General features: G+C 38.4%; 1 protein-coding gene across 1 annotated transcript; it reads right to left on the reverse strand.

Moving 5' to 3' along the window:
• Positions 1-3,644: 3,644 nt before the first annotated feature.
• Positions 3,645-33,501, reverse strand: LRIG3 (leucine rich repeats and immunoglobulin like domains 3). Its single transcript, XM_063446960.1, has 19 exons — positions 32,984-33,501; positions 22,532-22,603; positions 22,314-22,388; positions 18,616-18,750; positions 18,356-18,499; positions 17,677-17,820; positions 16,304-16,447; positions 15,811-15,954; positions 14,330-14,410; positions 13,997-14,068; positions 13,040-13,111; positions 11,170-11,333; positions 9,712-10,032; positions 8,717-8,998; positions 7,613-8,062; positions 7,238-7,387; positions 6,724-6,867; positions 6,365-6,628; positions 3,645-4,302 (listed from the first exon to the last, which is right to left on the reverse strand). Exons 1-19 carry the CDS (start codon positions 33,250-33,252, stop codon positions 4,061-4,063), a joined length of 3,369 nt encoding a protein of 1,122 aa, XP_063303030.1. The 5' UTR covers positions 33,253-33,501; the 3' UTR covers positions 3,645-4,060.
• Positions 33,502-72,089: the final 38,588 nt, after the last annotated feature.

Consider the following 72,089-nt stretch of genomic DNA (forward strand, 5'->3'; position numbering starts at 1 on the left):
GACAGCTTCAAGTGTTATCATTATTTTAGTCCCAATGAAACCACAAATTTAAACAAAATTCTTCTAATAAACAAACCACACCTGTAAATGGTAGGGAAAGGCACTAAATATTTAGTTTTGGAAGACTTAACAGAACATTAGTACTTTAAATTTGCTCACTTTCGAGGTGCAAATTTATAGAGCTGTCAGACAATTTCTTTTAAGTCGAAAAATTAGAAGCAGCTGTTGTAACAACCTTCTATAGACCTATTTTCTGAAGGATAGGATGGGAGCAAAAGGTTTTCCTGTTTAATTTAACTTAAGCTTAGTCCTTTTGTTTGGAGCCAGAATCACCGTGCCCAGATCAGAGTGTAATTTTCCCCTTTAATTTAGGCGCCAGTGTATTAGACAGGAAGTCAATTGTACCTTAGACCACCAGTAACTAAATGCAGAGAATGGATTTTGCACGCAAACTTCAAGAGCCAGATTTTTTTTTAGCCCAGTCTATTTGTCATGTGCTATGCCAGATGGATTGACAAACACTTATTCCGAGCGGCACTAGAAGATACTGTGTTATTCTGGCATTGATGTAGTATTGTTATAAATATTTAAGAACCAATTCACTCCTAAAACCTCAACAGACGTAAAAAGAGCTCCGGTAAAAAAAAAAAATTCTCGCTTTTGACTTTGTAGCGGCCAAACAAGAAACTGTTCCTCATGATGTGCTCACACAAACAAGTTTTTATTCAATCTATTTTAGTGGGTGGTCCATAGTAGTATTTATGATGTGTATATAACATGAACAAAATCACACATTACTTTTAATCTTATTTTAGGATTTAGTGATATTAATAGGAAAACATTTTTTCCCCATTTAAAGATGCATTCTAAGCACCACAACCACTTTCCCATTTAAAGATGCATTCTAAGCACCACAACCACTCTGAGCCAAGATTTGTGTTGCGAAGTTGAATGGAATCAACTTATTGGAATCCTTACGACAAAATGTATTTTCGACATTAGCAATATAAGGAGAGTCCAGGTTTTTGTCCAACCACTCCAAACTGGTTGGGCAAAACCTGGTGGATGACACCCATAGACTCAAAACACCACATCCACTACAATGCAGAGTAGTGGGTATGGTTTTTAAAGTACCCATTTAGCCTATCCTATTCACATATAGTGAGTATATTTACATGATAATGTATGTGATCAACAAAGGATTGTTTGAGAACTTACCCAGCTTCCCTTGTTATTCCCTGGCTTGGCAAGAGAATGCTAGACCTCAGTATAATTAATATATTAAAGTCCTTTTTTGTTTATCTTAACGCCCTTTGTGGATGTTAATTCTCACCTCCTGGGTGGGATTGCCTACTTTTCAGGTTGAACCTGTTATTTTTCTGGTTAAGCTACTTTGGCTTACATTTTGCAATTTCCTTGTCAATTCTCCACAATTCACAGTTTTGTGAATGAACATCTAGTGAGTAGGTAATTGCACAGTATTTGCATCATTTTGGAAGACGAACTGGGGATGCAAAAACCCATGGTGCATTCAAAATGCAGAATTTAATTATTTCATCTGAAAAATAAAAATCTTTTGGTGTCCTGTAAACAGCACAGAGAAGACTAACTTTAAGCTAAGCACCAGAAATCAAAACCTTCTCGGTTACAACAAAAATACAAAATATTTTGGAAGAGTCCAGTGACCTTCTTCCTGTACTCGAACATCAAAGGAATTCCCATCAATATGCCAAGTCTGAGCCTGCAATTTTTCCTGCACCTTCCTCCAAAAATTTGATATCTTCATTGGGCATTACACAAACTTCCATACCAAGCCAACTATTTTGAATGAGAAGTCTGGGGATATCCTGCTGTTATGTTTTTGGTTTAAACTACCCAATCCACTCCTCACCAAAACCATACTAGAGAATCAATAGGAATTATGGGAGATTGGAAAGGATTAGGGACTAGGATATGCACAGCAATTTTATAAATGGTGGAACTGAATGTGAAAAGCATATTTGCCAAAGTCCTAGAAAAGGTTTGATCATTGACCGTTGAGTGAAGTGTGTGGGTTGATATGATATAATGACCTTGTGCTCCGTAAAAGTTTAGTGCACATCACTAGAGAATATAAATATGTAATGTGGAAAGGGGATGTTGGCTAGGAAGAAATAGGCATGAGAATTGTTACGCTTTAAATCTATAATTGCAAGGGTGCCCCAAAAGTATATGTTATCCTAAGGGCTAGCAAAGCATCATGGTAGTTGCAGTTTTTTAAATCACTGGGGTTGTAGTTTTCCAACATCCGTGGACCTACTTTTTGGGCACCTCTGATCTACAACATGTACAGATTGAAATTTAGAGAATGGAACGAAACAGTTTCTTGGAAGATGTTGAAACCTCTCCCCCAAATGTTCTCAACATATTATTGACATTCTTTGACACTCAATAGTTTAGATAATGGCTGTAGCTCTTTGTCTGCACATAGTTACCTCTGTGAAATCAGAGGAGATCACAGAGCTATACACAAAATTTCCACACAAAAAAACCCCACATGTGGGTTATCCAACTGAAAGGATCCTAGCATAGGTCAGAGGTGTACTCAAACAATGGGAAATAGCTGAGCCTCTAAGTAACACTGGATCAAAGGTTAGAATACCTGTCGAGGATTCAGGAGATTTTCTTTAAAAGCTGCTGAATCTTACAAAAGCACATGATGACTGTATCTTGGATGGAATTTTGAGACTGACAAGATATATTGAAAAAGACCTCTTAGTAGGTCGAAACGTTGCTGCCTTTTTGTTTCATTAAATCTGCCTGCGGCTTTAACTCTCTGAGTGCCTGGGAATATCTTTGTTGCCTTGACAAGATATATTGACAAGCCCATACATATGTTTTGAATGCACTTAAAGATTTCCGGAATCGTTTGACAGCAATGAGATTTCTTCTATAAGTAAAATACAAATAACACATTTCTCAAATAACATTTCTACGTGATTGGCAAGGGCTCTGCCATATGCTGATGCTTTCAAGTCCAAATACGGAAAAAAAGCACTGTTTGCCCCTAAAGGTTTGCAAACAATTTTAAAACGTATGGCAGAAGTGTAAATTATATATCAACCATCTGGAGAAGTCTCGCATTACCTTACCAGTTACCCCCATGGAATATTTCACTTCTTCACATGGGATGATATAGACTGTCAGAAAGAAATTTGCCTTCTGGACTTCAGTTTAGAAAACAAAAAAAAAATTTAAACAATTAATAATGAACTTATCAAAGTCCTGTGAATGATTATGTGGGCAATCCAAAGGATCCAGGAAATGTCATCATTTGTAAAGCCGTAAGTCTCACTCAGTTAGTAAGAGTTCTTATGAGATTAATCTATTACACTCAATACAAATTTATTGGATTAGCGTCCACATTGGGGTACATCGGCATTATGGGGGGTAAGTATATGGTGTTTGCATGTTACTAACTTATTATGAAGTTTTGACAGGATCTGTAGTTTGTTTTGAGTGAGCATTTACTGACCAAACAAGAAAAAAAAAAAAAAAACACACGAAAGGGAAAGACAAAAAAATGGTTGGTTTCTCTTATTCACTACTTTTTTACTCTAAATGAAAGTTATAGATAGAACACTAAGTCGGGATCACTTGGCAGCATTTATTCCATTTATTGTGCAAACAATGTCGATAGTCATGGCAATAATGAGGTTCGGCTATTTGGAATAGATTACACATTTTTCATAGAAAAATGTAACAATATAAAAAATACAAAAATATTTATATCAATATTTACATTTTTTTTTTAAATAACATGCAATTCTCATTTGCATATATAAAAGTACTAAAGCAATTTTAAACATTTAAAAAGTGTAATACAAATAATATTCCCCATTTTGAGAATTTTGTCCATTTTGGTTATTTTGATGCTCATTCATAGCTGTATTGCATATTGTCCAGTCTAAAGTGGAACACTTGGAAGGTATGAAATGCACTCTTCTGGTTAAGGTCCAAAGCTGAGGTAGAAGGTCAAGTAAATTCTTTGGCATAACAAAAAGTAGCTTCTGTGAGATTGCTAGGTGTCCATCTCGTAGCAGTTATATACAGTAGTCCTATAATTATCAGAAGGCTGTTTGTGCAATAATATTCCAGTTTCATCTGGAAGTACTTTTATTTGGTCCTCTTTATTCCCTGTCCCAGGTTGAATACTCAGTGAAGAACTAGGATCATTGTGAGATGGCAACTGATGGACTGTTCGTTGCACATGTCCGGGAAAAGAATCAAGACGAGCCCTCCACAATGGCTTTCCAAATGTTCCTAAAAACAGAAAACAAAAATAATGAAGACTACATTTTTTCAACCTGTCTGCAGATACTTAAACAAGCTCATTTATCACATTATTACACATTTTTAATTTTACATTGTTCAAGGAATACTCTGAGCACCACAACCACTATAGCCTTCAATAGTGGGTATGATGCCAACTGTGTCCTCCCAGGGGAAGTAGTTAATCTATTTGTGAATGCCTTAACATTCTATATACTACATGCCCCTTGTGGAGCTGGACGTTCTTTGCAATGAGCTAGCCAGGTGGCTTAGCTCATTGGCTATACCTGTAAGGCAGAGATTAGCTCAGGGAAAAAAATGGAAGCCCCTAGCAGCATCTTCCACTTCTACAGGACATTGCAAGCAATGGACCCCTGGTAAATTGTCCATGCATTTCCAAATTGATCACTTATCACTGTAGTGGTTATAGTGTTTGGAGTGTTCCTTTAAAATTCAATTAGTCACCGTGCATCAGCCTCTCCTAAAATTTCAGTGGTTTGCTGTCTAAGAATGCTAGAATCCAACAGCTGGGGCATTACAGTCATTATATGCATATACTTAATAGAGTCCATTAGTATCGAGAGATATTTAAAAGTGAAGTAAAAGAACACAATGCATTAACGATCCGCAAGCTGAAGTTTGCATCAATGGAGGAGATATAGAAAAGTAGCACAATTTGAAAACGGAGGAGATTTAAGTAGCAGTGTAACAATGAGCAGGAATATTTCACTAGGAGTTAAACAACTTGAAAATGTTACCCTACTTTTCAGAACACAATACTTTCATAAATTTACCAAAAGTGGCAACATATTGAGGTTGGTATATTTACAAAACGGAGAATTATGCAGAACAGTTCAAAAGGGATTTTGTTTTTTTAGGCGGAAATATTCAATATATTTTCAAATTTGCCATTTTTCCAACTCGGCTATTTTTTTTCTAAAATGTATTTTTTTTATCACCAATACTCCACATCCCTTGGTGTAGGTGTACAAACTCCCATTAAGTATGGAGTGCCATAGCTCTATATATTTAGCTTCATGTACAATCAAACGGCATGGTTCCCATTCACCATACAATCGATTACAATTAATATATTTGTCTATGATCCTTTGCTAAAACAAACAATGAAAATACTTAAATTCAGCCTTATTTTCCAAGTCTTTTTTCCAGCACAAACCTCATTACGCTTAGAATAAAGTGAATTAAATAGACGAAATATGAGAACGCAGGATGTAGGAGTCAAACACAGTCTAAAGCCATATATAAACACTGGAATGGGACACAGTCAATTGGTAATTATAAAGTAAAAAGTCTCAAATTCTGTTCTAACTTTTTGGAAGTATGACGCCTTCTATATAAACAAGTGAGTCGATGAAGAAATGCAAATAAATATGTATATGTAAAGGATCATATTCCAGGAACACATAATAAAAGTGATTAGTTGGCTTTCATCATCGTTTGAATAATATAAAATTATTAATATTTTGTTATTATAACAGGGCATGTTAATTGTTAAAGTGCCATTATCAATCATGTTGCAACTTTACATTACATTGTTGCAAATATACGGAAAGGGTGTCATTTATAAAAGATACGGAACATAAGAATAACATTTGCATGGAAAGCAACACAATAAAGCTTACATATGAGGTAAAACAAAAACAAAAAAACAAAAAAAAAACTATGAAATTCAATGTAATGTGTCACTTAATGGAAATAAAAGAACAATGGACGTCACTAGTATTTTCTAAAGAATAGAGTGCGAACTATTGTCTTTCAACTTCTACACCAAAGATATGGGTAAAGTTTGTAGGACACAAAACATAGGGTGCTAAATGTAAAATAAGCAATGAATTGGGAATGGGCCTATACAATATAAGTTCTCATAAGGTGCTATCAATGAGTTTGGGGTATGTTAACCCCTTAAGGACACATGACGGAGCTATTCCATCATGATTCCCTTTTATTTCTCAAGTTGTGTCCTTAAGGTGTTAAACAGACCTAACTGCCCTTAAGTATTAGTGATACATTGTAACTTAATAGAAAGACCTACCCATATACGAACTACATGATGCTGCGTTTGACTGCTCTGAGTTCGGTTTTAGACCACATGGATCATGATCTGGACTGATTTCATTTCCATGATCTTCATTTTCATTGCAGACTGCGTCAAGTCCATCGATAAAGGTTTCTGGACTACATTTGTTTTTGCTAGAAGAATCTTCTCTCTGCTCTGCATATGTTCCAAAGGCTTTCTGTTTTAAATATTCCGATTCATAAGCGTTACTGCTTGCAGTCCTTTGATCCACATTATAACCTTTAAAAATAGAAAATAATATAGTCAAATAAAACGTTTATAAAACAAAGCCAAAATAGGTCAAAACACATTTAGGAAAATATTTGGTAACATACCTGAATGATAAACGTCACATGAATCAGAATCATAAACATTCCCTTTTAAGAACAACGATCCAGGTGCCCCCACGTAGTGAAAAAGTAGGGGATCTATAGCAGCGTCCAAGTCAGCCTCGCTCCCATTATCAAAATGGCAGATCCCTACAAACACATTGATAAATAAAAATATGTTATGAAAGTGATCGATAGTTTGACATTTTAGATGCAGCCGTATATACACTTAAAAGATTTCTTAAATGGTCAATAACATTTTAGTCTATTCTTTTATTTTTTATTTTAAGCTGCACAAAAACCCAGAAAAGACAAGTTAACACCTGTCAGTGATCTGTTCCACATTTCATCCTTCATCTTCTGATTATATGATATTTATTATTTTTTTACGGGGTGTGAGGTCCTCACTTTTGAAATGTGTTTATGTATACACACACACATAAATTATTTAAAATGCTAAATGCATAACTGAAACAATAGCATAAGTACTAGCTGTAGTAAAAACATAAACACTGTATACCATTGCTATTTCTTTGCTGTAGATAATAACCACTCAGAGATGTTGCAAAATGGTGGTTTCCATTTTCAGAAGACACATAGCCATCTTGCCTTTCAGCCAGTGTTCCCTGAGAAGACAAATAACTTGGAGTATCCGGCAAGTTGGTCTCATCTGCAAGAATAAAAATATAAATTACAAAATTAGGTCAAAATGCCACAAAATGAGCTTTTAATGGTTGACTGTAGGTCTAATTACTGTAGTAACAAATATGTATAAATATCTTAGCAGAATAGGTTGGTGGTATATAAATATATACATATTAAAACACACAAAACCCATAACACATGTCAGCACACATAGTAACATTATTATTCAGCAAACTTCCAGCTCACCCACCTGTGTTTGTAACACTGCAATCCTCGTTTTTTCTCCTTGTGTGGTATATTATGGCCACCCACACAAGGGAGGTTCCCACCACACAGCAAACCACTACTATGATCACAATGCCAACAGTGCCCCATCCACCATCCTCTAACTTTGTGGCAATTGTAGTAGAATAACATGTTATATTCGGAATGACAGAAAGATTAATGTTGCCTCTTTCCGTTCCAAGCACATTAGACAGTTCACATGTATATTTTCCAGCATCTTCGAAGTCTGTATCCACGATGACAAGAATCTTGTCTCCGGCAGCGAAGAAATGCCTCTCTGTTACAACTAACGGTTTATCATCCTTTATCCAGGTCACTTTGGGTGCTGGGCTTCCATTAGCAATGCATTGTAAAACTGCATTTCCCCCCTTCGATACAGTTTGGTCAACTAAGGGCCGCATAAAGGATGGTGTTTCTGGAACATGAACAAAAAAAAAACATATAACATATTACATTACCTTTCTAACAGACATTATACAATACAACTTTTGCATACACACCAAATAAAGTTTGCATTGCAAGTGGAAAATATGGAGCGGGTCAATAAGATAAGAATTATTTCCTTAAATCTAATGCAGTAATGTTGACAGGACAGTGCCTTGTGTATTATGGGAAAACAATGCCTCTGAAGAGCTCTGGAGAAGTCATAATAAACCACAAGATAGCATCATGTTTGCTATATTCATGTTTCACTTTTAAGTATCTTTGTTATTTATGCTGGCTTGTTCTAGGGTTACAGCTGCTCTGATCTTAAGGCAGCACTAAGATATGCATATTGTGGGTGTTGCACTAACAGGCAGCAGATAACCATTTATTGCAATCTCTCTCTTGTAAATGATAAGCAGGTCGAAGAGCGAGGGAGACAGAATTGCATAGTTTCTGCCTACTCAGCCCCTCTCCAGATATACATTTCACAAGCAGGAGAAGATGGGTAGATCATGGGCACATCTAAGGGAATATCAAAATTGATAACACACACACACAACATTAATCCAGTTCAAGCACTAACCCTACATACAAGCAAAAAGGGACATTTAGAAAGGCAATATGATAAAATGAAAATTCTCACCTAATACAGTCAATGTAATATTGGTTGAAATGCTTCCGGCGCTGTTCTGAGCAGTACAGCTGTATATCCCAGAATCTTCCATTTTCACATTCACCATAAAAAACACATCATCATCTGGCATTACATGCATTCGACGCTCGCGAGCGGCTGGAAAATCTGTGCCGCCATTTTTCTGCCAGGCGATTTCTGGTGATGGATGACCAATTGCATCACACTCTAATCTTGCTGTTGAGCCCGCACGGATGGATAGGTCTGTTGGAATGCTTATGAATGAAGGAAGCACTGAAAATAATTTGAAGAAATGTGTGCAAACAGGTGAGTAATTGACTCACAATTTCATTATAATAGACAAATATTACTATTAACAATTAATATTAAAAAAAAGGGTTCTCTCATTTTTCCTAGAGACACATGGAACACCTGTCAACATCTATCAACACTGGGGCGTTATAAAGTCAAGATGGTAGATGGGAAACTGGAGTGGGTGCATGCTAATGACACCATTTGAACCACTGATGCTGGTAAAAGGGAAAGGCTGGTGTTGGGATCACAAGTAGATTAACGAGTCTTCCCTGCAGTGCGGTCATGTATTGAATACTGCTGACGTGCTTTGATATGTTCAGAAACACATCTGCCAGATGCAAGAACTTCATTACAGAATCTTTTCTCTGGTTTCCCCAGAAGCTGGACATTTGTGGGGTTAGGGTACAAAAACCAAAAGCAAAATAATACAAACTGGGTCTGCTGGATATTGGACATTTGGGATATATATCCTTTTACTCTAGCAGCTAGTTGGTGTCACAGATACTCATTAAACCTGTTAGGGATCAATCTGACTGCCATTTTGGGGGTTCAAGAGGGAATCATTTTCCCCTAGTTTGTACAATATTGGAAGTGCTTCAAACAGTTTTTTGGACACGTGTCTCTTTTCAGCCTATGTAACTGTAAAAAAAATTTAAGCAGAAAAGTAAAATAGGGAATAAAAGAATACATACTATTGACTGTAAGCTTGGCTTTGACGGAGTATGTAGTACCAAAGTCATTGGAAACAACGCATTGATATTTTCCTTCACTGTTAAACTCCACATTCTGAAGTCTCAATATGGTTGTGTACTCCATCACCTCCTGACCTTCATTCCGCACATGAGCGTAGTTTTCGATCTCTGCATTGTTCAGGGGTTCATTGTCCCTTTTCCATGCAAAAGTCAAAGGAGAGTCACTACTGCTGGCGGCTGAGCATATAAAACTCACATTGGAGCCTTTAAGGGCAGACTGAGTTTCTGGTTGGGCAATGATCTGTGGTTTAGGAAAGTCATCTATATTGAAAAATAAAAAAAAATGAATGCACATTAGAAATCATTTTGATGGATGAAAAAATGAAAATAAGACAAAAATAAAATACAAATCAAGAAGTATTTTCACAGTGTGGACAACATCAGACCTTTTAAAAGAAATCATAATGATCAAAATGTTCTGTGATTTAAGATATTTAAGATAAAATCCATGGGGAAGAAAGCCAATGTGGACTCCAAAATATTGAGAGCTCAGATTCCACTTAACAATGGTATTCCTAAGTGGACATTATAAGTGGACATCATGAGCTCCTGCCAAATTCCAACAGTAGTTTTTATTTTATATTTACATGAATGAGCAGCCACAATGGCATTTTCTGTGCTGATCTATTTAAGGTAGGGTTTGGTCCTTGATGTAAATCCCAAATACTCAAACTTGCAACACTCCCATTGAAATTAGTGGGAAGACACAGATTGGCTGAGAGTTTTCATCCAATCCAATTAGACAGCAACGCATAAACTGTAATATGTATTTTTAGGTTTTTGTTTTTTTTCTTCATGCAGTATATCCACATTGAGGAGTGGTTTAACTCTCAAATGTAGCATCTCCATAACCATAATACATTTCATGTAACATCAAAAGTAACTGTATATCTTTTTTCAAGAGATTGTAAACAATCACAGCAGCACTTGAGTTAAATAAAACAAATCTTTCACATAAAGCAGTATTTATTAAAAGGACAATTTATTAAAAGGACAATAGCCTCCTAGACCTTGAAGGAACCTCCTGTATGCGATGAGATGAAAACTACATTTACAGAGCAGGACATAAAAACTTCTTAAGCAATTTAACATTTATTTAAAAACTAAACCATTTTATCACGCAGGTTGCATCAGCCGCAGCCAGGGGAGGCGTGGCTAGGGCTGCATAAACAGAAACAAAAGAGATTTGACTCCTAAAAGACAGAGAATTGAGACTGATATATACACAAACACTGCTTTATTATGCTAATGTTGTTTTGATGCCTATAATGTCCCTTTAATTTCATGTGAAACAGTTGCGTTTAAAAAAAAAAAAAAAAAGTCGTTATGCATGGGCTAAGTTTTTTATTTTTACATTAACATTAAAACAAGCCTCAAGCAGAATATTACCAAACTCACCGCACACAAACCCCTCGGGGTTAACCATGAAGATGTTTCTGCCTTTCAGAATCTGTGGGTGCGCACAGCTTGCGTTCACATAGGTCTCATAATTATTTTCTGCTAACCACCGAGGCAGCCATTGCAAGTGACAATCACATAACAGACTGGAAGTATTTAAGTGTCTGTTAAATAAGAGAAAAAGGAAAAAATACGATTAATAACTAAGATTCAAATTCAGACATCTGCAAAACTATTTTTACAGAATCAAATTAATAAGTAACATTTTTAAAGAATTTTAAATTTACCAAATGTAGTTAAAGGATCACTATAGTGTCAGCAAAACAAACATGTTTTCCTGACACTATATAACCCTTAGGTCCCCCCCCCCCACCCTCAGGGCTTCCCTCCCTTGGTGCTGAAGGGGTTAAAACCCCTTCAGTTACTTACTTTAATCCAGTGCTGACGTCAGCTCCCGAGTGGAGCGGTCAGAGCAGTGCGCGCATTAAAAACGCCCATGGGAAAGCATTTATTAATGCTTTCCTATGGACGTCTTACATGCTGAATGCGATTTTCGCATTCAGCGTCGCAAAAGCGCCTCTAGCGACTGTCAGGAAGACAGATTAACCCTCAATGTAAACATAGCAGTTTCTATCAAACAGCTATGTTTACATCTGAAGGGTTAAAACCTGGGTGACCTGGCACCCAGACCACTTCATTGAGCTGAAGTGGTCTGAGAGACTATTTTTTTTTTGTGACAAAAAGCAACACTTTTTCCATACAAATCAATGGTAGCTGTATGCACCACAATAAAATTGTTCATCTATAAAAATAGGAGCGAGCTGTTGCCCTACTGATTATAAATCATATCAATGTGAACGACAGGGGGACTTTAATTATTCATTACATTTAATCCTAAATAAATTATATATTCAATTTACAATTTTAAGCTATGGTAACAATTTACCCTTGCTCTGGCCATGATTTGTGGGTTGTGCCTTACATAACACCCTTAATCAAGGTATTTTCAATCTCCAACTCACTTATGATGTGCTTAATCCTGCATTGCAACCTTCCTTGTGATGTCTACATGCAAGATTCATTGTCAGTGCATAGACCTCCGAACAAAGTAACATCAGTCGCTTCATTCCTACTTCCCTACTTCCGATATCCGATATCCCTACTTCCTAGCCAGCACAAGCAGTACTAACCAGAAGACTTAGTACAGTAACTACACCGCATGTTTCTCTAAATGCTGTGCTGGAGAACAGGTAAATCTGCTATAGGACGGTTCTCCTGATCTCCCCAGTTAAAGGACCACTCTAGGCACCCAGACCGCTTCAGCTTAATGAAGTGGTCTGGGTGCCAGGTCCAGCTAGGGTTAACCCAATTTTTTATAAACATAGCAGTTTCAGAGAAACTGCTATGTTTATAAATTGGTTAAGCCTTTCCCCTAATCCTCTAGTGGCTGTCTCACTGACAGCCGCTAGAGGCGCTTGCGTGATTCTCACTGTGAAAATCACAGTGAGAGCACGCAAGCGTCCATAGGAAAGCATTGATAATGCTTTCCTATGCGACCGGCTGAATACGCGCGCAGCTCTTGCCGCGCGTGCGCATTCAGCCGACTGGGGTGGAGAGGAGGCGGAGAGGAGGAGGAGAGCTCCCCACCCAGCGCTGGAAAAAGGTAAGTTTTAACCCTTTTTCCCTTTCCAGAGCCGGGCGGGAGGGGGACCCTGAGGGTGGGGGCACCCATGTTTTCCTGGCACTAGAGTGGTCCTTTAAACAGCTACCAGCATAGAGGTCTAAGCTTAAAGAAATGATTGACAGGCGAGGAACATATCTTGAAATAGATTATTTAGAAAATGTATACATTGCTAGAAGGTCTACTTACACTTGATGAAGCTTCTTCATTTGGGAAAATGCATTATCCTGCATTGACACAATTGCATTGTTACTCAAGTCTCTGTGAAAAAAACCACAAAGCAAATATTCCTATTAGTGATACTAAGGACATAATAACTCTGTTTAGATTATTTGTCCACAAATTTGAAGGAAACAGGAATTTAATTAAGAGTTATACTATCACCATTAAATAGTATTGTGTTTAAAAAAAACAAACAAACAAAAAAAAAAAAAAAAGGATCTCAGTATTCTACTTGTTAGACAACTGCTGTAAAATGAAACAGTCATGAATTGTACACACACAGATAGATATATTAAAAAACTAATTTTTTCACAAATTAGAATAATTACAATATATTTTATCCTCCTATTGATAGAAAGAAAAAGATACACATGCAAAAGTTTGAAAGGGATCTCTCTGAAATGCCTTTTTTCCTCAGCTGCCTGCTGTATATTTTGTTTTACCAAAAGCATTAAATACAAATGTAGACATTTTGGAGGGAAGACTTCAATGCATTTATATACAACCATCTCTTTAGAATGGCATTCTAGCTGCTTTACAACTGTGACGAGCTAACCGGTTCCTAAATTCAGAAACGGTGTATCATACACTGGTCAACTTTAAAGGGACACTATAGTCACCAGAACAACTACAGCTTATTGTATTTGTTCTGGTGAGTATAATCATTCCCTTCAGGCTTTTTGCAGAAAAACACAGGCTTTTAAGAGAAAATGCAGTGTTTTAATTACAGCCTGATGATAACTCTAGTGGCCACTCCTCAGATGGCTACTAGAGGTGCTTCCTGGGGCAGTGCTGCACACTGTGAGATCAAAATGTGAAAAGAGTTTTTAAAAGTCAGTGTAATTTAATTTTGAAAGTGTAGTTGCATGCTACACACAATGCCAGTATTAACAGTTACAATACTAGACTAAACCAATTACTTACAAGTACTCAAGTGAATCCAACCAAGAAAATGCCTTTATGGTGATCGACCTAATTCTGTTACTCTGCAGCGTCCTTAAATAGAAGAACATTCAAGAAATAACTACACATGCACTTACAGCTGAACATTAACATTTAAAACGGTGTGGTTGTTCTGAATGCAAAAACAGTGAGTTAACAAAAAATATTACAGATCATTTGATCACTCTGCATAGTCTACAAAACCGACAAAAAAAATGAAAAATATCCAGAAAATCCATGGGGTAAAAATGCCTTTGCCTGCATACTTTCTTTTGTTCTTTTAGAATTAATTATATTGATAATGGATCTACTTACAGCTTTTTAAGGTTTTCTAGTCCAGAAAATGCCCCGTTCATATCTTCGATAGTCCACGAAATTTCATTAGTTTTAAGATCCCTGTAAAAACAAATAGACATATATATTGAATATACACAGAAAATAAAACAACAAGATAATATTATTTAGGAAACTTACTACATACTCACATACTCACACACAATTACAAGAGTGAGTGTTAGGAATTAGTTTCTTTTTGAGTTTCACCATTCTAGAATACCTCCCTACAGTGGAAATTACATTTTAACAAAAGTGCGGTCCGTCCTTTGTGTCTTGGGTTTGGTATCATGGATGGATATTATGAAAGCATACTTTAAAACAAGCCATGCATTATATATATATATATTATTTTTTTACTATTTACTTTTATTTTATTTTTTTCTAGTTTCAAGTTAAATGCATGCTTGCATAACCTCGGGCCATGATACCAATCCCTAACACTCACATTTGTATCTGCCCTTTAATGAACGTGTATACATGACAGTAGACGTGCTAGGGTAAGCTTTAGAGAACAATGTGTTTTGTTTTGCATGTCTTTAGTACTTTTATTAACCATAACATCCCTCCCCCAGTCTTTAACGCTGATAACACTATCCTGGACATAAAGAAAGGTATGACCAGAAATAATTGCTTTAGAATAGACTTTTCACCACAATGAATTGTAAAGATTTGGTTCGAAGGCTAATAAATTAATTTGTTGGGAGGGTTGTCTTAGTTATTTGCCGTATAAGATCAAAGACATTTACAGCAAGTGCAACAAAAAAACATTTACAGGGTCACGCGATCTCTGTTCATTTCCTACTACACTAGAATTCCTACTTGCAATTGGCAGGATTATGCTAATCTATTAAAAACGAGGAACAATCCTGAACTCCCCCACTGTTTTGAGGGCTTTAGTGCTTTTACATCCACTGTACCAAACATATCATTTATTTCACTAACAGATATATGCTTTCTTTACGGGCAGTGTTTTTTTCTATTTATTTATTTATAAAAAAAATATATATATATATTTTTTACACAATGATTTTACTTGGAAATGCACATTGTAGCATTGAAGCAGGAACTATTCCACAAAATATTAAAAATATCTATTAAAAATATTTTTTAAAAATAATAATAAAAATTAATTTTCAAAAAGTTGGGCTTGATGTGAGACAGGCTTGAAAAAGCAATGTTCTAGGTCTCAGACTGGTTTGAAAAAGATCCATCCTGGCGTTAGCACGAGAAGGCAAAATTATCTTCTTCATTTAGTTACTTTTAAGTTTCAATATCATAAACGTCACATCTATTGCCTAAATATTTAACAATACTCACCATTGCCATTACATGTCAATCACATGAATCTCAGACACTCTCATTACTTCTAACAGGTGAGTACGAAACCGTTAATCCGAAAGTAGATTTTTAAAAGCCAAATATTGGAATATGCAAAAAAAAATTTATTGGATAGAACTTACAAGGTGTTCAAACTGGACAGTCCGTTAAAAGCTCCATCAGCAATGTAACTGATTTGGTTGTCTCCTATAAATAGCCGACCAAGCAGATTTAATCCCATAAAGCCTGACTCTTCTAATCTTGTCAATTGATTGAAGGATAAATCTCTAGAACAAGAAACGAGAAACATTGGTACATGCAATATTTATAAAAAAAATCCATATATATATTGCTAAAATAAAAGTTTGTTTTTCAAAATCAAATAGAAACACTAAATGTTTTAAGACGATGGCTTAGTGACAAAAGAAACGCCAAAGGTTTTTTTTCAAATGATTTTTCTTCTAAAAAGAAGAAACACATGCTAAAATAAGAAACAATTTACAAGAAAGTATGACTCAGAAAAAAAACAAATAGCCGTGGTAACTATGTTATGAAAAATGTATAAAACTATGGTAAGAAAGTCATGTTTTGGCATGAAACCCATACTAAGCCTGGAACTAAATAAAAGCAACTTACAGCTCACTAAGTTTCTGGCAAAACTCCCAGGCATCGGGGCTGATCTTGCTGATGGCATTCTGGCTTAGATGGAGGTGCTGTAACATATGCAAACCATACAACCACCCTTTGCTAATTTCTGTGAGATTGTTATGGTCCAGCTGCCTGCAGAGAAAAAAAGAAGGGAATATATAAATGTCACTCAAAACGTAACAGAAAAAAAAAACAACAAAACTATAAAGTCTATATGGAAGCATCCAAACATCTTCATAAACAAATCTTTTAAACTGCGGAAAAAAGAAAACAAATGTACATCAAACGTAGCTTAAACGAACCCTCTGGGCACAATAATAACGTCATTTACATTAAGTTGTTATGGTGCCAGGAAGTTTCTGGAGCTAGTTTATCTTTAGTGGTTAAACCCGTCACAGATGAGTTTACCTCAAAGTCTCCCCTTCAGTACCGGATTGCTCTGCCCCTTCCAACATCCGCTTGCTAAAAAGATTCTAAATGGAAGCCTAGAACTTCCATGGGCAGGGGCTCTCCAGACTGTCTTAGAGAGATCTGGTGATATTCTCAACCAGTCAGTGGCTCCCCATTCGAAAAAACAGCTTGACAAATATATGTTTTTTTTCCTCAAGCCATTTATATTCCACAAAGTAAAAAAAAAAGGCTTCCATTTTGAAGCTTTTTAGCAAGCAGATTTTGCCGGGGCATTGCGATCCACTACTGGAGAAGATACTTTGGGTCAGACTGTTGGTGAATGAATTATCCCTTAAAGGTAAGACATGATTAGGAATCTTCTGGCATCATAACAACCTTATTTTGAATAAGTTGATATGGTGCTTGAAGTGTTCCTTTAAAAAGACAAAAAGTGGCTTTTTGATGGTATAATATGAAAATCTAGATTTTGCAATAAATTAATAGAAGCGCTCTTTTTTTTTTCGTAGATCATGATTTCACTTCATGTATTGGCCCGTGGTTGACATTGTAATATCTAATAAAATCTGTTTTGTTTAATGTAATTGGTGACCAAGAGAGCAACATGAGGCTAAGCCAATCACAGTAATCACAACGAATCAATGCCAGCAAAGCTTGAATTAATTTGTACAGATAGTGAAGAATAAAAACGTCTGAGCAAAATAAAATGAGTGACAATGGGTGCTTGTAGAGTCACAGTGTTTGTCAAAGCGCTCAAATGGCTTATCAAAAAAATGGAGGAACTCCACATCAAACTCCCTGCACCATAACTACTGCAATAAGCTGGAATGACATGGTGCTTGGGGTATCCTTTAAAATAAATGGTGCTATAAGTGTATTCATGGGAGCGACTGTTAGATGTGTTAGTGAATTTTACATTGTAACACTCAAGTACAGTTCTTGTAGGTACTTACAGTATTTCCATTTTATCCAAATCAAAGAATGCTCCATCCATAAGTCTTGTGATTCGATTCTTCTGAATACTCAAGGTTTTTAAAGCATTGAGGCCTTGAAAAACGAGCCCGTCAATAGATCGCAGCCGATTACGATTTAGCTCTCTGTTTAACAACAAAAAAATAACGACAAAAAGCAGGTTAATAAAAGAAAGATGGAATATGGAATTACATAGAGGGGAAAAACGCTCTGGACAGATTTGGAAAACCCTTCAGTTTGTGAGCTCATTTGGGAAGGACCTTCTTCAACTACTGTTCCTGTATGTTTTGTTAGAATTAATTTTTTTCTTGTTTCCTATTGTACAGCGCTGCTGAATATGTTGGCTTTATTTAAATAATGGTAATTGTATATGGAAACAGGAGAGATGCATGAGGACTGTTGAGGGGGCCTCAAAAATTCCTATAGCTGTCCTGAGCAGTATAATCATGACCACATTATCTAGCAAACCTAGAAGTTACATAAAGATATATGCTAGTGATACTATAATACAGTAGAGACTGAAATTATGCACACATTAATTATTTATACCTTAGATGATTCAGTGTAAACTTGATCAACATTTAAAATTAGACTCAATCCGTGTTAGTTGATTCTTTGAGGTTAAAAATAAAGGTTAATAATAAAGCAAAATATACTTACAAATGCTGCAAATTAGACAACTTGAACATTTTCAAAGGAATGTGGCTGATACGGTTCTTATTAAGCTTCAACACTTGTAGCGTGGTAGATAAATTGTCAAAAGCCCCAGACTCCATTAATTTTATTTGATTTCCGTTGATATACCTGATTGGAATAAAAGGGTTTTCTATAGTAAGCAAATGCATTGCAACACCATCAAAATAGTCCATCCCCCCACCTCATAATGGATCCTTCACATTAAGTCGATAGGAAGTACTCACAGGTATTTGAGCTGAAGTTTAGGGAATGATGCCGTTTTAATCTCTGTTATAAGGTTGTAACTCAAGTCCAGTGTTTCCAAAGACTGGTAAGATGTCAAATGCTCTGGCAAAATTGCACTAATCTTGTTGTTGGTTCTAAAATAAATCAATAAAATTCAGTTAAATGTTTGTGTAGATATAAAGTCAAATTAAAAAGACTGATAATAACAAAAAAAATGTTTAATTAAAATCAATGTGCAAAGAGTCAAGATGAACATAAACATTTTGGAGTTAACATACATCATAGGACCACAAGTACTACCCTTTTTACTTAAATATTAAGGTGCAATTTATTCGCACACCTAAATGGATGCATTTTTAGTAAATCACCGTAAAGCATGAAGCCGAACGATTAAACAAAATTCATATTAGCTCTATGCTAATCTAATTTTGCCAAAAGAGCGCCAAAGCAAGCAGTTTCAAACATTGCTGTTGAAAAGTAAGCAAGAATGCATATTTTGACTTTTAAAAACTTAACAGAGCTAAATGTCTAAACTTCATAAAATGACTGTGAGGCAGGATTTCGTACGAGGTGTTGAGGTATGCAAAAAATTACAGCTACATGAAGGATTTAACGGATTGCAACAAAGAAAACAGGCATTCTGCTATGAATATTACAGGTGTAATTTACTTAAAATTGAGTTAAACAACAGGGCACAATGCTGGTTTATTAAGAAAGTAATTACTTACAAAGTGTTAAAGCCATAAATTTAAACTAGTGATATACTTTCCTTTGCAGTGTGGCTTTTTGCAGCTGGGGCCAGCAATTTCCTGTACTGCACACCCTCTAAATTGGAGCCTGAAAGTGCTCACTTAGAATTCAGACAGGGATACAGTGATGCCTTTGTGTATAGCGTTCTTTATAAAGCACAGCATTTTCTCCTAGCTAGTTGGATAATGGACACTATTACATAACATTAGCATGATCTAATGTTCTCGAAGAAGTCAACATTGCAATCGTACGAAGAAATCTAAATCAGGATGTTCCCATAACAGTCTAAAGACAAGGAGGTAGCTCCTATGGGTGTTTCGAATACCGATAGTCAAAATAAAATATCCAGCATTACCTAAGATACCAAATATTTAGAAACCTTTGCTGTAATGCATCCGTTCCAAAGGTCTTAATAATATAATAGTCTTCTTCTCTAACTCTAAAGACATCGAAAACTTTCTAGTGGACTTCGAATAAAAGAAAATGTTAAGGTCCTGCAACATCACACCAGGAATCAGCAAGCTTGTCCAAACTTTTGAAGCTTAAGTCTGGCATATTGACAGAACAAGTTTGCGATCTTGAGTGATTTGTGATGTACGGCATATTAGCTGGTAGTATCCATTTGAAAATCAGTCAGTGTGTCCCTTAAGCGATGACTATGGTCAACAACAATGCTTAGGTACACTGCAGAATTATTATTATTATTGATAATAATATTCCCCACACCATTACACGACAACCCTAGTTGGCCAACTTCAGCTGTATGCATTGGCCATATGGTATGCACCAATGTCTGACCCTAAATTCCACATGTTGCTAAATAAATTGAGTTTCATCAGATCAAGCAACATTCTTCCAGTCTTCAGTCATCCAGTAGACACTTTTCCTGTCTATTAGCAGACAATAGAGCAAGCTTCACGGACATGCTACACCACCGCTGTAGTCCTTCTGCTTCAAGGTTTGTCAGACACACTATACATTTGCAGAGGTCTTTTTGTACAGAACTGTTATAAATAATGTTCATTTGAGTATCTCTGACCGGCCAGCTTGAACAAGTCAGACCACTCTCCTCTGACCATCTAGAAACTGTGACGATTAGAAATCCCAAGTGGTTTTGCCATTCCAGAGATGCCAGAGCCATCATGCCCGGCACCAACATTCATACCATGGACACAGTTTGTCAGATCATTTTGATTCTGTTTTCAAACAACAAATAAACATCTTCACCATATCTAAATGATGCATGTACCAAGTGCCGCTACATGGCTGATCAACTGAGTAAAAAAAGGTTAGATATATCTAATAGAGTGGCCACCACTTGGATGGACCACTCTCAGCCAATAGCATTTCCCATAGGTCACTAGTTATTCAAGTATGATATAAATAAATGCTCAAATATATAAATATAAGTATAATATAAGAGTTCTAAAAATATATTTTCCTGCTTAAACCCCCCCCCCCCCAAAAAAAAAAAACCCAAAAGAAGTTGCATCTAAGACTTAAACCAGCCAGGCTTGTGCTGGCTGAGAATAATAGCTGATGTGTTTAGGTCCCGTAAGCTTACATGGATACAAGGATTGCTTCTTATTCTTAACTATGATTTTAATATATATGGATGCAGCATAATTTCAGAGTTGATCAACATTTTGTAAATGCCTAATGAATTACATTTATACCCAACGTGTTATACTCTGCACTCAATCTGTGTGGTATCTGGAGTACCTCTTTAAGATAATAAAACCTTTTTTGAATAATTCTCCTATAACTAGCTAGCTACACCTGGCTCATTAGCCTTGAGCAACATGTTTTCAAACGCTCCCTCCTTCCCTTCAGCTCTAAAAGATATTTTGTCTGTACATAGTGGAAAGGCTAAGGACAGGATGGCAAAGAATTTACAGACCTCCTTGTAAACGATGACACAATCTACACAACAAAAGCTATGAAACTGCAAAGTCTACAGTCAACGACTTCCTTGACAATACAGAGCAAATATCACCTTGCAATGTTTGTGATGATGCAAAACATCAGTACTGCAAGAATCTTCCAGCTACGTTTCCAATTTGGTCATCTTGACCTGAAAAAGCATCAGCAATTTACTCTTTAATCCAGTGGTTCCCAAACCAGTCCTCAAGGCTCCCCTACCAGTCCAGGATTTAGGGATTACCTAGTTGTGTCTACGGTGTTTTTTTTTTTCTTCTTTTTCTAAAAGCACCTTAGATACAACTAAGTAATCTCTAAATCCTGGACTGGTAGGGAAGCCTTGAGAACTGGATTGGAAACCACTGCTTTAAACTATTCTGTTTATGCACTAAACACCCAACAGTAATGAATTGAAAACAGAATTTCAAAAAGCATGCTAAACGTATTAATTTAAAAATACTTCCCAACTTGGCAATTCTGTATTTAGATCACGACAAATCAACGATGAAAACATCCTTAAACCTTTATACTAAAGTGTGAATTGGCAGGAGTTCCATGTAGATTTCAAATTCTAGATTCAAATAGTGAAACTGAATATATTTGATAGCTGACTTTGAGAAGTTTTCAATTCATCTGTTTTATTCTAAAATCGGAAATTCACTTTGAACTTTTTGATAATTCATGCATGGAGGGTGGGATACTATGGTAAATATTTAAAAAAAAAATGGAAAATTTCAATTAAATAATTTCGGTCTTTTTTCAACTCTCTTAGTATTACTTTTTTTAGATTCCACTTAGTAAGACTTTATGGTATAAATATGTGATGGAAGGGATATTTCAAGAAGGAAGTTGGTGATGTCACAAAAATCAATGGGGAGTGTTAGGATCATGCATGAAACAAAAAAAAATGAGTACATGTCATCACAGAAGGGTACACTGATCAAAGTTTATCAAATAATGTCATAATGCAAATAGGCAAGTCATTAAGAGATCTTATTGGCTAAACAATAAATTATGAATTACTTACAATGACAGGAGAGTTATATTGGCAGACAGTGGACCGAGATCCGGCATGCTTTTCAGCTGATTGTGATTTAATCGTCTAATTAAAGAAAAACAGAGAGTTAGCCAAGATCTTTAAAAAAAAAAAAAAAAAAATACACCGGAGACAATACAATACAGAGACAATACTTATAATAAATATTCTATATAATAATTAAGTATATATGTTAATGAAATACTTACAGTTCACGGAGATTATGGAGATGACTCAAGGAGCTGGCTTTGATCGAAGATAGTTTATTATGGCTCAAGTCCCTAAAATTTAAAAGAACCAAAATAATTAATCGCAAAAGCAAATATATTTACAATTTATCATTAAAAATGAAATGTATTTTAAATCACGTCTCAGCTGTCTAATCCATAGCAGCATGGTATTTTGTGATGCTGCCATGGATGTATCACCAAAGAAAATCACATATGACTAACTTTTCCCTAGTCCTTGTCAATCCATGGCAGCATTACAATATGCCCCCATTAATATATTCAGGAAAAGAAAATTACGGTAAGCATGACTAAATTTGTCCTATTTTGAGCATGTTACAAAATGATTCAATAGATATATTAAATATAACATGTAACGCAAAACTGAACATACAAGTGAATGCATTTGTGCCAGAGAATTGTTTTATTGTTAAGATGTGCAGATTTGTTGCCCTGAAACAATATATAACCTTTTAGGAAAGTAATTACACCAGCAAGAGACCTTTTAGGTTAAACATCTACAGTTCAACCATTTCTACAATGGTTTAGTAAGATAGCATAATGTAAGGATTTTAAAAGGACTCTCTAGGCACCATAACTACTTAATTCCATTGAAGTTGTTATGGTGCCTGGAATCCCAGACATAATCTCATTGTTTAGTGTTAAACAGTTTTCAATTGGTTTAGCACTGAATGTGTGACCTCCAGCATAGTGTCTCCACTTATCCTGCTAACGGTATGGCTAAGAAGGAGGATAATCGTCAGTGATATAAAGTGATTATGGTGCCTAGAGAGAGAGGAATCTGCATATAGGTTTGAGAAAATAGTGTCCTGTACAATGGAATGAAAACTGTGGCATAATGGATCCCTGTTTTTTTTTTGGTAAAGTTATTAAATATTTTACTTCTATTCCATTGGCAATTCAACATTTTACAAAAACGTAGAGAAAAATAAATACACATTGCATTACAAGAGCAGTATTGAACACTAACAAAGTAGTCATCAAATAACGGTGTTGATCAGCTTGGTTCATAACAGCTTTGTATCCTTCAGATTACACAATTCGACTGCGATTCTCACATTATCCATGCAGACTTTGGTTGGATGTGCCGGATTGGAGGTACATTCCACCCACACATGGCTCTCAATTCCAGTGACGGTTAGGAGGAGTCATTTTGCCACTAGAGTTGACAAATGGCTATTTTACAGACACTCGTGAATTCGGCACCATCAGGCCAGTATGGAAAGTAATGCCTACCAGAATGTACACTGTTTAAATGATCACCAGGTGCACATGAATGACACATGCTACAAGGCAGCACTTTTAAGTCTTGTCCAAAGAATGTAGGATATATAAGCATTTCAAATAAACATGACAATCTATCAATCATTTCTCCGGCCTACAAGAATATCCAGAACAGGATTTCTTTAGTTACGACCATGCATACATAGAGAGAAAGGAAAAGGAGTGGACCGATTTTAAGCCATTTAGTTCCCAACAATGATGTTGTTTAGATGCATGACTTGCAGGCTACAATAATAACCTGGCCATTATCGATAGATTAAACTAAGATACAGATAGATTAGTTCTCAAATATAGATTAAAATAAACAGATCAAAATGAAGATTGGTGATGCAAATAATATAAAGATAGCTCTGATTTAAAAATGTAATTTTAGAATAAACTGTGAACGAGGGACCACGATCAACACATATTCTAAAATATATTGTGATAGGATAAAGCCATTTGCTAAGAGCATTTTCTAGGTAAAATACTGTTTTTTCCAAACAACACAATGTTTGCTTCATTAGTTGTGCTGACAGCTACACTGTGAAGCACTAAACATTTATAGTGATGTTATCTACAGGTCAATGGAGCACTCAGAACCATTCCAGAGGAACTAAGGGTGTATTTTGCATAGCTTTGTAGATGTGCTGGATTCTTCTAAACATGGTCTGCAGGGCAATTACACTTTTCAACAATCCAACAACATCTTAAAAGATAACATATCTACTTCTTCATCCACATACTCTGAAATCATGCCAAAAGGAACACCATGCTTCCCCCCCCCCCCCCCCCCCCATTTACAGTAGAGTCCCACTTATGTCACTGGGTGGGCACCGGATGAATAAAACACACAAGTACCGCCAAAGACCATTAGAAATAGCATGAACCCACTAAAATATAAAAATAGTTTACTCGAGTACAGCATATTTCACCTGAGTGAAGTTGTAGAGATCCTTCTGAGAAATGACATTGTTTACATTTTGCAGTCCTCGCACCTACAACTATCTTTCCGACAGACGGTCACTAGGAGCTTGTGTCACAAATATATTCAATAACCGGATCTATTTGATGTCCAGAATCAGTGTGCAAAGTGAACTGATGGTGGATGCTGTCGGTGTGTGCATCCAATGCTTCTCTATGAGAAGTATCTGTTTGACCAAAAGTCACCAGGATTGATAACTTCATTGGAGGAAGATCTGCTGTGGTTCCCGGAAAAAAGCTACATTTAGGAACTTACAAATTAAAAAAGAGGGTCTCTAAACAGGTTAAGGAACACCATAAAACCTCCCAATGTTTTAAAACTTACAAAAGTGGGGGCTTGGACAGAAGCAAGATTCTTCTAAGCAATTTTAGGTAACTTACTAACAAAAATTGATGTATCTTATTTACACAGACTGATTTCTATAAACATTTATTTTAGTTTAACAACACATTACTGTGAGTATTATTGTTATGGAGCACCAACGAAAGAGGGACATTAGAATAAAAATCAGGGACAGAGGGATTTTAGTTGAATATAGGGACTGCCTCTTTTAAACAGGAACACTTGGGAGGTATGGCATTACAAACTGATAAGCACAAATAAACACTGCACTCATGTGCGTCAACATTAACATCTATAAAGCTAAGAGCTCAGTTTGCAGGAAAAAAAAATGTATTTTAAAAGACAAAATAAATAAAGTCAAAGGTGCACTACTGTAAACCACAATTATTGTAATATCTTGGGTGTGAGGTGCACAGAGAGAGAGACCCCACCCCACCCCCCAAAAAAAATAAAATAAATTATATAGAATACTCGACTTTCCTATTGAGTAACATTTCTTACAACTGGAAGCCAACTTTCAGTTATGAACCAAAGATGTGGGTGTTCTTTTTCTCTTGGATTCAGAGAGCACTAAAACCAGCAGATCCCCCCCTTCCCTTCTGAACATCTGGCACGTGTATAAATCATGGCTCACTGCCCTGGCATGCAAAGGGTGAAATTTAAACATCAGTTACCAATGCCGTTGTGCATGAGCACCACAGTGGAGCCAGACACTTTCACTCACAGCTTAATCCCCCATCCATCTGGAATCTATCAATTCAGCCACAAGCATAACAACTTCTATTATACATCAAGTAGACTTAGACATTTTTAACACTTAAAAAAAACAAACGGTTTACAGTGCAACATGAAGAAAGCCACGCACAACTCCCCCCCCCCCCCCAAAAAAAAACAAAACAAAAAAACACTTAATTTACCAATCATTTAAATTTATGAGCTGGATAGAATAATTTGCAAATAGCGTCTAAAGAAGGGTAAAAATTAAGTACAACAAAAAGGTGGGTCCAAAAAGTATGAAGCAAGATGCTTCGATATTGTTTACAAACAAAGTGTCATCACATTATGGAATTTCAATTAAGTTGGCTGACTCAATATATGGTTTATAATTTCCTTCCATGCTGATAAGAACAGAAGGAAAAGGAAGTCCATAGCAAGTGCGGTAAAATTCTAAATCTTTACTATTGCATATTTCATAGTAAGAAGCCTTCATCTTTTGGGTCCAATAGTGGGGAAGTATTTTTCTTTTTAATTATTCTGAAGAGCCAGGTTGCAGTTGAAACCTCAAACTCAAAAAATAGTTTCAAAAACAAAACAACAAAAAAAGGAGGGCCTGCACCAGAGACTCCTTGCATAGCCGCATCAATATGCTGTAGTTGGATATGGTGATAACCAAATCCCTCTAAAGATGGCAGCTCTTACGAGCAAGTGTAAGGTATGAGACACACTGAAACGTGATCTTTAGTTACTTGTATGTATGCATTCCAAAATGAATATATTAAAAAAATAAAAAGATGGCAATTTTCCCTTAAAAGGAATACTCGAAGTACTATAACCACTAAGGTATACTATACTGGTTATGGTGTCAGGAGTCCCCTGGCATGATCCTACAGTTAAAAGTAAAACCATTTTCCAAAGGTTTCACATTTACCTTGGCCCACTGTGGTGTGGCCCCTCTCGTCAAAACCTGCCAATTCACGGTTTAGCAAATAACTATATATATTCTTGAAATGTATCACTCAAAACACACACAGGACTGTTCACAAAAATTTGAATTATGTATAATTGTGGCCTAACATGTAACATTTACTTGCCATTTCTACACAATTCACAATATAGTGAAATTGTACGCGGATTATACACGCATGCACATTTCTGAACTGGAGAAAAATATTTCTGTGTTGAGCTAACCAGAAATATGCAGGTGTTATGAAAGCCTTAAAAAGGATTTTTCTTAAAGCAGGAATTTGGATATTACCAAGGGAATGCTAAAACTGTACTTATGTTTAAATATTCAAAACGGGGGGAGGGAAGGATGTAAACTAGGAACTATAGCTTGACTGTTCGGGTAATTTAAAGAGGACAATACACAGCAGGGAAAAGTGTTAAAATAATTGTGTAAAAAGGAATTAAGGACGATTTTGTCCAAACACTTAATGAATATTTTAATGTTACCAGAATCTATTAGCACTTTATGTCCAGCAAAAAACTAAGCATGTTTGCTCAAACACAACCAAACCACATGTGTTGCTCACACCTACCAAGATGTAGGCCTGTGACTTTGGGGCCAAATGTCACAGCTGTTAATTAAGTAAACACCGAAGGTTTCTGTATTCCATTCAACGTTTATTTACACAGATGCAGCTATTCTAAATGAATGCAAGGAATGTTGACTCGAAAACACTAGACTTCAAAATCTGTTTATTTTATATAAAAAAAGTGTGTTCAACTATTTAAAATGGCAAATGTGCAGGTATAAAAAAAATATATATAAAAACTTGAAAAAATACAAAAAAAAACACCTAAAAACACAAAACTGTTCGTCTTTGAGGTTTCAGAATAGCAAACCAGTGTATATTTCAAAGAATCAAATTATACTTTAGAACTGGCTTTGTTTACTAGGCCGTTTAGAAGTGCTCCGAGTAGATTTAATAGAAAGTTTGAAAACATTAAATAACAGCAAGTTTAAAAAAAATTAAAATAAATGGGGACCCAAATGGGTGCTTACAGGAAATTAGTATTTAGTTCAAATGTATTTACACTTGGAATTCTTCTTGTATCAAACACAAAATATTAAAAAGAGTAGTCTATAATAAAACAAGGGTTATTCACGAAAGTAGGAAATGTGGGGAATTGACAACGAATTTGAAATTTCAGTTGAACTGAAAAAAAAAATTGGCCTAAAACTGGAAATTAGTTTTCAATTCTCAAAAATGCGAGCTTTAGTGAATAATTCTGTTTATGTAATAAAACATCACATTCTCACAAAATATTTGCTCTTATCTTCTTTATCACAGAAAAAAAAACAACTCTCAAATACTAGTTCCCATGTGTTGTCAATACAATAATTCAGCCTCATGAATAATACAGCACTCTGACCTCCAGATGAGGTAAATTGAACAGAATTAGCCACAACTAATTGAAAGCCTTCCTGCTTAGTTTAACTTTAAACCCCTTATCAAGATTTGGTAAATGCAACAAAATGAAAAATCAATTGAAATGAGAAGATTTCAAGAATTTAGTCAGATGAGACAGGAGGAACATTTTACATATTTGCACCTAAGCACACGAATATGCATGCTTAACAAGTTCCTTTTTTTGCTTGCCTGAAATTAGGTTAGTAACTTCTGGGTTGTAAGAGAATAAAAAAAACTAAACAAAAATGTTCTAGTTTTGATACATTAGTAAACCTAGGGCCCAATCACCATTTTTCTAAAGAATGTCTATGTTTAGATGAATAGTAGATGTTTGTTCATGGAAGCAGCCATTTTGTTTTGACTTACGCCTATGCCTTTGGCATTTGAGACAGCATACTGGTGAATTTTTACTTTTGCAGTGCTCACATTTTTAAGACAGAAGACCAAAGAAATCAAATCTTTCTAAAGTGGTCTCTGGAAAAGCAAGAGTGGCTTAAAACCATAAAATTATTGATTTGGATAAATTAATAACAAAATAATGATGCATGTTGCCAACAACTAGAGCTACTACTAATAAAAGACAAGTCCTTCTTGTAAATGTTCAACTTTGCATTTGTTTCAACAGTAATAAAACCCGACCATAAAAGTTCTCAATGGTAAACTCTAGACATCATTCTCTTTATACCATAAAGCAGACGTTTTACCTTCCCCCATACAGAGACTTTAAAGGGATCCTGTAGTGCCAGGAAAACAAACCTGTTTTCCTAGCACTATAGGCTCTTGGAGTGCCCCCCTCCTTCGGGGCCCCCCTCCCTTGGCGCTGAAGGGGTTAAAAAACCCTAAGCCACTTACCTTAATCCAGCGCCGAGCTCCCTCGGTGCTGGTGACCTCTCTTCCACCGCCGGCGTCAACTCCCGAGTGGAACCAAAGGCACATGCGCGGCCAGAGGCGCCTGCGCATTCAAGCCTTCCCATAGGAAAACATTACTCAATGCTTTCCTATAGGGATCTTTTTTGATGCTGGAGGTCTGTGAGGACGTCCAGCGTCAAATAAGTGCAATTTACTCAGTGTAAATCGCGGAAGCGCCTCTTGTGGCTGTCAGGGAGACAGCCACTAGAGGCTGGATTAACCCTGCAGTGTAAACACTGCATCTTTTCAGCTGCAAGGTTAAAACTAGGGGGACCTGGAACCCAGACCACTTCATAGAGCTGAAGTGGTCTGGGTGCCTATAGTGGTCCTTTAAGAAGCAATTTATCCAAGCTTCAGTACTCTGTTTTAGAAAGCTACAGGATTGAGCTACAGTTGAGAAACTGCAACATTTTAGCCTCTCGTGTTTTAAAACTCCTATAATCCCCTTGCAGTTGAGAGGCCTTGTGCCTTGTAGTGGGATTCCATTTAATGTTGCTGCTCCTTTAATACCAGAGTGGCCAATCCCGTGTTTTCTTTCAATCAAATGACTTGTTTGCAAAAAAATGGAGCTGGTTGAGTAATTTAATTACCTTGTGTGACCCAGGAACATTTCAGACATGTTTGGATCTTTTTTAAAAGTCTGTTTTCAGGTTTGTTGGTGTGATATTATAAAAGAGAAACTATAACAAAATGACTTAGATATGGTCAAGTGTTAAGTTTTATTCATGTACTAGTAATCCACACTGACGTAAAAAACAAACAAAAAACAAGCATGCATGCAAAAGGGAAATTGGGGAATAAAAAAAAAATAGTAAATTGATATATACTTAGAATGCATTTATCTGTTTATTTTATATACATAGATAGACAGGCAATGACTGAAAGAAACATAAGCTGCATTTATTTATCACTTTGCCAATAAGTAAATATTTCTATATGATAGTATATGAGTGTTTTTATGTGAATGTCCCTTTAAGGTAAATTAATGTTTAAAAATGTAGATATTATATATTATATTGTTACTTTTCAAACATTCTGTTTTAGACTTACGGTAATTAAATTTGTTGGGGCCATAATCTCTCATTTTTTAAAAATAGTTGAGGACAGAATTATATTGCGTGACTAATCTCAACTTTTAAGATGGATTCGTCAGCCTTAAAATGTAAAAAGGCAATTAAAGGGACCTGTGAACCCTGAACTCTTTCAATAGTTTTAACAATAGTTATCAATTAAATGCTCTGTTTACATTTGTATTCTGGGAAACAGAAAAAAGGCAATCCCTGCTGTGCTAATGGGAAAGGAAAAAAAAATCCTGCATTTCTTTTTATCCAGAAACCTCTCAGCCCTAACCCTTCTCTAGTGACATCATCTTCTACCAGGAAATGGCTGAGATCTATTAGCCAGTTTTGGCCTCCTTACAATGTAAGTCTGTAAAAGAACTATAGAACATGGACAGTAATGTGTGCATCCTTAAGAAAGCAGTGCCTTGAGGTTTTTCTGACAAAAAAAAAAAAAGGAGTAAAAAAGAGAGAGAGAGAAAAGATAAAGAACAGATTTTGCTGCTAATACATAGAAGCAGCTGACAGCCACTCGATTGAGAGTTTACAGGAGAACATGTAGTTGTACATGTCCTGCTAGGTGTCTTACTACTTCCTCTAAGAAGTGGGTAATGTGGGTGGAGCCAAAGCACATAAAAATGTGTATGACAAAGAACAACATAAATCAAATATAAGCTGGGGCATACTTGGCAGTGTTCTGAAAAGATTCCTGGAGTTCTCTTTAGGTGACAATCAATATGCGCATTAAATTAAAGCACGCTTTATATGCCTTTTGTCCTACGCTAATCTACTGAATGCCAAGATACTTTGACACATTGAAAGGGCAAAAAAAGTCCAGAGAACCTGTTGAAAGGCCTGACACAGTAAGTTATTCAACTATGTAATCTACAGATACCTGTGATTAAACAACGTAATATCATGTAAACCGCGTGAAGTGATCATTAAGTCATGAATAACCAGTGAACATAAGCCTTCAATAAATCGCTAAACATTGTACACTTTTTGTCAACCTAGCAGAAAGTTAAAAAAGCTAGAATTCAAAAATGTGTTCCTATTCAACTATTTTGACCTAGAAATTTTAAGTCTTTCCACAACTCCCCCTCAATTGTCCACATTTCCTGAGTCAGTGAATAACGCCAATTGGTTGTTTATTTTTCTACACAGACGTGGTGTATATTACCCATAATGCATCAGATTTAAACCAGCCATGGGCTTTAAGGTTTTAACACCACACTACACCTTGAAAATGATATGTAAAATGTTGAAATTTCCACAAGAAATGAATGCAAAGTACAAAGTGTCATTATAAGAATCAGTTCTTAGCACCAAGTCATTAGAAGTAGGATGCCTCTTCTATTGACAGAAATGGGGGTTGTATTAGTTGCAGATGTTGTTGGTTCAGCTGGGCAATACTCATGGAATGAAGATGAGTCAAATGGTTGGGAACTAGTTTTAACAGTTTTCTTTGATTGGGCTTCACTCCGGGGTCAGACACACAGGCCGGACTTTTTAAAATAAAAATCATTGCAAAAGTAACCAGTGAAAGAGAACTGAATATTTGTTATGGCCTATAGGAAGTAATTATACACATGGGTGGAGAAAATCATAGCTATCTAAAGAACAAAAAGCTAATTCATACCTATAAAATTAATCGAGAAAATATATATTTTCCAGGATAGAGTAAAAATAAAAGGCTATGACAGACAAATGTGCAAACTGAGGCTTATGCAATAAGAAATATCCTGGGACAAAGTTCTGAAACTGGAGCTGTCACCATAGAAACCAATGGTATGTCCCCACTGATTGCCCCAAGATTACTTTTCATAGACCGATCCTAGATTGTAAACTCATTTCAGCAGGGTCCTCGGCAGCCTATTGTTCCTGTCAAAATTTGTAATAATTTGTCTCATAAAATAATAATCGTAATTTTCACAGTTAAACAAAAGTTACTACGTTTATTTGAAACTAGCAAATTAAAGTTATTTCAATTTAGCCTAATTTTATATATTTTCCCAACTCTGCTAATTCTGGCCAAAATGTTAGAACTCGGTTTTCAAACTCAGAACTCAGAACTCAGTTTAGTGAATAGACCCTTCACTGTGAAGCCAAACTCTTGAAGTTGCCTCTATGTCAGGGATAGGCAACTTTCGGCACTCCAGATGTTGTGGACTACATCTTCCATGATGCTTTGCCAGCATTATGGCTGTAATAGCATTATGGGAGATGTAGTCCACAACATCTGGAGTGCTGAAGGTTGCCCAACCCTGCTCTATGTTATATGCAGCATGCCAGGTGAATTGTTTTACTTGTAAAACACAGTGAAATGTTATGGCATCTTATAAATAATGCATTGTGGTCTGACTCCATGCCCAAGGGGTTATTCATTAGACTCCAGACTGCAGCAAAATGGCAAAAATTTCATAAAAAATGGGCAAAAACAGCAGACCTGGAAAAATTCAGCTTTAGTCACATTTTGGCTCTTGTAGCCTGAGTTTCCTAATTAACATTTTACTTTGATACAATTCAGAGTTTAGTGAATAAACCCTCAAGCCCAGCTAGAGATGGAGGGATGCTGCTTCCCTTTAACCGGAGAGCAATGGCTAAGTTAACTTTGTGCCTACATTACATGGTTTGTGCGTCCAAGGACATACTTGAAAAACAAGAGAAATCTCAATGTATCCTTCCTGGTAAAACACTTTTAAAATAAATACATAATACTCACAGCTGCACTACCCATTCAGGGAGATTCTCAGGCACCCGATGTAGGTCTCCTCGGCTGCAATCCAAGAGATCCCCAAGGCAGCGACAGTAAATGGGACAGGAGCTGGGTACACTCCTCACACGGAGTCCAGAACCTCCTGCACCCAATACAGCTGGGACCAGAGAGAAGATCAGCAAAAAACCCATAGCCAGACAGGCGCTATGCAGCATCTCCACAGCCAGCCTGGCACTCTGCAGCCTCCCCACAGCCAGCCAGGCGCTCCGCAGCATTCCCCAGGAACGAGTGCCCCTATTCTCCCCCCAGAACAACCAAATTCCAGATAGAAAGCAGAGCACAAAAACAAAAATCAAGTCTCCAGATCTAGAAGTAAACCCTGTGTGTCCGAGCCTGGGCTCCTTGCATGTCTCTCACTGCAGGGCAAAGTAATGCAAAGGGAAACCCAACAAAAAAAAAAGGTTGGCAGGTAAAGCCGAGAAAAAAGATCCAGCTCAAATGAGTAAACTTCCCCCCCTTGTGTCCCTCTGGCTAGGAGGGGGGAGTGCTGGGCTCTGTGCTGATTTGCTGGAACAACCCCCCTCACGTGACCAAAACAAGTACTCCAATTCAGAGCAGGGGGGAGGGTGAGCAAGAAAGACAAGAAAAGCCATGAAAAGGCAAGAGATTTACAATACTCCACCTAACACCTCTCAATGTGAAGATTACACAGATTGCTGATAAGCACTGATTAGGCTGCAAGGATTCTTTTGCTAAGAAGAGTTCTCCCTTAGCTGCAGGAGGATGAGGAGGGGTGAAATGCTGCAAGCTATTTGACTTGAATTAAGCGCTTTAATGTTTGGGGTGGAATTTGGAAAAGTGGAAAATAAAATAAAAAAACGAATCAGTTGCTGCTGTCACTAGGCATTATCAGACTGTCTTCCAGCGTCGTGTTTTGTTTTTTTTGTTTGTTTTTTTTTAGCATTGAGATCTCAAAGATAATTTCATGTTTGTTTTTTAATACGTCACCTTAATTTAATTGCCTTCAATCATCTGTCACTTTACATAAACTACCCTCAAAAGGGATAAGTAAAAAGATACATTCTCAGGTGTGCTTCAACTACAACTCTCTATGATGCTCTAAGGCTGGCAAGACATGACGTGGTCCTGCTACTACCGAGAGATCAGTATTTAGCCATTCCCGCATAATGTTCTTTGAAATAAACACTATAATCACCGGAACCACTACAGCTAAAATGGACACAATGGGCACCATAGCAACTTCATCAAAACAAGGTTCTTATTGTGTCAGGAGGTCATTGGTGCCAGCTTACCTATAAGGGTAAAAACCCCTGAAACCAGCACTGGCTAGCTCTGCCCCTTTTCTCTCAATTTTGTCCAATGCTTGAATCAGGAAGCCTTGAAGAGGTGCGCCGCCGACTGACTGAGAGAGTCTGCAGCTCCTCATTCACAAAATGGCTTCACAAAAAATCATTTTGTGAGGCTCTGCACTCGAAGTGTCCGTACCTGTAATGCCACAGTGCAATTCAAGACACAAATATAATATTCCAACAAACAGAAGCAACTGATCTTTTTGAAATGCAAAATATCTGCTTTTATAGCTTATGACAGTGTGCATACTCCACTGTCGATGTTTCAGCCATTAATATCTATAAATATTATCTTTTCTCTCAATTCACTCTACTGGACCTACTTAAACCAGAATGACAATATTGTACAATGCGATCATCACTGTTTAATCTAAAAGCCAATACTTCCTGTTAAATCTTTTGAACTACTTTATGACATATAACATGGTGGGTCACTATCTTCTTCTTGAAGACCATGACAACTTGTAACACCATTTTGTGCTTTCCGAGTTCTCTTTTCAGTAACTAATTATTTTACTTCCTCACTACTTCTTTTAGTGAAAGTTTATTTCTGCCAATCCACCCAACTTTTTGTTTTCACTTTCTGCTACATCCCTGGCAATCTAGATCCTTAATTGTGACTCCATTACCATCTTTATTCAGATAAAACTTGGATGTGCTATGTTCCCATGGTGTATCGTTGTGTGTCACTAGTTATCTGCTTTATCTCATACTGGATGATAGCACACATCTCAGTGTCAACACATAAGAACTCTTTGAAAACTAGAGGATCCCTCTCACCACTCTGTTACCCTGAAAATTATAAAAAAAATAATATCACTAGATATCTCCTTTATCTTGTGCATAGTCTTTCCCTATTCTTTTTATATACCTCGGTTTAGGGAGCTTTACATGGGTTTGCACATGGGTTTGTACATGGGTTTGTATTATTTTAATATAATTTCTACTTGCCAGGGTTTTTAAAAATTTCCACTCACCATTAGCCATAGGCAAGTTGAAAATTCAACCCTAGTAAATATGCCAAGTATCCTCCAGGCGAATAACTTTAGGACTTGAAATTGTAAGCATAGATAGGACCATTGATATGAGAGGAACATCATATGGTCGTAGATTCACCCAAATAAGCTAATAAACAAACGGACAAATAAATACAATCTTTAAGCCATTTTGGTTAAAATGTAGTTAGTGGTTTGTACTGGGAGTGCTTGGCTAGATAGAATGAAACCAGCAAGGAGATCTTAGGTAAAAAGCTGAGGTAGAGATTATTGACTTAAGTCCAGTATGGTAAAGCTGAGGGAGTGAAGAAGGAGATTAACCATGGAAAGGGTAATGAGGATACTGAAGAGTGGAAAACAACAGGTGGAATTATTGGGTGTTATGTAAGTTTCAAAGAATGTCAGAAGAGAATGAATACAGCAAGGATAAGAGCTTTGGATAATGGGAAGATGGTAGAAGAATAAAGATAAATAGTGATGGATGAAAGGGTAGGTAGAGCTAGAAGAAGTAGTTTTATATTCCCATGGGAATTAAATGTTTTCAGGCAAGGACTTACCTCTGTAGCTCTCCCCTGGAGTTTGATTCTATGCCCCTAGCGTGAGAAAAGATCTATTTACTGTAACTCTACTATTCAGACACCACTGTTAGCTCTTGTGCAATATACAATGTTGCATGACAAAACAGCCCTTTAGGAAACATTTAAATGGCCAATGCTTTCATTTAACTTTCATTCTATGCTTTTAACTTACCGTATGTGGTGGATATTGGCATCAAGCTATGGTTCATAGTGATTTGAGACAAGGGTTTAAACTATGCCATATAATACATTTTTTTTATATATGCATATATATATATATATATATATATATATATATATATATATATTAGCATTGTTATTATTGTAGTGTGTGAGATGAAATTGCACTACATAAGGCGCCATCATCTAAATGACCTTGCAAGCACTTATTAACAGTCAATAGGCTTGTATGTTGTATGCTCATTTTCAATATACTTCCACTGCATGTGGATAGATTTGTTAAAGGAACACTATAGCGTTAGGAATATAAATGTGCAATACTAAAACTATGGTGGGCTACTCACCATTTAGGTAACTAGGACCATGCTAACAGGTTTAAAAACATGAAATTTACTTATATTTTCTCCCTCAGAGTGCTGGCTTCCGGCATTCCACTTTGTCTTTTTGGTTGAGATCATCAAGACCAATAGGAATGCATTAGGAGACTAGTGAACATGCGCAGCAAAACATTATTGTCGAGACCTTTTGATTAAAATAGTGACGATTTACTGCAATATTTTGACTAAAGCACCACTTGTGGCTGTCATAGTTACAGCCACTAGAGCAGGGATACCCAAAAGGTAGATCCCCAGATGTTGTAAAACAACAACCTTCCATGACACTTCTAAACAATGTGTCATTCTTTGTCATTCTAAAGGCTTAGCAAAGACATGCAAAGTATCATGGGAGTTGTAGTATTATTATTATTGGTATTTATATAGCACCAACTTGTAGCTCTTTACAATTTTATGAAAGGGGGAAATGTAACAATAAGGTAGACAATTACAAAATGATACAGGAATAAATAGGTAGAGTCTTTTTTAACAACATCTGGTTATCTACCTTTTTTGCACCCATGCCCTATAGGCAAGCTAACCCTGCAATAAAAACACTGACATTTTTGCAGAATGGCAATATTTTCAAACGTAGGGTTAAAATGGGTGGGACGTGTCTTCCAGACCACATCATTGAGATAAAGTGGTCTGAGTGTCTGTAGAGTCCATTTAAACCTACAACGTTGTTTCATAATTTGGTATATTGATAAAGCTTCAAGCATCGGCAAATCTCCAAAGAGTTTCACATGACCATAAAGTGATATTTATATCCCTGTTTTTTTTTTTACCAAGTTTGGAAATCTCTCTGGATAAGTGAGCTGTATAAGAACCGTTTAACAAGAATAAATAAAATGATCACCCAGCTTTTTGAGATGATGGCATATTGTTTATAGCTACTAATTTACCCATTATACTCGCACTTAATTTAAGATGAAACTTTCACATTTTTACTTTATTCTTGTTACAAACTCCTAAGAAACGGATACGTACTGGATATAAATTATCTTTAAAATAAGAGATACTAGGTGAAGAAAGGGAGTGAAAAAGGATTTGCTCCCTCCAAGAATTATTAAATTGTAGAACTTACAAAAGTGACGGTTAAGGGTCTTTTGGGGGATCTTAATAATCTTACACTCTCCTTTCTTCTGGCATATCTAACTGCTTTATACACACGCAATGTATTAACTTCAGCAAGACTACCTCATTCCTCGCATTGTGGTTTAAGATTGGTGTTAACTGTTAATTTTGCATGTCTGTGCAATATGAGTCTTTGAAGCTTGCCAGTGATCTATTCAGCATAATATAATTAATTTGATGTGAGGCAAGAATCCAAAAATATATGTATAAAAAGTTTGTTATGTGTTATGCGTTAGAGCTATAATTCATAGCATTGTTTGGAACGTGTGAACTTGACTTATCTGAAGTGTTGGCAAGGGCAGTGACTCACAGATAAGAACACAGTGATAAGCTGCTTGTTTCCACATTTTGGCAGATGAAGAGAAAGAAACAGTTCTTCACTTGTTTTATCATCCCTGTTATGTGTTTTGGTCTGTATCCAGACAACATTTCAAACATGTGAGAACAGTAGGCGTAAAATTCAAGTTCTCTTGATCAGGACAAAATGCTTTTCCCCATGGACAATGCTATTGAAGGCCTTACAAGTTGTACCAGAAGCTGATGATCTAAATTACCATTTTGCAAGTAAACACAGCTACATAAAATGTTAATGGTTAAACACTGTATCCAACTTATGGATGAGGGTTATCATTTTTATTAAAATTCATTAAACGCATTAAATATCAAAATGTAAATTAAACCAATTTTATATTTCCAATCAAGCACTGACATAGCATATGCAAAAGCTATGAGTATATGGTGCCTCATTTTATAAAAGTCCCTTAAAAAATTCTCTAAAACTTCATAAACATCGGACTCTTCTTAGTCTTCTTCTGTTATGCTTCTCTTCTCAAAATTTTACCTCAACATCCTTTACTTTATTTATAATGAATTCTACTACTTTACTGTCCCCTGATTGACATAGTTACATAGCTAAAAAGAGACGTGTCCATCAAGTTCAGTGTTACTCACGTTTGTTTTTGCTGTTGATCCAAAAGAAGGCAAAAAGCCCAGTTTGAACTGCTTCCAATTTTGCAACAAACTAGGAAAAAATAATTTCTTGACCGCAGAATGGCAGTTACATATCTCCTTGGATCAAAAAGCTTTTACCCCACTAATTAAAAAAATATGTCCCTGAATATTGTATGTATGCAAGTATTTATACGAAGGAAGTTTAAACATCTGTACAGACTGATAAAAACACCTCTTCAGGCAGAAAAATCTACATCCTTGATTTCTGGAAACATAACCATTAAAGCACACTTGTCACCATTTGCAAAGGGTTATCAAGGTAATATGTCGACTGCATGGAGGCACATAGCCAGATATTGAAAGGGGAGGTCTACGTTTCTCTTTTACTATTATTATTTTATTATTTATATAGCGCCATCAGATTCCGTAGCGCTAGTTCTTATTCTCTTAAAGAAGCCAGGTTGTCTCTCTTTTCTAACATGACAGGAACTATCTTTGTATTATGGAACATGAGCAACAGCACATCTTTGAAAAATCCAGTAAGACCAGAAAATGACAAATGAAGACTTATTTTATCCAGAACCCTAATTCCAGTTCTGGCAATTTTCCTGTTTCATTTCATTGTGTAAAACATACTACACTATTTCTTGTATTTGGTCAGTATTGAATAAACAAATCTTTTTGTTGTACAAAATATATTTTTATATAGCACTACTATAACTTTTCTAACTCAGATTTGTTTTGTTTTAGACATTTTTATGTTTTGCTTGAAAGATGTGCACATGGATATTGATGCAGATTTATTTTCCTCTTAAGCACCACATTATTTTGCTATTACTTTGGAATTTGGAAGAAGATTGAACTGGGCAAGATGGGAATGGAACAAAACTAGACTATATAAAACTGTAAATACACCTGGACTGTACAAGACTAATACAACTTAAAAATCAGCCTTTGTATATAGGAGTCACTGTTCTTGTTCTTAAATGGAAAACTAGTTGTTTCCTGACACTATAGCTCCATATAGTGCCCACACTCCCTCGCGCCCCCCCTCCCTCACTCATCCACCATGGTGTGGAAGGGGTTATAAATCACATACCTGATTCCAGCGCCATTGTCGCTCTTTACGGAATAAGGCTCCATCTCCGCTCCTTCCCCTCCGACTTTAGCCACATTGTATAATTCTTTCCTATGGGGTTTTGGGTGATGCTGGATATCCTCATGCATAACAAAAGTTGCCTAACAATCCTGACGTCTCTTTAGCGGCTGTATGGTAGACTGCAATAATTTCCACTGCAGGGTTAAGGGACCTGGGACACTGCACTCACCACTTCAATGAGCTGAAGTGGTTTGGGTTCCTATATTGTCCCTTTAATTACATTTTGTTGCAAACATTATTAGTAAGTCACCTACAATTTCTCAGAGCAGTCCCGTCTCTGGTCACACCCCCATTTGCTCACACCCCTATATTAAAGTGTCCCTCTTTGCCCATTGTAATAGTCGGTAGGTAGGTAGGTTATTAAACCTTTTATAATTATGATAAAACTGATGAGAAAAATAAAGACCCCAGATTTATGGATGTCTGTGAAGTCACAACTTTATACATTTATTTAATAATATCTAGATTGCAGTTTACCAACCTAGTTGTGAATGTAAGTATTTACATATTGCTATTGACCTGTCTTTCTGGATGTTTGAATATGTCACGACTACTAATGTGATCCAAAACTATGTAACATCTACTTAGAATAGAAAAATAGAACGTAAACCGGTCCTTAGAATGGCCGGATTAAGACAAAGAATGGTCAAGGGAAAGCCGAGGTCAAGGAAGCCAGAAATACACAGGATCGATAAGAAAGCCAAGTCAGGGAAACCAGATATCAGAATAGTCAGGAATAGCCAAAGTCAGAATACTGGGAATATCAATAAGAAGGACAAGAAAACGCACTCTTGGGAACCAGGAACGGAAACCACGACAGGGCAATGAGCTAGGGAAATTCAGGGGTTTAAATATCCCTCCTTGGGCTGTGATTGGTCAGAGCTTGGCCTCTGACCCCAGAACGTGCGTGTGCGTCGACATCGTGACGTCACAAGCACATTCGTGTAACATTTGGAGGCGGAGCTACAAATGGCCGCAACCTTGTGGTGGGCGCCATTTGCGACCCCGTGTGTGGAGGAGATGGATGCCCCAGCTGGTTGGCTCCCGGCTTGTTGCTGAGCAGGTAATTCCTCCAACCTGTCAGCGTTGTCGCACTGATCGGGTGCGACCACGTGCAGCCACGAGCCGGGGGCCGTGACAGAATATTAATAGTCTCAAAGAAAAGTTGCTGAAATTGGAAAATTGCTTTCAAGGCAAAATGCACAATATTTATATTGCACTAGTTTTTATTTCCTTCTTTTTCTTTCCAGTTAAATTCTTAAAGCTAGAATGGAGACATGTGTCTGCAAAAGAAAGATATACGTCAAGCAATGTATACCTCTTATAGAAAGATTTAAATTCTCACTGGAGATCCTGTTGTTAGTCATTGTCAATCTGTATGCCTTTAAGCCAAACAATAAAGAGTACTTAAGTAATTTCTCAGTAATTGTAGATTCTTTTTTTCATGTGTTATTTCTACATGTTAAATGTCCCAAGGTGCATGTACAAGTCTCTATTTTGCTAGTAATTATTCTTGACTTTGTGATCTTGGTCTCAAAACCGTGGAAAGCAAATTGTGCATAATTTGAGTGCACTGATTGCAACAAGCACAGCCATATGAACATTTTTTTGAGAAAGTTTGCCTGAGGCCTGAAATCTTCGGGTTCTTTTTTTTTTTTTTTTTTTTTGTAGAATTCTTCTAAATAGCAAGTGATTCCCTCTTTCTTAATAAATAAACTTGCCTAAACCAATTGCAATGCTTTTTTTGAAGAATGTGCTCCACGAATGGAAAAAATGTGCATAGCAATTAGAGTAATGGAACTTCTAGCACCCAGACTGTTTACTTTGTAAGACACTATTTTTTTATAAATTGAACTGAATTAAACCACATTTTAAAAGCCTTAAGTGACCCAATTTTCCTCAAACTGGGACTTAGGAATTATCATTATTATTTATTTGACACCAACATATTCTGCAATGCTTTACAATTTTACAAGGAGATATAGCAAATATGAGAGGACCTAGTACAAATGTTAACGTTTGCACAAGATTAAAGAGGGCCCTGCTCAAACAAGCTTGCAATCTAGAGGAGGATTAATTCTTAATTAATTCCATAACATTTTCCATCACTATATACAAAGACCCTGAGCAAGAAGAATCTTAGTCTAGTAGTATTAACTAAATTATTGTTAAGATAAAGATATCAAACAGTATTTTGGTATCTTGTTTTTTGATATATTGATGGCTTGGTTAAGGTGCTGTTGTTTTGTGTTTACTTGTGGAATTTAATGTATTTATCTATCAGTTTATTTATTTATAATCATCAAGAACGAACTAAATAGATTAATTAAAGGACCACTATAGTGCCAGGAAAACATACTCGTTTTCCTGGCACTATAGTGCCCTGAGGGTGCCCCCACCCTCAGGGACCCCCTCCCGCCAGGTGCTGGGGAGAGTAAAGGGTTAAAACTTACCTTTATTCCAGCGCCGGGGCGGGGAGCTCTCCTCCTCCTCTCCGCCTCCGATCCTCCCTTTCGGCTGAATGCGCATGCACGGCAAGAGCTGCGCGCGCATTCAGCCGGTCTCATAGGAAAGCATTCATAATGCTTTCCTATGGATGCTTGCGTGCTCTCACTGTGATTTTCACAGTGAGAATCACGCAAGCGCCTCTAGCGGCTGTCAGTGAGACAGCCACTAGAGGATTTGGAGGCTGGATTAACCCTATTATAAACATAGCAGTTTCTCTGAAACTGCTATGTTTATAAAAAAAAAGGGTTAATCCTAGAGGGACCAGGCACCCAGACCACTTCATTAAGCTGAAGTGGTCTGGGTGCCTAGAGTGGTCCTTTAAAGTTTTGAACGGTTTGGCAACTTGCCTGGGCCCTGCTCAGTGCCTGAGGCTGCATATCCTGCTTCCGGGAACCTCCTTTATGGGAAACTCCAGTTTTGTTTTCCTGGCACTGCAGGTTTCCTCTCCCTCCCACCCCCCAATCCCCAGTTGCTGAAGGGGTGAAAACCCCTTCAGTAACTTACCTGAGGCAGCGACGATGTCCCTCGTCGCTACTTCCTCCTACGCGCCGCTCCTCCTTCTGACTCCGTCGGCTGGTGGGCGAGACTGATCCAGCCCACCGGCCAGGGAGACATAATGTGCATGCGCGGCAATGCCTAGTAGACAGCCACTAGAGGTGGAGTTAACCCTGCAAGGTAATTATTGCAGTTTATAAAAAACTGCAATAATTACACTTGCAGGGTTAAGAGTAGTGGGAGTTGGCACCCAGACCACTCCAATGGGCAGAAGTGGTCTGAGTGCCTGCAGTGTCCCTTTAAGGAGTATCCAGTTAGCTCTACTGAGCTAAGCAAGGCCATTTAGGACCTTGTTTATTGACTAACAGAACACTGAGAGGTCTCAGGCAATGAGTGTGGTCCTGGATTGGCTGTGTGTAGATAAATAGTATAATAGTATAATTATAGTAATAATTTGTTAAATTGTCAAGCTACTGTAAAATAGTTTGACAAATTACACTAGGGTGGCACCATGGCACTCCTAGCACCATAACCACTACAAGGGGCTGTAGTGATTATGGAACGTTTCTTTAAAAAACACTTATTTAATACTTACATGTTGCAGGCATACAATGTGAATGTATGCTAAAGCAAATATAATTCACACAATCTATAAGAATGTTATTTTTTATGAATGCATATGAAACACTATAGATTAAACCACATCTCAACTCTCAGCTTTTTTAAAAAAAACATTTTTGTATAATAGCAAAACCCGTTTTGGCGGATTTGTAGTCAAAATCATTTCAGCAGCTGCAGTTATATTATATTGTCTTTACGGATGACCTTGCAGCCTCTGTAGACTACTGTTAATGAGTCGGTCACTATATCGTTAATGAGCAGTTCACTAGTGAGCTGTTTGGACTGTTTAACTGTTTGTTTGAGATGCATTTTTTCAGCACAAATGTTCTAACATTTATTCATAACATAAGTCTTCCATTCCATTCCATTTTTTTTTTTTTCTGCCTTCGGTCTTTATCCAGTTCCATTTTGACCTAACAAATACTCAACATATCACTACATCTTCAAGGTGGGATCTTACTGATATAGAATTATATAGAAAGGACCAATGATATTTGATTACCCTTAGTTCAGACATTTTATAAATGGTACAATCTTACTTGGCTTTGCAGTCATTGGCTAATGTTGTACATTGTTGCCAAGTCTTTCGTCTCATTTCCTACTTGTTTAATTATGTCCTTATCCTCACTCCATTAAGAGTTTACCTTCAAGGTTATTTTTTGTTCACAAAATGCAAACAATTTCATTGACTTAAACTGAATTAATTTGTCGGTCTATAAACAATGAACACTTCTCATTAAGATCCCACTTTGTTAGGAAATTGATGTCACATTGTATGCTAATATAAGTTTATACAACTTCATGAAAAGGCCTTAAACAGCTAGTGATGTTATATCTATTTGTATATGAATTGTGCTTTTATCTTGGTAAACAACCCCTACAGTTTTGGTTTTTTTTTAATGTTAGACCTAGCCAGCTCATGGTTTACTCATCCTAGTATATTTCACATGTAACAACATGCATACAGTGTGATTATCTGCTTGTTCATATTAATGGAAAATAATATCAAGAGCAGTATAAACTAATTTTGTGTTCATCAATATTGGCTTATTTTTTTTATTTATTTATCTGAAAACTTCACTTAAATAATTTGTATGGCTTTTTAAAAAAAGAAAAAAATATAATTTTTTTTTTTAATCAATTAAATATATTTTATTTCGTATCAGCTCTCAGTGCTTTGTAACTGCCCCATGAAATTAATTTCTGTCTTGGCATATAAACCGAAACAATATATTTGTGTGAAATTTCAATTTTCTCTCGACTTAATTAATAAAGGTAATTAGAGTATGTAAACAATCACTGCTTGGCATGTAAATAATAGTTCAATTATCTTTAATTGAAGCAGAATTGCGGGGATGTGAGGCTTACTGATGGCTATTTCAGCACAGCTGTAAGCAATATGTTCCAAAGGCTGCATCTGACTCTTGGAGCTGTTGAAATGTTTAGACTATCATCATCTTCCCTGCATTTTTTAGCAGATGTATAGGCTTGGTTTCCTAGGAACAGAGTCTCCATGCACTTCAGGGAACAAAGCGAATGTGAGCAGGCATTCGTTTTGTGTGTACTAAAATGGAGCTTTTTAACTGGAATCTATTTGTGATTTGCTTGCTCATACCACGTGATGCTGTGACCTAGTGATTGGAAAAGGTCATTTCCGTAAGAGATATTCTTGAAGATGCCCAAGGACAGAGAACTGACACAAAAACAGTTACTATATTGATGTACCTACAGAGTGTTTCTTTACTTGAATTATATACTTCAATACTTTTAGTGAGGTTGTTTAGAATAGTTAGACTCAATATGGCAGCTATATCTATAACAGTTGTGTTTTTTTCTCTGTTCTGGGAAGTACTATAGAGTAAACAAATCTTACATTTGTTTTATGGCCCTATGTCTGTTTATGTTGATTTCCTGTATGTCAATGCCACTTTGCATGGAAGAGTTGCTGTCTTGGGTCTCCTAAGAGCCAGTGTCACCAGTTTCAGGTTCTCAGACATGGATCATGTTGTGGACAAGGAAAATGCCAAAACATATTGGAGATCGTTAGAGATGAATAGAGTTATCAAATAGCGAGTCGTGGTTAAGGGTACCAGAGATACATAGTAATAAATTTACAAATCTAGGTCAAGTTTACGCAGAACAAGAACAATGAGAACAAGCTGGGTCAAATACACAAAATGGCTAAGACTGCATTATAACAGGGCAATAAACTACAATAAGGAAATGAGAAAACATGCAAGGACTTTTTTTTATAGAAGCAAATTCGGTTGCCATACGGCTACTTATATGTATTTGACTGCGCACGCGTGGAAATGTTGCTATTTTCCATCAGAGGCACTTGGTAATTGTTGAGAGGGTTGGGGGAGTGCACAGTAGTCATAATGCTGTCTATAGTTAAGTTAAAAAATGGAGGCTATGGCAACATATCTGTAGGTTTATCTGGTGTGTATTTATGTGTGGATATTTGTACTGTATCTATGTGTTCTTATATGTATCTGTATATATGTGTGTGTATATCTGTAATGTATATGTAAGCATCTGTCTATAAATGTGTTTTTTCTTTATGTCTCGGAATGAGTATCTCTATGTTTGTGTCTGGTGGTGTGGTTCTATGCGTGTGTGTGTATTCATGCATTTGTGTCTTGTGCTATAGTGGGTGAAGGGGCAACAGGGGCTGTAGTGGGAGCAGGGGGGTAGAGGCTGTAGTGTGTATACGGAGCATAGAGGTTGTAGTGGCTGCAGGGGGCAATAGGAACTGTATAGGGTGGAGGTGGTCGTAGGGGATTAATAAAAAAATATACATATACACATTACATATAATGAAAGTTCATGTCCTCTTCCTTACCTTGGGAGAGGGGAATACTTGTCCCTGGTAGTCTGGTTTGCCAGTCATTCGGTTTAGATGCCAAGTTGGCGCAGACCTCGCTGCCTGCTTCCTCTGGCCAACGTCATATAAAGTATCAAAGTATTTCCATGATAAACTTGTGGGAGACCCTATTCTTAGATCTCCCTACCGGGCATTTGATGTTTCACCAGGAGCCTTCTATGACTCTGCTGGGTTAATTGAAGAGTGCAGTCAAAACTGGTGCAAGGATTTCGGGCTACAGAAGCAGAGATGCATTTTGTCACCCACCCAGAAAATACATCTTCACCTGAATTTGTTCACTCATTTTGTGTTACTTATCCCATCTTTTGTGTCTTACATCCCATTTTGGTGTATCTTATCTCCCATTTCTCATCTGTGTGTGTCTCTTACAACCCTCCCCTTGTGTGTCTCTTAGTTCCCCTTAGTCGTTTTGTGTGTCTCTTACTTCCCCCAGTCCCTTTGTTTCTCTTTCTTTCCAGACCCTTTGTCTTTTGCTTCACCCCAGCCCCTTTGTGTGTCTCTTACTTACCCACAGTCCCTTTGTGTGTCTCTAACTCATCCACAGACCCTTTGTGTGTCTCTTTCTCCCCTTTCCAATGCCCTGTGTGTGTGTTTCCCCATCCCATCTGTGTGTCTCTTTTTTGCTTTCCCCAGGCCCTGTGTGTGTCTCTTTCTCCCTTTCCTCAGCCCCTGTGTGTCTCTCCCCCCACAGCCCATTTTGTACGTCTTAGCCCCACACCCCCTTTTGTGTTTCTTACTTTATGTCTGCAGAAACAGACATGAAGGGGACATTGACACAGAGGGGTGAAAGACTTTAAATTAATGGCTAATGGTTTGAGTATGTACAGGGGTTAGGTTTTCATGAAGTTGTCATCTGATTTTGCATTGAGCTGCAGTCCGAGGTGTATTTGCGACCTAGCAGCACAGATGTTGTTCAAACTGTTAGGCAGAACTCAGAGGCCTCATAGCTTGCAGATTTCATAAGCTTCTTGTCTAAATATGATATTAGTCAACCCTTGTTCACAGTCATTATAAATTTCTATAATGGAAAAATATGCTCTATTTTTTTCAGTTGATTATTAATTTATCTTGCCTAGAGAGAAAACGTCTGTTATAATTAAAGAAAGAAAAATGAAAAAAAAATGAAATACTTGCAACCTCTAGGATCATATTATCAAATGTAATTGCAATGTGAATATAGATTTATTTAATCCTTAGACATGTGTCAGAAGGCTTTTAATGCCTTACCAACAAGATGGTCAATTCAACAGAAGATAACTAGCTTTATAAATTGTAAAATGCTTGAATCCACTTATCTGAAATGTCTTTCCTAGGAAGGATGAGACACTGTATGGAATAAATGTGTTAACCTGTATGTTACAGAAACAAATTCCTTTTGAATAAATAATTCCAAATACTCTTTCAGTAAAAAGTGGCTACTGAATAAGATTGCAACTCAAGAAAGGTCAGTGCATTGAGATGTTAACGAACACCTCTTCACGCTGTTACCTACTCTCGAAAGACTTGTGTTCAGGAAAATAGACACATTGTTGTGGGCATATGTATAGCTCATTGACAATCCAAAATTCTACAAGTTAGTACTGTCTATTATGTACTACAAATAAAAGAACTGTCAATCAATTTCTAGCTAATCCATTTGAACTGTTTGTGGATCAACCAGAAAATCCACAATCTGCAAACTAATGAGTAGTTTCAAATGGGTTTTTTCCTCTAATACCAATTAAGTTTTGATTTTCCAAAACAAGCTTTTCCTAATCTGACTCTGCATAACAGTTTTGTTTAAGCTACTTATGAGCTAAATAATCAATCAATAAAACAACCAGTCAATCGCTCACATTAATGGAGATTATAGGCATAGTTTGGGATCAGGTGGTACAATGCAATAACACAGTAAAAAGTGGTCAAATGCCCCCTTCTCCAATTTGCATTCAGTAATATTAACCAATCATATCTATATTGCCCGAGTAACAGAGCTTGAGGGATGACATGAGCCAAATTCAAGACATGCCTTTTGACATACCCTATAACCAGAGTGCCATGATACTTTTTAATGAAGTGATACTATTTGTGTCACTATATAGACCTGCGTCAAACAATCGTTGTAATACATAAGTCTCAGAAATATGAAATCTGCGTAATAAGCACTCTTATGTGCTGTATTAACTTTTTTCTTTCAACATAGCACTAAAGACTAAATCTCACAGCCAATTTCCACCAAAGCCAATTCAAACACTGGTTCTAATCCTAATTCTAACCTTACTTCTTTTTTTTTTTATTCTTTTTTTTTTTTGTGCGAAGAATTAAGCAGTAACATACAATGCCAGTGTACCACTGACCATTTCAGAATTAACGATCGGTATGGAGTTCGGTATGACATGCAAATTAACAGCACATTTATGTTATATAGTGCAAACAATGAACTTAACATAGTATCTTTTAATTACATAAAGGTGAGGACTGGTGGCCCGGTTGATTGCTATAGAGTGCCCTTCCATGGGAGGGGGGGGGGGGGGGTCAATGCCATTGTGTGTGTGTGTGCGTGTGGATAGCGCTCAGGTTGGATGATGGAATTCAGTGTTGTTCATGTATGCATGATCGTTGTGCATTGGAGTTGGTCATGGGAGCCCATGTGGTTATATCAATTTTAGCATAATGTCGAATCATGGATTAGTTTAGGTTCCACTCTAAGGCAGTACGGGGTGGTGTGCGTGTGGTGCCCCGTTGGGGTAATGCCTCTCCAATGCTGTATGCTGTGGGACTTAGAGATTGTTTTGTCACCTCTATTTAGTAAAATAGGTGGGATGCAGCTCATGTGTTGTGTGTGTATCCCTGTACCTTGTGGTTATTATTATGTTATTATTTATATAGCGCCCAAAAAATCTGCAGCGCTTTACAGTGGGTGGTTGAACAAACATGTAGTTGTAACCAGACAAGTTGGACACACAGGAACAGAGGGTAGGTGTCGCGAGGGGTGTTATGATTCAGTATGGTGCTCTGCATGCTTAGGAATGCGGTCGTTGCATCCTGCCATCTGTGCACAAATACTTACGTATAAAACTTTTTAAAGCAGTCCCTGATAAGAGTGGCAGTATAATCAAAACATTATAACATCAACAGAAAGGTATATAAAATGCTTGTGATGGGTAAGTACAAGCCTGTCTCTGTAGGCATACAGGAGCATTTCAATTGGTGGCAGCCACATAGACGTCTGGTTTTCGCCCCCGGGGTATGAATGGAAGCACTGCTGCTGGATTCCATGTGTAGGTTGGGGAGGTGGTAGTACATTTTCGTGCTATGACCAGGGCGTCCATTGGCAGTCTCAGTGTTGGGAGAAGATCCTTCACTTCCTGGAGATCCCGGACCGAATATGGTGCCGTGTGGAATTTCTAACATGTGCTGCATTTTCCACGTAATGTCTTTAGACTGGAGGAGAGACGTGAATGTCTGGAGTGATCTTCTCCACACCATTGTGTTTCTGGACAAGTCCGCATAGAACGTGAGCAGCATACCTTCGAAGGTGTACGGTGAGTGGTTCCAGACTGCCTTCATGACAGCTGCTTTATTTTTGCCACTTTGAAATCGTGCTAAGAGGTCTCTAAGTGCTGAGGTTGGTGCTTTCACTGTTTTTTGCAAGCAGAATATCCCCCCCCCCCCAGTCCCACCAGTTTAGCTTGCTTGGGGGGCAGTAGTGTTGTGAGGAGTCGCCGTATAAGATGTGGCAACTCTGTCTACGGAGTCTCCTCCGATATGCCTCTTATCTTAATGGTTAAGTCTGTGCCTCTTGTCCTCCAACACCGCAAACCTTCGGTCTGTTTTCGCTTGTTGGATTTGCAGGTCTTGCACTGCCTGTTGAGGTTGGGCTGTTTGTTGTTTTTTTTGGTGGGTGTCACTCTCCAATGGTCCCATGCAACTCATTAGGCCTTGTAGGTCTTTTCGGAGCTGGGTCATGTCGGCCTGGATGGTACGCTGGAGTTCTGCGAGCAGATTTTCATGATCACTGTTGTCACCGGGCCGAGTCTGAGTGAGAGGTGGTGGGCTTGAGAGCCCTCCGCTCCGGTGTGTGTCCCTCTGCCATTCCCAGTGAGAAGTCGTCTGAGAGCTCAATGTCGTTGTCTGAAAAGTCGTCCATTTTAGGGTTCACACCACTCTGGGTCTGGCACCATAAGTCAGCGATATTCATGCCTATTCTAAGTTTATCGGGTCTGGGCTTCTTGTTTCTCTGCCCCATATGGGGGTCAGCTGCAGGTTTGATATGCAGGCTTCAGGTGTATGAAAAACCCCATTGATCTTGTGTTGATTAGTTTGTCAGCACGGAGCTCATGCAACATGCGGCCATCCAGATCAGTAGCTGGGCTCCGCTTCCCTCTATCCATACTTCTAACATTAAATGATTAGAATGATCACTGTGAGAGACAGTCACAGTGATACTCCACTTTAAAGCTTCCTTTGTAGGAACAGCTTGGGATGACTCATTTGAAGTATTTGCTTGGCTGTCTTATGTGTGAGGAAGTGTTTGAGTGACACCATATGCATTACTTCTCAGGCAGCAGGGATGGCTGACCCCAGAGCCCATCCTGTAGATTGGCAGGATGTGCAGCAATAGGATCCACCCCTCAGATAGATCTCACACTCTTGTTAGGCCCTGCCCCCTCTACCACAAAGCACCAATTGTGTGGGGTACGGGACATAATGAGAGGGATGGAATCTGTCTGAGGGGGCAGGCGAGCACTACACACCCCGCCTACCTACAAAGAACCTGGGTGGTCCGCACCCGCTAGGATCACCTGTGGCCGACTCACCAAAAAATGAGACTACCCAAATGCATGCAAGGCTAACTGGTAGTCACATTGTCCAGTCGCACTGTGGATTGCCTTTGTAGAGTGCTAATTACGTGCTGTCAGGATCCTATCCTGACAACTCAAATCATGTTTCATTTCTTCTGTTTTATTTCCTACAATGACAATTTTCACCACTAGTGGCCTCCCTAACCACTAGACAAACCTCAGTCGCTCTCACCTGCATGGCATGATAATCCAAATCTCTTATAAAAGGCCACACCCAACTAAAGGAGTTGCCTTTACATTGAGAGAAGTTATTGTTCTGAACCTGACAAGTCTTCTGCTCCTGTCTCTTATTAAAGAAAACCTGCTCTACTCTTATTTACCTGATTTATTCCAACCTGATCTCCAATATGAGCCTGCTTTATTTCTATACTGGACTTTGTTTTCTTATTGATTTGGTTTCGAACTACCTGGATATTACAGACTTTCCTATTATTTGCAAGTATCCAAAAAGACCCTGAAACCGCAGTTCTGGTTTCCAACCAAAGAGGCTGATCATCTCAATTGCTGCTTTAACCTGTTTTACTTTATCCTTTATGTTCCTGTTTAGGTCTATCTAATTGTAACCTTGTTACCTGTTACCTTAAACCTGCTTAGGGCATATTGCCTAAACCTTCACTTCTATTCCTTCTATTCTAACGCTTACCTATAATTCCACTTATAGGTTATTACTATTATTATTGCCATTTATATAGCGCCAACAGATTCGGTAGCGCTTTACAATATAATGAGAGGGGGGATTTAACTATAAATAGGACAATTACAAAAAACTTACAGGAATGATATGTTGGAGAGGACCCTGCTCAAATGAGCTTACATTCTATAGGATCATCTTCTTCCTCCAGCCTATAATTTCTCTTATAGGTTTTCCTGTTGCTTTATAATCCTGTCTGGGGCTCATTGCCTAAACTCTTGTTTTCTGTCATCCCTTAATATACTTACCTGTAACTCCGTTCTACCTTTTCCCTTTTGTCTTTATTGTTTCCTCTTCACTGTAAATCCTGTTACTCATATTGTTTTCTTGTTTAACCATGTCTAAACCCTCAAATAAAGAACCTCAAGTCAGCATAAGTCTCCTGCCTGACCTAATCAGAAACATGACACATGCTCTCATTTGTTTTAATAACCAGTGTTCAGTTTTTAACCCCTATTGATGGGCTTAGACGACACCAATTGAGCCATTTCTATGGTTTCCCCAAATAAAGTGACCTAAGATAGCTCCTAGAACCCTGAGAACCCTAAATTTACTTGTCCCATTCACCACTAATGTGGAGAACTGGTAACTTACTTAGGGCCCTGTGGAAGCTTGGTCCATCTCTGCCCAGAATAATGATAGCAGAGAACAAACACAGAACAGCAGGACAAGGGCGACATTTAGAATTTTCCTTTCACTCTGAAAATATTTGGAGGCATGTTCCTGAGCTGACCAGGAGCCAAAGGATAGATTTGCAGAATGACAAAGCACATTCATTTTAACAGAGATATCTGTGAGGAATCTGAGAGAGCAAAGGTGGTAGAGGGGAAGTCAAAAAAGAATTGCATTATCAGTGAGTTGGATTAGCATTTTGGTCTTACAGAAGATCCCTGGTGGCTGCACCAGGGATCTTCTGTAAGTGAATGCAGCTGGATTTAGTAAGAGACTGATTGAGTGAGGGTTAAAGGTGAGAGTAGAATCAAATTTATCACCAAAGCCTGTGGGTTTTGGCATTTGATTTAATTGTACTTTGTATGTTTGGATCCTCACATCTTATACCCCGAATCATTTTAACAGTTCTGTTTGAGTTTCAAAACATCTACATATATTGTCAAATGTGTCAAATACAAAGACTTTTTCATTTTATTTGAGCTTTACTGCACAATGTGGCATATGGTTTATTGGTTACATATTTGAAACCCATCGGAAGTCTTCATAAACATAGTGAAGCATAGTGAATAATGTATATCGTCCTTGACTAGAACGATTGTTGGTCAAATACACACTTCAAAAGTAATATTAAGGCCACTAGCACTGTGGCAAAATCCCACCAACCATATTTTTTTTAAAGATATTTCAATGTGTTCTCACTTCATCTTATGGTGTTAAAAAGATTTTGAAAATTCATGCCAAAGTATATATTTTTAAAGTCTAGGAATGCACATGCCTAATTAAAGGTAAATGATGGCCAAAACAACATGTTTGGCATGGTTAATTTCATAAAATGTTTAGTGCTTTTAATCTACTATTTTTTGTGTGTGTCATTGCAATTAATACTATATAGACATATATTCAGTAATATGACATTTGTGAGTGCAGCCTTTTTAATAGCAAATTAACAGTTGTATGATGGTAATACATATATTGTAAGGAATATTATGGTTATATTGCTATAAACAGAGCTATGCTTTTCCTTGGGTGAAGTTGACAAAGTGATTTGTTCATTTGACCATAAGAGTTTGAATGTGTCTACTGTTATTTTCATATGGTTTATTGGTTTATTCCACAGTCGATGGAATGATGGAATGATGTAAGTACCACGCTACTTAACAGCTATAAAGAAAACCCATTAACTATATGTGATGGAACTTAAAGTACCAGGTGGTTATATGTGGCCCTAATTTATGGACAACATTTTCTTTGTTATCTCAGTTTATCAACAGTTATCAGATTTTTACATTTACAGTTATCAGTTTATTACATTTAATGAAAATCAATGACATTTTTAAAAAATTATATATATATTGATTTATTTTTTAGACAGCTACTTTCATTGATAGATCATTTTTAGATACCTGTTTTTCTCTCTTACCTCTTTCTTTTGGGGTACCTATTTCAAGGTTTTATTCTTGGCCCCTTGCTCTTCTCTTTCTCGCTGTCTTTTGGGCAAACAAGTGAATTTCTTTGGATTTCAATAGCACTTGAATGCTGAAACACACTCATCTACCTCTCTTCTCCTGACATGTAAACCTTTATGATATCTTGGGTCAGTCACTGTCACCCTGAAATTTCTTCGTTGGTGGCATCTTGCTACTAAATATCTGAAAGACTGATTTGTTATTGATTCCACCTTTACCTTTAGACACCAGACATATCTCTTGTAGTTGAGTTGTAGTTGAAGATGTTAACTTCCATGCCTTCTACTTCATTGTTATGTTTAATTCTACTCTCTCCTTCTTCCCTCACTTTCAAATACTCACTGAATCCTGCAAGTGTTACTTAAAGGACATCTCAAAGATCTGTATGAAACAGTCAGCCTATTCTCTAGTAATATCTCATCTGGATTACTGCAAATCAGTCCTGTCAGATTTCTCCATTTGCAACCTACCCCCTCTCAATCCATCATGAGCAACTCAGCTAGACCATTCACCTAATTCATTGATCATCATATGTCTCTCACCTCTGCCAGTCCCTCACTGGGTCCTAAGCTGTTTGAATTATGAATAATGTTTGCATTAAACATAGGTACCCTTCAGTCGGTGGCAGCATGTCATAATTTTGGACACTTCTATATTCAGAAATTATTTTGGACACATGGTGTCCAGACCACTTCATCTCATTGATATGAAGTGGTATGTCCCTTTAACTCTGCTATCTAAATCATTGCAGTTTTATAGAAAATGATATTTACATTGCAGGTTTAAGCCTGCCTCTACTTGCTGTCTACCTGACAGTCACTAGAGGTGCTTGTTGCTGTGTCATGGAGTTTGATTCAGTGAAACGACGTTGGCCATTCTCACTCTTTGCATGGGGACAACCAGTGTTTTCAGAATCCCCATAGGAAAGCATTAAGTTAATACTATCAATAGGGAAAGCCTAATGTAAGCTGACAGGTGACATTAGCAATCAGCTGAAGGGTGACATTAGCATTGAGTCAGATAAGTGTTTAAAGGGTTATTGCTGCAAAGGGTTTCTATAGTGTTATGAATACATCTGTGTATGCTCCTCTAATATAATATAATGTGGATTACAATTAGTCTAATTCAAACTATGTGGCTTGCAAACCATAGGCAAAAAGTACTTTTGGATTCAGGTATTTTTTTTTTTTGTAAATTCTTTATTTTTGTGGTATTCAGTGTGATAAAGAGGTAGGGGTACAGAATAAAGATGAGGGGTGGGGTATCAAACGTTGTAGTTACATTGGAGTGTTGTACACATTGTAGGTCACATTACTTATTTACATCACATTTGTTTTTGTTTACATTTGGAACCAGGTGGCCCATAACTTGTGTGGCCTTCAGTCTTCCTTGGTCAGTGTCTGTGGGGTATTGAGTGTGTTTGTCGTGGGTTAGGTGCTTTTTCTGCGTGTCTAATTTTTCAGTCGTCTCGTGTGGTGTAGAGGGTGTCGGGTTTTGCTGCGGGGGGTGAGTTTGAGTTGGGTTGGATTTTTAGGCCGTGTAGTTGGGGTATGATGGTTTTTATTATGTTTTGATGTGTTGTTTAATTGAGCCTGGGTGGTCTCTCGCGTGGCCTGGTGTGTAGTGGTTGGTTGGGATGGAAGGGGGATGTTGATGGGGTGGGGGTGGGGGGGGTTGGGCTATGGGAGGTAGGTTCCCAAATAGGTTGGTCGTATTTTCATTGTGGGAGGGGGGGGAGTTTCCTAAGGGGGGTTGTCCTTGTCCTCTGTTCCGCCTTTTAGTTAAGTGGAAGAGGGTATTGGGTCCATGGGTCCCATATCTTGTGGTAATGTTTTGTCGTGTCATGTAGCAGTGCTGATAATTTGTCCATTGCCATGGCTTCGTTCATTTTCTTGAACATAGTGGTTAGTTGGGGTGTGTTTTGGTTTCCCCATTGTTCCGCTATCGTGCGTCTAGTTGCTAGTGCCATTCTTGCTAGAAATTTGTTCTGGGCTCTGGTAAGGGGGTTGTGTGGTTTGGAAAGTAACCATACCCAGGGGTTCTTGGGTATGTCCACTTTAAGTATGTTGGATGCTAGTGTGGTTGCTTTGTCCCATATTTGTGAGGTCTGTGGGCATTCCCACCAGAGGTGTATGTACGTGCCTTTGTTCCCGCATCCCTTCCAGCATAAATCCGTAGTTGCCCTGCCCATCTGTTTCATTCTCAGAGGTGTAAGATACCACCTGAGTAGGGTCTTGTATGCCTGCTCCTTGTGGTTCACACATATGGTGAGTGAGGCCGTAGCCTCCCATATGTCCGGCCAATCTGATGGGTCCTCTGGGGGGCCTATGTCTCTTTCCCATGCCTTCGTGTATGTGAGGGTGTCGTTCGGGGAGTTGGCATTTAGGAGGAGGTATATGGTAGAGATTTGTCCTTTTTGTATGGGTGCGTGCAGGCATGTTTTTTCAAATTGGGTGGGCCTGGCAGTGGCTGCTGTCTTATTGTGTGGTTCCTCGAGGAAACTTCGTATTTGGAGGTATCTAAAGTGGTCAAATGTGTTTAGTGGGGTCTGGTTGGGCAGGTCTTGGAAGGGTCGGAGTTGTGCGCCCTGAAAGAAGTGGAGGAATCTGTATAGCCCGTTGTCCTCGTATCTCACGAAGTCTCGGGGTGAGAGGCCTGGGGGGGAATTGGTTGTTTCTCAGAATGGGTGTGAGAGGTGATGGTTTGTTGACTATGGGGTTCTTAGAGATTGTGGAGTCCCAGATTTGAAAGGATGTAGTTAGGGCTGGGGTGGTGCTCGGAGTTGGTGGTCTGTCCTTTTTGGGCACCCAGAAGAGCAGTGAGGGGTGGTCTCGCCCCAGAAGGTCATGTTCCAGGTCTACCCATATTTTGAGTCCCGGTTGTGCATGTAGGTTTTGTATCTGTGCCAATTGGGCCGCTTGGTAATAGTGGTAAAAGTTTGGGAGGCCTAGGCCTCCGGTTCTGTTTGTTTTATACATTGTGATTCTTTTGATACGTGTTTTTTTGTTGGACCAGATGAATTTATCTATGTTGGATTGGAGTGTCTTGAAGTCGTGTTTAGATATGGGTATGGGTAGGGTTTGAAATAAGTACAGGAATCGTGGGAGTAGGTTCATTTTTACGGAGGCTATGCGCCCCAACCACGATATGGACAGGGGGCCCCATGTTTGTAGGTCTAGGTGTGCTTGGCGGAGTAGTGGGGTGTAGTTCAGTGAATACGTTTTATCGAGGTCTGCTGGGAGGTGCGTGCCTAGGTAATGGATGCTTTGTGAGTTGTATCTAAATGGGTGGGTCAATTGTATGAGTTCGAGAGCGGTTTGTGGTATCCCTATCGGGAGTGCTTCCGTTTTTTCTAGGTTTAGTTTGTATCCCGATAGGGTTGCGTAATGTTGCAGGAGTGTCAGTAGGGGTGGGAGGGAACGGGTGGGGTCCGTGATTGTGAGTAAGATATCGTCCGCGTAGGTTGCTATTTTATATTCTTCATTCCTGACCTTGATACCTTGGATTTCTTGTTCCCTACGTATGCTTTGGAGGAGGGGTTCGAGGGATAGGGCGAACAGGAGTGGGGAGAGCGGGCAGCCCTGTCTCGTCCCATTTTTAATTGTGAATTCTTGGTGTTTGGCGTTCGGTATAAGGAGTGTGGCTGTTGGTTGGGCATAGAGGGTCTGTAAAGCTTGGAGAATGGGTGGTGGGAATTTGAATTTTTGGAGGGTGGCAAATAAGAATGGCCATAGTAGGCGGTCGAAGGCCTTTTCCGCGTCCATTGATAAAAGAAGGGTTGGGATTTTCCTACTTTGGGCTACCCAAATTAGATCTATCATTCGTCTTGTGTTGTCTCCTGCTTGTCTCATGGGTATGAAGCCCACTTGGTCAGGGTGTATTAGTTTTGGAAGGAGGGGGTGTATTCGGCTGGCTAAAGTTTTTGTGATTATCTTTGTATCCACGTTGAGCAAGGATATGGGTCGGTAGTGGCCTGGGTCTAGATGTGTTTTGTCGGGTTTCGGTATGAGGCAGATGTTCGTCTTGAGCATCTCCTTTGGGAGTGGGTCCCCTTGTAGTAGTGAGTTCCCTAGGGCTGTGAGGTAGGGTATAAGAACATTTGCGTAAGTCTTGTAATATAGGCCTGTAAAGCCGTCGGGTCCGGGGCATTTGTTTGGTTTGATCGTTTTCAGCGTGTTGGCGATTTCTTCTGTTGTGAGGGGGGCTGATAGTGTTGCTATTGCAGTGTCTGTTAAGGATGGGAGGGGGATGTTTTGGAGGTATATTTTGATATCTTGTTTCAGGGTTGGGAAGGGGTTTAGGTTGTGGTCATAAAGCGATCTAAAGTAGTTAGAGAATATTGTTGCGATGTCGTTGGGGTCTTTGTGAGTGTTGCCCCCCGGGGATTTTATTTCGGTAATCCGTTTGGTTTGTGACTTTTGCCAGAGTTTGCGGGCTAGAAGGGTGTCTGCTTTGTTTGATTTCTCGTAGAAGAGTTGTTTGCTCCACTGGAGGGCTTTTAGTGAGTCTTTGGTCAAGTATGATTTGATGGCTTGTTGATGGGTTTTTATTTGGGCTGATAAAGTTGGGGTGGGGTGAAGTTTATGTTGGGCATCAAGGGTCCTAAGGGAGAGTAGGTGGGCCTCGAGTACTTGTAGTTTTAGCTTTTTGTGTCTTGTAGCTTCTGCTATTAGCTTGCCTCTTATGACGGCTTTGTGTGCCGCCCAGAGTGTTCCTATGGACGTTACAGAGTCTTTGTTTAGCTCAAAATATTCCTTAAGTGCGTCCTGTATGGTTTGTGTTATCTCAGGTATATGCAGTAAGGTGGGGTTAAGACGCCACGACCATGATCTCGCCGTTTGTGGGATTGAGAGTGTGAAGGATATCTCTGCATGGTCCGACCATGTGATCGTGCCTATGGATGTTGTGGTGTTGTGGGTGAGGAGTGAGGGGGATACCAGGAACAGGTCGATCTTTGAGTGGGATAGATGGGGGTTTGAGTAGAAGGTGAAGTCATCTATTGTGGGATTTTGAAGTCTCCATATGTCCTGGAGGTTAGTTTGGAGCATAAAGTTCGAGAGTAGTTTATCGTTGGCCGACGTTTTGGGGAGTGTTTTGGTGTGTTGTGAGTGGCCTTTACGGTCCTGTTGGGGTGCTGGGACTGCATTGAAGTCCCCTCCGAGGATTACGTGGTGGGAGGGGAATAGCTTTGGATTCAGGTATTTTAAAAGGTAAAAATGTGATTAAAGCAAAATGTTAAACCAGTAAAGAAACAGAGTTCTGCTAGTTAGTCGCACAATTTATGTTCATATTTAAATTATCGTTCAATTAGTCATCTATCCATACTAGACAACTGAGAATTAACAACTTTCAATTCTTCAAGTCATAACAGATTTACTTTTTGTTCTATGTTCACTTCATGCATTGAATATATCATTTATCATGATGATGAATTGCAGATTTAATTGTTCAGGATATTTTAACACTTCCTCTCCATCAACGTTAGCACTTGTATATTTCATGGTTTGGGGGTTATTTACATTGTAACATAGACGGTCCCCTCCTAACTACACCCCACTCAACCCTATAGTGCAATTGCCCAGTAGGACAACCAGTGAACCAGACTCATTGATTCATGCAGGGAGCAAAGACTACCATGTCTGGTCCGATCACACAGAAGAGGTAAGGGTAGCTTAAATTCCTGAAAAACATAATGCTGGCCATGATAGAAAGTTGTCAGAACAAGCAGTGTATCACAGCTTATTACCTGTGGGGTCACAGACTGGTCAGAGTGCCCATGGTGACACTGTCTACTGTCATTAGGGCCTTCAGTGGGAACAGGGGACGTGAGCATGAGAACTGGACCATGGAGCAATGGAAGAAGGATGATAACTGGTCCATGGAGCAATGGAAGAAGGTTGCCTGGTCTGATAAATCAAGTTTTCTAGTAGATCAGGTGGATCACCGGCTGAGTGTGCCTTATTTACCTGGGGAAGAGATTGTATTATGCACTAGGGGAGGAAGGCAGGCCGGCGGAGGCACTGTTATGCTCTGGGCAATGTTCTGCTTGGAAACCTTGGGTAGTGGCATTCATGTGGATGTCACTTTGACATGTACCACCTCCCTAGAGATTGTTGCAGACCATGTACAGTCCTTTATGGCAATAATCACAACAACTAGCAACCATGTGGCAATGAAATGGCATGTACTTTTATTTTATACATAGTTGTGTGCACCATCAGAGATACACTTTAACCTGGAGGTTGGTTTACAAAATGTATTGTAAAGTAAATTAAGTGAATTGTCTGTTTTGTTTGTTTTTACATACATTTTGAAAATAAATAAATAAAGAAAATCATTTTAGTTTCTTAAAAAACCAACAACTCACATTTATTCAAAAGATACTTTTACAAGTATTTTTACATGGACTTGTCATGCGAATAAATTGTAATTGCAATACTGTTACCTTTTATTTAAATAACTTAAATGTAGGTAGCATTTAAATGAGCACACTAAAATTGCACATACGTTTTAAGATGCAGTAAGTGAGGCTTTTTTAAAAAAAAATGCTTTTAAAGCGTGTCAAAATGGCTAATTAAAAACACATTGAAACAAAGTCCTAGTAAGTTGGTCAGCACTTGATAATAGCAGTTCAAAGGCAAGGTAATCACTACATTATTGACATTCATCTCTTTACTGTTTAAACATAAACATTTCTCACTTCCGCAAAAAGAATATAACAATGGCAAGAAATGAAGCATAATACCTCCTATCACCAGGGGAACATTTCACACCTGACGTTGGTGACAGCATAGACATGACACCTTTTAAAAGGGCTGCTTTTGTGCACAGGTGTGATTCTTCATTTACATAACTCATGAAACCTTAGCCAGAGTTATGTGTCTTAACAAGAAGGCGACTCAAGTACATTTTTCGAGTTTAGATAAACATCTGAGGAAATCATAGTTGATTAAGCAAATGTATTGACTTTATATGAATGTGAAGCGAATGTTGTGCCAAAACGGTTTTGCAGACTTATGCAAACATTAACTTTAATACTGTCAGGCTGGGTGGTCCAATCATTTAGTCAAACTGGTTCACATCTGATTCTGAGCTGCCGGAGTTTAAGTTCTGACACATTTATTTAATATTTAGTTACTTTTTTGTTTTTTAAATGTTGGCTGTATATCAAACTACCAAATAAAACTGTTTTTACATGAAAAATTTAATATGCTACTTTTAAGCAGTGAATATTACTTTGTATTACAATAATTCCATTACATTTTTAGCTGGTGTAATTATTATGCTATATTTATTCATTAAATGATGGCGTGGCATATTTTTATTTAGACGGAACAGCCTATTTAAATAGGGGTGATTGTAAAAGATGGATTCTGTAGGGTAGCGTTGATTTTAATATAGAATACAGATTCACTAGAAGTGCCTCCTTTTTAAAGGAGTAGTGTTACATTTTAAAACTTACCTGTGAACAATATTTGTGAACGGCAAGTTCTCTTTGCGGTAGGTATAGATAGAATCTAAACATTGTGGCAAAGTCAACAGCGAACATATCTCTTGATTGTAAGCTCATTTGAGGATGGGGTCTGGGATAACTTGATTTTTGGTAACATTTGTAGTAGTTTGTTTCTTGTTTGCTTTTATATAGACATTCAAATTGTAAAATGTTGCAGACTGTTGGCATTTTCTAAGAGCCAATAATTATATTATTAAAGGACCACTATGGTGCCAGGAAAACAAACTCGTTTTCCTGGCACTATAGTATTAATAGGTCCCCCCCACCCTCATGGCCCCCCTCCCGCCAGGCGGAAGGGGGAGGAAGGGGTTAAACACTCACCTTTCTTCAGCGCCGGGCTCCCTCGGCGCTGGGGTCTCTCCTCCTCCTTTGGACGTCATCGGCTGAATGTGCATGCGCAGCAAGAGCTTTTTTTTTTTTACACATTAATAGAACATTATCTGTTCGCCACTATATTTAACTGAAATTCACTATATTACTTTTAAGAAACAGTGGACAAAATAATCATTGTGAATTCTTATTTCACAAGCACATATTTTTTTATGATAAAGTGGTTAGTCACACCTGGTTAGGATTTGTCACATAGTCTTTTTTTTACCAGAAACCAGAACACAACATCTACTGGTCGCTTTCAAAATACTAGAGCTATAATGATGCAGAATATTTGTCTAGCATGTGAGGGATTTTCTTTTATAAAAGGTCTCTGTCTGACTATCTATCTATCTCTACGGAGCAAGTGTTTCTACCAAGTTATTTCCTTTGTCAAATTGTTAATTGGGTGTAAATTGACTCACTAAAGAGATTTTAGTCATTCTTCATGCAGATGGAAGCATACATAGCACAGAGGTGAAAATTATCACGAGGAGCAAATGGGATCTTCCACCCATTCTTTAATTTTTTTTGTTTTTTGTCAGTCTTTATTTTCAGCAAATAATTACAAGCGTGATCACAATGCCCCAAAGGCGATTGCAGGATTAAAGGCAATAGTTGATACAGAGTGTGGCATTAAAAATCATGGCACTCTTTTTTTTTTTAGAGTGAAGACTAGTCTAGATATTCAGTAGAGTAGTTATCAACATGCAAACACAAACTAGGCTGACATGTCTAAGCATATAATTATTCAACTAATATAAGGAAAAACGAAGGATGTTAATGAGACATGCCGTTTGTAACTAGATCATAGTAGATGAAACATGCTTAATAAGCCACTGGGATCCGGCACCCCCCCTCAGAACTGCTTTATAAAATGGAGGCACATAAAATAAAAGCATGGCATAACTTTAAGTATCAAATGGCGACTCTTTCATGTGGCGCTTATAAGTAGACATGTACAATTCGTTTAGTTCCGAATGTGAATTCGGAAGAATTTCGGGCAATTCAGACTTTCGGATGCTTCTGAATGTCCAAAGTCTTGAATTGCCAAATTGCCAAAAAGTGGCAAAACAAGAGGGGTAGGGTTATGGAGCCCTACAGATGTTCAGAATTGCCAAAGTTCAGAATTTTTATACTTACCCGAATTTCCTGACCATTTTTTTTGCCCATGCACATCCCTACTTGCAGTAGAGAGGCATCCATGAAATGCAGTCCAGGAGGATTGTGTTCAACCAATTCTGACTCTGGGCCATGAAAATGTTGGAATATGGAAGTGTCCGAGGGAAATGTCCCAAGGCATGTGTGAAGGCCAGCATATATGTGACATGGGCTCAGGAACTCTGTGAGTCAGAGTCCTTCCTAAATTGGAGGGCAGGCGGTCTTTCTGCGATGTGACCAATGCTTCTGGGGCAAACCCATAGGGGCCTTTGGCCTAGGTAGGTGTGCAGCAAGGGCTATGAACAAAAGAGCCCCCCCTTCAGCCCCCAGCTCTCCTACCTCTTCACCTCCTTCCACAGTAAGTGTGATGTGGGGGCTGAGCGTTTCTCAAACTCTGTCCAGAAGCATTGGAATGTTTAGTTCAGCTTTCTGAGTGACAGCTCTATCACATCTTGATGACCTTCACAGGACTTAGTTGCAGGCTACGCCATCTTGTCAGTGCCACCCTGCTTAGGTTGTGGACTGCACCGATCAGCATGGGCCAGCAAAGATGTGTGCATCGGGTCAGTGGGAACCGGGATAACCCCCACCGGTCCAGAGGGGAGTAGGAGCACTGCAAGAGTTTAAAGTAACATGGAAGTGAGGAGATGGGCTGATTCTCCCCTGCTCCATCCTCAGTAAGCTGCAGCAGCGTTGCAAGGAACTCTGGGGGATAAGATACTCAATTAAGATCTCAATTTGATCATCAGGGAATCCCCGTAGTAAGTGCTCTTTAGTTGTTTTAGTCCTGTGGTAGCCAGGGTAAAAAAAAAAACTCACATTGGCCTAGGTTGCAGGAGCTCAAGCTGTTCAAGTCTGCTTCAATTAAAGGTCAGGCTCTGTCTCCCTCCCACCCATTCTTAAGTCCATAAGCATGGTTATAGAAGAAAGTAGTTCACTGGAATCCATGAATGTCCTTTCAGTATTCTCAATATTTTAAAGCCTACCTTCTGTCAGTATGTGAAAAAGAGTAACTTTATAGGAATTCCCATTGTCTAAGTAATATGTTTCTCTCATAGATATGACTGGAAAAATAATTATACATTTTTATCTTAAATAACTTACAAAACAACACTAAACAAACTTTGAAGAATATTAGAAATTGAAATGCAGCATCATTCCTGAATGTCCTTCCACTTTCTGAGACTCAATTTCTCTGAAACTGAGATTCTTATTTCTCCCCCTCTTAATGCTGATCCTCCTCCTTCGCTTTGCCTGCAAGTTGATGGTGCTTGCATCAGTCCATCCTTGCAAGCTTGTTGTCTTGGTGTTATCTTTGATCCTGGCCTCACCTTTGTGCCACATATCCAATATGTTGCTAAAACCTGTCAATTCTACCTTAATTCCAATCCCAAGATGCTGCCAAGTAGCTTGTTCATGCCCTGTTAATCTCTCATATGGATTACTGTAATTCTCTCCTAGTTGGTCTCCCCAAAAGCCGAGCTGCCCCACTACAATTTGTAATGAATGCTGCCGCCAGGCTGATATTACACGTCCTTCCTCCCATACCTTGCCCCTCTGTTCATCCTTACACTGGCTTCCTGTATCATGTACGTATCAATTCAAAATCCTAAACCTTACCTATAAAGCTCTAACCAACACTAGCCCCTCTTACATTTCTTCCCTAATTCATTGATATGCCCCTTCTCGGTTTCAACGCTCTGCCGGTGACCTTCTCCTGTCTGCTGCTCGCACCTTTACTTCTAACTCGCACTTGCAGGACTTCTCGCGGGTGGCTCCCTTCTTTTGGAACAGCCTGCCTACCCCCCATCAGACTCTCCCCTAGTCTCCAATTGTTTAAGGAGTCCCTCAAAACACATCTGTTCAGACTCACAGCGTAACTTATCTATACTTATCCAAATCTGTTAATTGCTCTCCTAAAGAGCCATACTCAATTCTCACTTTCAGCTCTGCTACTTTTCCACCTTGTTTGGTGACTGTCACTCTTGCTGCCATGTTGTGTATTTGTACCCCCCTCATCTAGACTGTAAGCTCGTTTGGGCAGGGTCCTCATCTACCTATTGTTCCTGTGTCACTGTGTAATTGTCTCATGTATTGTAAATTCCTCCCCCGCCCCTTTCATAATATTGTAAAGTGCTGCGGAATTAGTTGGCGCTATATAAATACCAATAATAATAATAATAATGTCTACCAAAGAGGATTGCACTTATGGGAGAGTTGGTGATGGAATGGTGGTACGTTTCAGCCTCTTTGTTTTGTTTTTATTCTTTTTAAGTTTGAGGGGATGGGAGGACCACCTAAGAAAATATTAGTCTAATGAAAACCAGAGTTTTATGAAAACACATGTTGTGGCTGGATGAGTTTGTTAGGCTATTCACACAGTTCTCACTTTAGTAAATAACCCTGATTGTGTATTTGAAAATACAATGAGTTTTACAAAAACTCATATTCAATATACCTTGATAAATATGTATTATTTTCTATGTATTGCTTATTTGTGCTATTTCTTGGTCTGATTGTAGACAGTACAGCTCTGGGTTTTTCATGCTCATAGGGATTATTGAAGGTCTGGTTGGAAGACAAATACTAGTATCCAAGAAGAGAATAATAAGAAACAAAAGCAAGAAATATGGTTATCTTTACACAGAGTCAGAACTTATAATTCTACTGTTTGTGTAGTTTCTGTTATTGCTGGGATATTTTCTAGGAAGGGATATAAAAAAAGAACAATTTAATTATAAAAGAAATATGTCTAAATTATTGAATACTAAATGAAGAATAATATGCATTGTTTATTTTTATTAAGTAATTTAATTGCTTCTTAAAAATTATGTTAGGTTTGTTTTCTCATAATGCTCAAATTGTTTCTCAATGCACCTCTTTCTGTATTAAAGGACATATTTACAGCAGATCATTTAGCAAAAATCATTCTGAGAAATTAAATATAAATAGCGTTTCAAATTTTGATTACATTTACTAATCTGGCTATAATGGATTTTGGGTAAGAGTCGGCGTTGACTACTTTAGATAGATTAGCACTCTACATTTTGTGCAGTCTGAAAGGCTGCTATCCAAACTATTCCCGATCATGGGGCTTTATTAAGGTATGTGACATATTAGACGTGCATTAATTTTAGAATATGTCTTAATTCAACTGAATCTTCACTGATTCATTCATTTCTTCAAATAAAAAACAATTAAGCTTTGGATGGGCTGAGATCATCAAGATTGATGATCTCAGCCATGGGGGCAGAACCAGGCAGGGCCAGCAGCGATGAGACCGGCGCGTCATAGGAGAAAAGGCAAGTAAACTCACTTTTTTACTGCACAGAGATGGGGCCGGTCACAAAAACAGTCACTTTAGCACTATCCTGTCAGGAACACATGTACATTGTTCCTTTAATTTAATCTGTACAGACAGTGACCTAACGGTAGACTTAGAGTGAACTACAGTGTAGTATGCCACCTAGCCTATGTGCCAGTCCTTAACTAACCAATATGAACTAGTACCAGTAGAGCAGATCAAATATAGATAGGGTATAGGAAAGTAGGTAAGTTGATAGAAAGTGGCAGACAGTGTTATGCTAGTGCCACTATACTACTAGTCTGCTGTGAGTAACTGGACTAGTCTAGTAGATAGTTGCTGTTAGCTACTGATTGGCAATGGTGATGTGACATTGACGATGGCAATGATGACATTTTGATCTTGGTATATAGTGTCACAGTGTCGCTGATATCCAGCAGCTGCTGTCAACAGGTTACGAGCGCTGTAAGCAGTATTCAACTCTTGATTCTTAATAATGTCGGGGCTTAAAATTTGAAGTCCTATGCTGCTAGCCAGGCTTAAAAAGTTACTTGTCACTGCAAGCTTACACTCTAGGGGTGGATTTCTACTCGCCACGACTAAAATTTAACTCTCTAATAACTGTAGGGAGTAGAAATTTGGAAACCTGATAATATAATTGTAAATAAATTACATTTACATTCATTATATTAATTTGAATAATATTTATATTTGTGTATATGAGCTACAACAAATAGGCAAAACAAAAATAAAATGAATATAGGAAAATAGAGTTATTAGGTACAGCGGGTTTTCTCACTAAGCACATAATTGTAACAAATCTGAATACCTATGAAATAAATTAGTTGATTTGGAGAAATTCTCCAACCATTTTAGCCTAAAATGTGCAATTTGTTTTTTAATTGGCTACCTTTTTAAATTTAAACTACTGGCTGAGAAGTCGATTTGATTTTTGAATTTGAAATCCGAAATGGCATTGCAGGCTAATTTGTGGTGTGCAATAATAATAATAATAATAAAAATAATAATATTGCATGTCAAACTTCCATTTACCAGACCGCTACCATTTGTAGTTTATTAAGTAAGTTGTAGTTTCCGAATAGTGATGTCGCGAACATAAAATTTTCGGTTCGCGAACAGCGGACGCGAACGTCCGCAAATGTTCGCGAACCGGCGAACCGTGCGAACCGCCATAGCCTTCAATAGGCAGGCGAATTTTCAAACCCACAGGGACTCTTTCTAACTACAATAGTGGTTGAAGGGGGGGGGAGGAGACCTACTCTCCTTCCCCCCCCAGCCCCCACCCCTGGGTTTGGGTGGGGGCCATTAAAGATAATGAGGGGGGACCTACTGTCCTCCCCCTCTCCGGCCCCACCCCTGGGCGGCGGGTGGGGGCCATAATGATAATGAGGGAAGGACCTACTGTCCTCCCCCTCCCCGGCCCCCGCCCCTGAGCGGTGGGTGGGGGCCCTAAAAATAACAATTGGGGTGGACCTATTGTCCCCCCCGGCTCCCACCCCTGAGCGGTGGCCCTAAAAATAACAATTAGGGGGGGACCTATTTCCCCCCCCGGCCCCCACCCCTGAGCGGTGGGTGGGGAACCTAAAAATAACAATTGGGGGTCGACCTATTGTCCCCCCCGGCCCCCACCCCTGAGCGGTGGGTGGGGGCCCTAAAAATAACAATTGGGGGACCTATTGTCCCCCCCGGCCCTCACCCCTGAGCGGTGGGTGGGGGCCCTAAAATTAACAATAAGGGGGGGACCTATTGTCCCCCCCGGCCCCCACCCCTGAGCGGTGGGTGGGGGCCCTAAATACAAAGGGGGGGGACCCTAGTCACCCCTCCCCCCCAAATTTTTTTTTATCTACCTACCTACCTCCCTCACCCTAAAAATAATGAGGGGGGACCTTTAACTAAAAACCTGTAAAAAAAAAAAATAGATAAAAACAACTTACCATTCGATCTTTTCTTTCTTCTACAATCTTCTTTTTTCAGCCCCAAAAAACCGACGCAATTAAAAAAAAACAAAAAATGACCGCACAAAAAGAAATCCATCTTCACCCATGGAGGGCTCCTCGCAGACTGAGATCTGCAGGGCGGGGGAAGGCTTATAAAGCCTTGCCACGCCCTGCAATTAGGCTAAGAACACTCTGATCTTTTTGGGGGGAGGGGTGACTAGGGTCCTCCCCTTTGTATTTAGGACCCCCACCCACCGCTTAGGGGTGGGGGCCGGTGGGGGACAATAGGTCCCCCCCTTATTGTTAATTTTAGGGCCCCCACCCACCGCTCAGGGGTGGGGGCCGGGGGGGACAATAGGTCCCCCCTTATTGTTAATTTTAGGGCCCCCACCCACCGCTCAGCGGTGGGGGCCGGGGGGGGACAATAGATCCCCCCTTATTGCTCATTTTTAGGGCCCCTACCCACCGCTCAGGGGTGGGGGCTGGGAGGGACAATAGGTCCCCCACTTATTGTTAATTTTAGGGCCCCCACCCACCGTTCAGGGGTGGGGGCCAGGGGGGGACAATAGGTCCACCCCTTATTGTTCATTTTTAGGGCACCCACCCACCGCTCAGGGGTGGGGGCCGGGGGGGACAATAGGTCCCCCCCTTATTGTGATTTTTAGGGCCCCCACCCCCTTTTTTTTTTTTTAACTGTGAGCAGCCACAGGCTGCTCACTGTTTAATAGACATGCCCCTACTCACGGTATTGCGAGTAGGGGCACAATTTACTAATACTAAGTAATTTTTACTTAGCATTAGTAAATTAATAGGGGGCGGACCGAACATCGCATATGTTCGCCCGCCGTGGCGAACGCGAACAAGCGATGTTCGCCAGGAAATATTCGCCAGCGAACCGTTCGGGACATCACTATTTACGAAGGCTCCTTAACCCCTTAAGGACACATGACATGTCTGACATGTCATGATTCCCTTTTATTACAGAAGTTTGGTCCTTAAGGGGTTAAGGAACACTTCTGGCATGATTATCACTGCAGTGTGCTTTAGAATTGTTTGATTTCTTACCCGGAGTCCGCCTTTACTGCCGGGTCCTGCCTCTACTACTTCCAACAGAGAGCTAAAGGCTCTCTGTCTGGGTTGAGCCTGTCCAAACAGGGCATAATTCATTGACTGAGAGTGATTAGCTTACCAATAAGCTGGTACTGCACTGCAGGTCAAGGTTGCTAACGGAAGCTCATAGTTAGGAGTTTCTGCTTCTACATCAAAAGTAGTAGAGTAGTACATTAGGGGGGGTGGGGGGAGGGGGAAAGGGGGGTACCAGGGAACTCTAGGCACCAAACCCATTACAATGTGGTATTCATTCTGTTTGATCACTGTACAAAGTAACAACATGAGCAATTGATATTTGAGAACATTTGCAAATATATATAATTTAAGCCTAAATAAATTCTGAAAGCAAATTATAGTTGATTAAATCAGTTGCATTTATTATCGAGAATTGTATAATAGAAAGATTTATCTTTCCGTAGTTCATTTCCCAAACCTAGCGTGGTCCCATTTTGATTAACCTTGACTTTAGATGAGCCGTACTGCACCTGGAAAACATTTAAATCCTGTCTGGCATTTCAAATATCTTACACTATGCATTCTCCAAGAACCTCATCCTTAACTCCATGACCCACAGTAATTAATCTATCATCTTCTGTCACCAAACATAAAAGACATAAAAAAGATCCACAGTTCCCACTCATTGGCTAATCCTAAAAACTAAGTAGCTCCATCATGAACACAGTTTTTCTTGGGAGAAATTCTAAATATTCTATATATTTTATCATATTATCTTGCACCCTCATACAATATTCTCTACTAACTGTGGCATAACCTTACATATTACATTAAAGTTATCTTAAAAATTAAAGTCCTAAATGTTTATTTTCCCACTCCCTCTAGAATGTAAGCTTGTATATGCAGAGTCCTTAACACTCTCTGTTTCTGTGAAATCCAACTCGTCTTAATACAAATACTTGTTTGTAAGTCCAGCTATTGTACAGTGCTGAGGAATTAGACAATGGCAAAATATATGCACAAAACAAACAAAATTGGCCAAGGCCCAATATTTCTGTGAAAAATCTGAACAATAGCCTATCAAACCATGGAAACATTTGGAAAGTCATAAATAAATTACAAACTCCCCCAATCCACTCCCAACCCTCCACTGTCAAAGTGGATACCCAAACCCTGCAACTTACCTTAGACGTAGCAAATGCCTTTAACAATTATTTTGTCGGATGCTCCACCAACCTGATTGCCAAGCTAATAAATGACACACATCCTGAAACTATAAATGTGGATCAGGTCCCACTAAATTTGCAAAGTCACAATATAGAGCAGTTTAATTTTAGACTTGTACCTATTAGTGTCATTAAGAAACACCTTAATAATCTAAAAATGAAAAACCAGTCTGGACCTCATCAAATATCATATGCCTATCCATAAAAGTGGTGACACTACTTCGGTTTCTAACTATCGCCCAATATCATTGCTCCCAGTATTGTCGAAAATCTTAGAAAAATGCGTCTATATGCAACTATATATGTGAGTATTACCAACAATCTAACTATCTGACCCCTGATCAATAAGGTTTTTGCCCGAATCACTACACTACAACTGCCCTCTTAAAAGTTTTCAATGGCATCCAAACTGACATGGAACAAGGAGACCTAACTGGAGCTATTTTCCTTGATTTTGCAAAGGCCATTGACACAGTAGACCACGACAAACTAAAAAACTCTGGTATTGGTGATCGTCCACTAACCTGGTTTTGATCATATGTATCGGATCGCTCACAATAATTGTTCATTTCTGACAGCGACTCCCTCCCTCTCCCAGTCACGTGTGGTGTTCCCCAAGGTTCCATTCTCGGGCCCCTGCTATTTACATTATTTATAAATGATCTGCCTAATGTCTGCAAATCTTTAAATGTACACATGTACGCAGACTACACAGTAATCTATGCAAGCAAATCCGATCTATCGCAGCTTGAGGCTGTGCTCCAAGACTTGTTCACAGAGCTAGAAAAGTGGATCACAAAAAACAAACTCTTCCTAAACACTGACAAAAATTTCACAACGATCTTTCAAACAGTACCTAAATTACACAATTCCTATCTATCCATCAAAACAAAATCAAATAGTACACTGACCGCAGTCCACTCTTTCAAATACTTGGGTATGTAGTTAGACCTCAATCTATCTTTTGGCCTCCACATAGAAAAACTTGCATCTAAACTTTATCCAAAACAAGGTGCCCTGTACAGAAACAAATCCTTCCTAAGCCCTACAGTTAAGGAAAAGATTGTACAGCAAATGCTGATGCCAATCATTGATTATGGGGATGTAGTATATGCACCTGCACCGCAAACCCACCTTAATAAACTTAATACATTGTATAACTCGATCTGCCGATTTGTGCTACAATGTAATTACAGGACCCACCATTGTGACATGCTAAAAGAACTAAACTGTCTGTCGCTGGAATCCAGACGCACCCTTCATCTTTCCTTGTGTTTAAGAGCTTTTTGGGAAGCTCCCACCCTACCTGAGCAGAATGCTCTCTCCGGCTGTTCCCACCTAGTATAACCTCCGATCCAGTACCAGTACTTTATTTAGTCTACCTCAATACAAAAAGAAAGCAGCCCGACCCTCCTTTTCCTACAGAGCACCTCAATTATGGAACGACCTCCTGCATACTTTCAAATCTTCCCCAGGTCGAAAATCTTTTAAGAGATCCCTCTCTACATATCTCAAAACAGAATGCACCTGTCATGGCTGATTATATATTTCCTACCTGTTCTATGTTAAATTTTGCATATATTGTGTA

Source organism: Pelobates fuscus, chromosome 3, assembly GCF_036172605.1.
Source record: "Pelobates fuscus isolate aPelFus1 chromosome 3, aPelFus1.pri, whole genome shotgun sequence".
Taxonomy (NCBI): Eukaryota; Metazoa; Chordata; class Amphibia; order Anura; family Pelobatidae; genus Pelobates; species Pelobates fuscus.

Coding starts and splice junctions, on each gene's coding strand:
- LRIG3 (XM_063446960.1), bottom strand. CDS start 33,252: ATGCTGCGGAGCGCCTGGCTGGCTGTGGGGAGGCTGCAGAGTGCCAGG. Junction 18,751..22,313: donor AATATAACTCTCCTGTCATT/GTAAGTAATTCA, acceptor GATTTATTTTAG/AACCAACAACAAGATTAGTG. Junction 6,868..7,237: donor ACAGCAAAGAAATAGCAATG/GTATACAGTGTT, acceptor ATGTGTTTGTAG/GGATCTGCCATTTTGATAAT.